The sequence below is a fragment of the Grammomys surdaster genome, unplaced genomic scaffold, assembly GCF_004785775.1.
Source record: "Grammomys surdaster isolate TR1022 unplaced genomic scaffold, NIH_TR_1.0 126219, whole genome shotgun sequence".
Taxonomy (NCBI): Eukaryota; Metazoa; Chordata; class Mammalia; order Rodentia; family Muridae; genus Grammomys; species Grammomys surdaster.
In genome coordinates this window covers 311,514-372,541 of record NW_021621022.1, presented here as the reverse complement: position 1 = coordinate 372,541, position 61,028 = coordinate 311,514, and the positions used below count along the sequence as shown (strand labels likewise).

Sequence of the window (61,028 nt, the reverse complement as noted above, 5' to 3'; positions counted from 1 at the left end):
CCTCTCTCCTCCCCTCCCCTTCCCTTCTCTCTTCTCCTCTTCTATTCTCTTCCTCTCAAACATTATTTGTTTGTTTATTTATTTATTTAATATACATTAGTGTTTTGCCTGCATGTATGTGTGATGTGTCAGATCCCCTGGAACTGGAGTTATAGACAGTTGAGAGCTGCCATATGGGTGCTGGGAATTGAACCCAGGTCCTCTGGAAGAGCAGCCAGTACTCTTAACCATTGAGACATCTCTCCAGCCTCTCTCCTCTCCCTTTTTCATTCATTCATTCACTCTTTCTTTCTTTCTTTCTTTCTTTCTTTCTTTCTTTCTTTCTTTCCTCCCTCCCTCCCTCCCTCCCTCCCTCCCCCCTCTCTCCCTCCCCCCTCTCTCCCTCCCTCCCTCCCTCCCTCCCTCCCTCCCTCCTTCCTTCCTTCCTTCCTTCCTTCCTTCCTTCCTTCCTTCCTTCCTTCTGTCCCTGTCTGTCTCTGTTTCTCTTTCTTCCTCTCTCTTCTTCTCTCTCTCCCTCTATCTCGATTTAACGCCCCCTCTCTTTCTCTCTCTGGGTCTCGCTATCTAGACCAGGCTGGCCTAACCTCAGAGCTTCAGAGGCCTCCAGTGCGGCACAGCCAGCACACCCTCCAGTGCGGCCCAGCCAGCACACCCTTCAGTGCGGCCCAGCCAGCACGCCGGGTGTTTGGTTTTGGTTTGCCATAAATTACGAGTTCTCGCTCTCTACATACCTTCCATTAAAACCAACGCATCTGATCCGTTCTGTTATTGTGGTTGTTTTACCTTGCAGCTCCTCACACCTCTGACTCCCACACGCTAGGATTACAGGCAGGCACTGCTAATCTGTACACATCCTGCACCCCCGATCCAGTGCTAGAGACTGAACCCAAGACCTGGTGCATGCATTCAAGGCACTGGGCTACAGCCCAAGCTTGGTCTGATTGAAAACATTTTTTAAAATATTTATTCATCTGGGAGTGGAAGACACATGCTTGCCATTGCACACACACACACACACACACACACACAGAGAGAGAGAGAGAGAGAGAGAGAGAGAGAGAGAGAGAGAGAGAGAGAGAGAGAGACAGCTTTCTCTCTGGGGCTCAAACCCAGGTCATTAGACTCTACAGCAAGTGCCACTACCTGCTAAGCCCTGATTCCTAATCTTTAAGGACAGACATGTGCTACAAAAGAAGCAAAGGAGAGTATAAGTGGAGTGTTATTTTACTTTTTTTTTCTTTCAACAACAGAGGATGTAGGGCAGAGAAGAGTTAGTCAGAGTTGGAGAGCAGGGGGAATTCTGGGAGGATCAAGGGCCCAATGGACTCCTGCAGCTTTGTGGAAGCAGACCTGCCCCTCACTGCTGCCAGCCCAGCTAAATGTTTGAGTGACAGTGGCTCCTGCCCAGAGGCCAGCAGGAAGAGTCACTCCTGATGACAGTGATAGGTTCAGTGACATTCAGATGATAGTGATAGGCCTGATGACACTCAGATGCAGTTTTGAAACTTCTTTTCATTTGTGAACTTGGTCGTCAATTATTATGTCACCAACTTTGTTACATTGACACTTGGTACTGAGCTCTTACACAGGGTACTGTGAAGATTTTTATATTCCTCTGATTATTGTTACTTGAAGAACAGTTGATTTTCAGCATAACTGCCACTGAGAATAAGTCCTAAGTAAATATTCTGTCCAAGAGAAATGTAGTTTTTCATATGGCAAGCTGAGCTTCACTTTCTCAAGGCTCAGGTGGCCCCTCCTGTTCATAGAAACAAGGATAAGCTGTTCTGCCTGCTCAGGGGGTCCAGCTGATGCTGCTCCCTGTCCTGCTCCAGCCTGGAGCCAGAGGTTACTGCATGTCATTAGGACTTCACCAAATGCACCAGGCTCTGCAGGGCTTCCTGCAGCCCCTGACCTGTGAGCGCACTGCAGGCCCGCAGCTCCCAGCAATGGTCTTGGAACCTTTCCAGGCCCAGCCTGTTTCTGATTTCAAGCAATGGTAGAGCATCAGGAGCCTCCTGCTTGTTGGCCAATACCAAGAAAGGGACGCCGGCCATGTTAGGGTCTTCCAGGACTTCCTTGAGCTCAGCCACCGCCTCAGGCAAGCGGGCTTCATCTGTGCTGTCCAGCACGTACACAAGGAGGTCGATGCCTTCCAGGTAGTCCTTCCAGGTAGCTCTGAGCTGAGTCTGTCCCCCAATGTCCCAGAGAGTCAGTGACACATGTCCAGGAGTCTCAAGAGGCTCTACATTAAAACCAACAGTGGGTAGGGTATCCACCAGCTGGTTTCCTTTCAGTTTGTACAGGATTGTGGTCTTGCCAGCAGAGTCGAGGCCCATCATTACCACCTGGGCCTCTGCCTTGTGACCTCTGGAATTCAAAGAGCCCATGATGTCCCCTGATAAATCCTTCTGCAGAAAGGCTGGGGACGCACATCAGCTATTCTTTTCTGAAGACATCCAAACCCATGCATTCACTGTGCTTCTACCCTAGAACAAAACAAGTCGTTTTAGGGAAGAGTTTCAGACCCAGGCTGGACCATTGAAAGGTCCAGGAAGTGTGAGTCACCAGCAGCTGACTGACCTCTGGTGCTGGTGAAGGACCAGCTGGAGATGCAGAACTCCAGGTCCTTCCTAAGTAGTTAAAGCAGAGGCGAACGAAGCTGCAGCTGACCCTGTTCTGTAGCGGCTGCAGAGAGGCGTTTTCAAGTCTGCACAGTCTGTGACCTCTGACCCTCCTGTTTTCTTCCTGGAGTCTAATCTCAGAAGTGTCAGCACACTGTATTCCAGAAAGTTGAGAAGCCAGGTCAGTGAGCACTAACTTCTTGGAACTCCTCCCAGGACCTGCACATTGGTTTCTCCAATATCTATTGACAACCACTGCTGATTCAGGCAAATTTGTGTCAGAGCCAAGAAGTTTTCCACACCATATAAAAGACCTCTAGAACACTGTGTGCTAGTGTGTGTGTGTGTGTGTGTTTTTAAGAATTCTAACCATTAAGGCCCAAGAGCTGTCTACAACTTAGGAGAAAGTTGGGGAGGCAGAAGGAGGACCATAGCACTCTTAGGAGTGAGCATCAAATACCACTGAAGGAAAGTAAGGAGCCTCGTTCACTTGTGCCACAGTAAAGACAGCAAGAGTTAATGTTACCTCTGTGGCGTGCCTGGACTGTGGCAGACATCCCTCCGCTAGGGCACCTCTCCACAATCAAGCTTCTTTCTGCTGGTCTCCATGTCCCAAGAGCAGGGCATGAAGGAAGTGTAGTGGGTGTTGCAATCTGTCCTGTTTTTGCTTCCTCTCTCGAGTGGTTGGTTGAAGCCGACATCCTCCTTTGTTGGGGGTGCCTCAAGACATCTCTCCAGTGGTTAGTGGAGCCCCGCCCGGCATCAATTCTCATGTATAGCAGCTGAGCCCCAAGGCCTGAGGGGACTTCACAAGTGCAGAGTTGTGCCACCCTCAGCTGCTTTCTGTTGCTTTCCTTGACTCCTGTGATCTCCCTGGGAATTCTGAAACACAGGCCACCCAGCACAGGCAGCAGTGGTTTTCTGGTGCCTGGAGGTTCTTTGATTTGGAAAACTGTGAAGCTTGTCAGAATCAAAATGGAGTGACTCGTCAAGCCCAAACAAAAAAGGAGGAAATAATGAATTAATCAATAATTACTAAGTACATAAAGGATCGGATTTTGTGCATGCACGACTGATAAGTATTCATAAAAGATTCTGCTAGAAACACAACTTTACACACCCCCACACACAAACATCCACACGTATGCACACGCTGGTTCCACAAAGATGTCTGTCCAACAACTGTTTACTTTTAGAATAGCATGACCCTTGTTATTCTCCTTTGCAGCCTAAGATGGTCTCACATAGTTAAGTAATCCTCCTATTGTGTGTGCACATGTATGCGTGTGGTGTGTGAGCATGTTTGCATGGGTATATTCACATGCATGTACATGTGCATGCATATGGAGGCCGTAGGTCAACTTCAGGCACTGTCTTCAGTTACTCTCCACCGTATTTTCTGAGACAGGGTCTCTCAGTGTCCCTTACAGTCCTGTGCATATCTGTATTCCTGGACCTCAAACTGTCCCTCTGGGTATGGGGAAACTCTTTTCCTAAGACACCCCGCACGGAGCTCATTCATTTGTCTAGACTGGTCGGCTTGCGAACCCCAGGGATCCTCTGGCTCCCAGTGCTGAGATTACAGATGACCGCTGTGTCCAGCGTTCACAGGGTGCTATGCTCCTTATGTTGTACGACAAGGACTTTGTTCACTGAGCCATTTCTGCAGTTCATTGCTCCTCATTTTTTCCTTCAAAACTTTTTACCTGCCTCAACTCTCCTTGAATAAACAGTTTCCTCGGCTGTGTGGATCCACATCACAGTGTTCTGCTATTCCTAAGTAAACAGCGTTAGACTTCAGAGTCCCTCTGGTTAGTTAGATATGTGTGCTAAATTGTAAAAACCCTCCAAAAGTATGTGTGTGTGTGTGTGTGTGTGTGTGTGTGTGTGTGTATGTATAGGTATATGTATGCATATATATGCACTCACACATTATATGAATATACACATATATTCATATACACATATATGTGTCAAGGTAACTCTAACTACCTGTTAACATACTGTAGCTATGGGAGGAAGGACTGTGGTGATCTTGCTTTGTAGAAACCTGCTCCTGATCTAGTCTCCTGAGAAGAACTACTGAAGAGCAACATTAGCCTCTGGTGAGGGTGATGCTGTAGCAGAGTCTTCGCCTTTCACTGGACTCTCTACCTCTGTCTAGTCTCCCGTGGTCAGGTGCCATTGCCTGCACATAGGTTCCATGTGCTCACGCCTGAGCACTTTATATGCAGACGAGTCTACCGTTTTCTCATGTTACTTGTCTTTTATTTAGTCCCTATATGGATTTTATTTCAAAATCACTGGGGTGGGTACTCCTGTGTAGAACAGGAGTTACGTTGAGCCTGTGTCAAAAGCTCATGCAGTTGGGCCTATTGGCCGTTTACCATTCTTCATAGGAGGAAGGCGCAGGGAGGGGCCAGCCACACACATCCCCAACCAGCTGGATGCAAATCTTCCCTAATTGCACGTGGCCTTGGGGTTTTTTGAGATGAAATAGTGAGTATGGGCTGGGTTACTGGCTAGAGATCGTGTTTCAAAAAATAAAGATTGATGAGTGAAGATAGAAAGGCGGAGTCCGCCACAGGACACAATGGACAGGAAGTACAAAGAAAATCTCCTTACATTTACAGTATGTAGCAGTACCTATGTATTTATTTTCACACACTGTTTAAAATGTTATATATTTATTCACAGGGGACATGTGGATTCTGGGGACTGAATCCAAGTCACTGGACTCAGGGACTCCTTTACACGTCACACCATCTCATGGGCCCTTTCACACTCTCGTAAACACGCATTTGTGAGTGTCCTTCTGCAGGTTTCCTAGATGGTTAGCCTCACCGGGACATGGCTGCTCCGTTGTTCCTGCTTTCGAGTACTGACCACAAATACAGCTTTTATAGAAGCCACACGTCTGTAGCGAATATTCTGGAAGAAATATTTATCAAGCCAGCAGCACCTGGAAGCTGCACAGTGTTCCCCCCAGGGCCAGGCTGCTCCTGCTCCTTAAATTGCTGGCCTTGTTCTGGTTTGGGCTGCCACTCTGGGTACATACTGTGTGGGGTAGGGAGATGGCCTACACTTTTGAAGCTCTGGGCACATTCAGCTCTGCTCTTGGCTTCCTGGGCCATTTTGAAATCCATCTGATGATCTTGGTGGAGAAGAGCCATTCCTTTTATAGCAGTCATGGTTGCGACTGTGGTCTTTTCTTTCTTTGTCTTCTTCCCCTAGAAGCTCTGTGAATCCACAATACGCTCCATCTCCGTGTTCAGCTGGGTGCATATTTAACAACCTGTTCGCCAGTTACAACCCAGGCTAATTATAGTTATGTTTCCCGTGGTTGTAATCAGAGTATATATACACTCGTGGGTTCTGATTTTTTTTTTCATTTAAGATTGTATTGAAAATGATGTGATTTTTATTCCAGTCTCTAGCAAAAGCAGTGTAATGTCTTCATAACTATAGTGTCGGGGAGTGTGTGGAGCACTGTCCCCTGAGCTCAGTAGTGATTACATCCTTCATCTGAGCAGCTGTGATCACCTACAAGCCTCTCTCAGAATGGGATCTGTTGACGTTCCTTCATACTAGGGGGTGGGAAGATCCCAGGCCCTCACTTGTGATTCTGACTACTGTGTCCTAAGCCTCCTGATTTCCACTCCAGCTGTCCATGGCAAGGGCAATGCTAGAGTATACTATGGTGGTTTGAATGTGCTTGGCCCATTGGAAGTGCCACCATTAAGAGGTGTGGCCTTGTTGGAATAGGCGTGGCCTTGTTGGAGGAAGTGCATCACTGTATGGGAGGGCTTTGAGGACTCCTAGTGCTCAAGTTCTTCTCAATACAGAAGGGAGAGCCTCCTCTTGGCTGTCTTTGGATATTGGCTCCTCTAGCACCAAGGCAACCTGCATGATTCCATGCTTCCCACCATGATGATAATGGACTGAATCTCTGAAACTGTAAGCCAGCCCCAATTAAATGTTTACCTTTATAAGAGTTGCCTTGGTCATGGTGTCTCTTCATAGCCATAAAATTCAAACCAAGACATATACCAAGAATAGAAGGTTGACTAAAACGTAGACCCCATCAGTGCCTCTGTGGGGAAGTCTCCATCCACGCTGAGGCGAGACTTGTGGTGACACTGCTCTTTTGGGACCACCCTCCTCCTGCTAGTGGTTCCTTATGCATGCATCTGTAAGATAGATAAACTCTGGTGCACCCAGCCATGCTTGAATGGAATTGTTACTCGGTCTGTGTTGATTCCCCAAGGCCAAGAGACATCTGTTCATTTACACTGGAAAACTCTATCCAGCAATGTGATTGATATATTGCTAAAGTCTATAACAGCCAACAAGACAAAATGTCCACCCGCCCCCAAAACAAAGAAGCTAAATTAAAGAATTATGTCATCAGACAGATTGCAGGGTTGGGATTCTGGGACAGAGGAAATGAACACTACCTGTTGCGTAGAACTTTGACATATAGGGTGTTGCTATACCACTCCTGCTTTGGTTTTAGATGTTGTTTACTGTTTCCCTCCACCCCCTTTTTGGTATAGGTTAGACCTTTTAGTGCCCAGTTCTGTGACATCATGATTGAATTGCTGTTGGTTTTTAGCAGTGACAGGAGACAGTGGAGAGAATGTTGTCCATTGTGGTTGTCATGGTTAGGCCTCTATCAGCTGCTAATCATCGACTCCTTTGTGTTAGGTGTTCTGTTAGCCCTTTCTTCTTTATCATGTCATCAGAATGGGCACTTGAAGGCTGAAGCCACAGCACACTCTGTTGCATGTTTGGAGCAGCTCAGTGGAACGTGGCCCTGCATTCCAGGTTGGCCTCCAGCCCAGGTACATGAAGGAAGCCATCTTTCCATATTTCTGATCATCATTATACAATGCAAATTATCTGGCCCCGAGTGAAGTTAAAAGCAGGAAGAAAGAATGGTGGCTGTCCACTCCTGTCACTGTGTATGTATTCATTTTGTCACCATTATCTTGATGGCTAGAGCAAGAAATGCCTTCTCTTATCTTGGCTATGTTCATGTTCTCTAAGAACGTTGTTCCTGTCTCTTGGTATCTGAATAAAACAGTGCTACTCTTTGTAAGAAGAAAGCAGGCAAAGTGTTAGGTAGAAAACACTATAGCTGCATGTTAAGGCCTAAGTAGTAATTGTTGCCTGTCTAACTAGCCATTTTGTGCTGTTACTGATGTTATAAGGACATTTTCTCATGTGCTGTCACTAGGAAACTTTCTCATGCCTGAGTTGATTATATATTCTGTTATGTTCTGTGCTTTGGTGTTCTTGGAAACAGATCACAATAGAAGTCAGCTAGTACTTACTAACTGTTAGCCACAATAAGCTTGGACCCGAACCCACAGCTCAGCAGCATTTCCTGTACCCATGTGTGAGATTTTATGGTTTCTTTCCTTTATAATTTGCCCCTGGTGTGGACCCAGCATAAGAAAGATAATATCTGCACCAATATAAGAAGCTGTTTAGACTAAAACTTCCATTTTGAGTAGGGCTCAAATAAAGTTTATGCTTCCAAGACCTCCATGGGAACTGACATCGTGCTTTCTAGACATGTGCATCCTGGTTGGCAAGTTAAGACGTGAATGTTAGGCAAGACAAGTCTCCTGCCACAGTTGAATACCCTAACCAATGAGGACAGGATAAAGAAACAACAAAGACATGTTCCTAAGGAAATCCTTTATCTTAAGTCCTGATTGGTGAAATAACCTGTCACAGATGTTTGTGAATTTCAGGCTTAAAAAACTCTATAGGATTCTTACTGGACTTTACAATTCAGCTCCTAAATATGTACTGCATCCCTGATCAATCAGTCTTAGGGAACACATTCAATAATCAGCCATGTTTGACTAAGATCAGTGTCTAAGTGGTTTGTGTGGTGATTCCCAGACTCCAACACTACATCCTCCCCTCTGCCATGTTCTGTGTTAGCTTTCTCTGTCTTTGTCTCTGTGTTTCTGTCTGTGTCTCTGTTTCTCTGTCTCTCTCTTCTCTTTCTTCTCTCTTCTTTCTTTCTTTTGTTTGTTTGTTGCTCTTGTTTTTCAACCTTGGGTGTCCTGGAACTCACTCTGTAGACTAGGTTGGCCTCAAACTCACATATCTGAGTGCTGGGATTAAGGGTGTGTACCTACACCATCAGGCCCATGTTAGCTTTCCTTTATACTAGGCAATGCTGTTTTCAAAAAGCATTGGCCTTTGGCCTATGTTAACAGTATGTATAGCTGTATGTGTATATATGCACATGTGTGTGCATGTGTGTATATGAAGCTATGTCTTAGGTACTTGTTCTTGGAGTAGCATCGTGATTGAATTAAAAAAAATCAAAAGGAAGGTATTCCTATGAAGTTCCTCCACAGAGACTTACATAAGGTCTCATTGTGTAGCCCTGGCTGGCTTGGAATGTACTAGGTAGACCAGTACATAATTTCAAACTCACATAGACTACCTGCTTCTGCTTCCTGAGTGCTGGGTTAAAAGTGTGTGCCATTCACAGAACTTGTGGGAGTGGCCAATCAATGCTTGGTCTAACTTGAAGCACACACTATTTGATGGAACCCATGCCCTACACTGCCTTTAGGGCCAGGAACTGGACACTGGCTAACACAGAGACTTAGGGTAGAACAAAACACCAATGGCCAAAGTAAACTAAACTAAAATAAATGAAATGAAATTATTCCTAATGATATTCTGCTGTATCCATAGACCAGTGCCACGTCCAGTTGTCATCAGAGAGGCTTCCTCTGGCTGTGGATGGGAGTGGTTGCAGAGACCCACAGCCAGGCATTATATGAACGGAGAGTTAACTTAAGATCTCCACTGGGTCCCTTCTCTAGGAGACTGGAGAATCCTGCAGAAGAGGGGGAGGAAAGATTGTAGGAGTCAGAGGGGATGGAGGACACCAGGAGAACATGGCCTACTGAATTAATTAAGCAGGATTCATACGGTCTCACAGACACTGAAGTGGCAAGCATGGGGCCTACATATGTCTGCACCAGGTCCTCTGTATTGTTATGGCTGATAGCTTGGGTTTCTTTGGGGGGGGCCTCTAACAGTGGGATGGGGTGTATCTCTATCCTGCTGAATGTTCCCCACTCCATCCCTCTGTAATCACTGCACACGTTGACAAGGCTGCATCTGTTTTAGAACCTGGCTAGAAATGGACTGGCAGGTTCCCTAGTAGGAGATGGACCGCATGTTACTTCAAAGGTGATCCGAGGAGTAAAAACCACCACTTTGTTCTCGCTACCTTTTCTGACTCAGTTCACTTACTACTGGTCCCGTGATCCTCCAGTGATATAACATAAGAAAGCTATTTTTCTGCTTTTCTTTTTTTGGCATCTGGTGATTGAACCTGGAGCTGTCTGAAAGCTAGCCAAGTATTTTAGATATGCAGCCCAAAGATGTTGTATTAAAAAATTCAGTGAACTGACCCAAATCCTCCCTCTTGGAGGACTAGCTTTCATGGTACCAGATGTCCACCAACTGATGAATCGATAATGAAAGCACATTTACACAACCAAATATTATTCAACTGTTAAAAAAATAAAATTATGAAATTTACATGAAAATGATGGACCTAGGAAGACTCATCCTGAGTGAGGTAACCCAGACCCAGAAAGACAAACATTACATGTTTTTTCCTATGTGGATGTTAGCTTTTAAGCTTTAGATATGTGTGTTTCAATTTAAATAACCACAGAGGTTAGGTAGGTAGTAAGGGGCCAGGGAGGAGGATCTTCCAAGGAAGGGGGAAGAGAATATAACGTTATAAAGAAATAAAGGGGAAATTGGAATAAGAGTTTTAAGTCAGGAGTGGGTTGGGGGAGGGACAACTGCCAGTAAAGACTTTTTGAAAAGCCATATGGAACCCTACTACTATAGAACTTCCTAAAACATATATGAAAGGAATTTAAATGGAGTTACCAAATAACGAAGGAGACGATACCCCAATTAGATACTTTATGCGACCAATTCAAGCCCCAGTAGCAGAAAAGAGTTACATCTTGTTGAATCGTTGGCCAAAGGGATCTCATACACAGTCCCTATTGCTGATGCTACTGGTTGTTCTCCAGAAACTGGCAGTAAGGCCCTATTGCCGGAGACATTACTTATATCATTGAACTCAGAGAAACTTAGCTGGTATCTAACTAGAAGCTTCACCCCTATTGACTAGTAGAGTTCTTGATGCTGCAAGGTACTCTGCACCTTACTGGAGGAGAAAGGTAAGCCTCAAAATCACTCGGCTATGAGCCTTGAGACCTACAATGGTGGCTGGCCTGCAGGAAATTCTGATGCAGTTTTCTCCAATGGAGTGACCCTGGGTATATCACCCACAGGCCAGGAGTAGTTGGCCAACATAAAGCAAACGATATATTTTGTTTGCTTTGATTTTTTTCTTTTGAGAGAAACTACGTGAAGTTGGGTAGTGGAGATCAAGAATGAGTTGGGGGAGGGCAAATAATATAATCAAAACATATTGTGTGAGAAAAAAATTAGTAAAAAGATACAGAAAAGAAAAATATTTCACTTGTGATGAACCTAGTTTGATAAGACAACAAGCATCCCGAGGATTGTGTTGAAGTCCTTCCAGGATTCTTTTTATTGTTTACACAGGTAGTTTTCTGGTGTGTAATATGATGTCATGACTGTATAGAAGCAGAGATTCCTCAAGAATAGTAAACCAGATGATTTTGTCTACAGTAACTCTTCTCTGTTGACAAGCCTTAAGTTTTTGGCTTGTGAGTAGGTTTTAGGTGAGGCTTTCTGTTATTCATGCACTATGTAACCACAACTATCCATCACTGTCTGTGTACTGTCTGACTCATAATGGCCAGCAACTAGGTTCCTTCCATAAATGGAAATAGTTTATGTGAGATTGCTTTCAGACCATGATGCTTGATGCTTGCATGAGGAAATGTCCATGGAACTTATTCAAGATTTTGCCTCTTCTTTTTCCATTCAACACATATTTATCTGTCATCAGCTTAGTGAGGTAATCAAAAGCGAAGTATTGCTGATGGCTCCGTATAATACTCAGCTCCAGAGATGAAAAGCTTAGTAGAAAGCAAGCAATCTGTGCTGGTTAATTTTAATTGTCAATAACACAGAATTAATAATTGCCAGGAAAGGGAGTTATAATGAGTTATTGTCTAGATCAAGGTGACCTGTGAGCAGGTCTATGAGTGATTATCATGAGTTAATTATATTACATTATCTCAGTATAATATGAGTTAATACTGTTGGCGGCACCATTCCCTAGGCAGGGGAATCCTCAATTGTGTGGAGGGGAAGAGGGCGAGCTGAGCACAACAGCATCATGAGCTCATCTTCTCTGCTCTTTACTATTGGAGGTGATGTGACTTAACTGTTTCCGGGTTTTCCCACCTTGACTTCCTGAGATGATGACCTATAGCCTCGAATTGGGAGCTAAATGATCCTTTCTCCTCTAGATTGCTTTTGTCGGGGTATTTTGCCACAGTGAGTGGAAGGAAAGTAAGGTACCATCTGTCCATTTTTCCTTGAGGGATACGCAAAGGATAGATAAATCAACCCCAGTTCATATGCTACTTGAACATGGTTTGCTTGGATTGTTAGGGTACTAGGAGGGAAACAACTGGAAACATAGAGGACGAGGCAGTTTGGGGAAGCATTCCTACATGCTTGTCCCATCTGGATGCTTACCTAGATTCTAGGCCCTAGAAGATCAACTGAAGAGAAATGAGTGTAAACAATTGCGGGCAATTAGCAACTTGGTTTGTGCTGGCACATTTTTCTTTAAGCTGTTTCATTGGGTTCTTATATCTACCACCCTTCCAACTTTTATTCTATCCTAATCCATTCCAACCCCCAATACTAGGGAGGAGAGAAGATTAGAAGGGAAAGGGTGGGGGTGTAGACCTCATTAGACTACTTCCTGCTGATTAGGGGTATTGGGTTCCTTGGGGCAAGTTCAATCTTCATTGTCAGGGTATCTCCAACTTCCTCTTCTCATCAGTTTTGCTCATGACCACTTGACAAACCTCAACAACAGGAACCTGCTGCAGCAGAAGGAGCAGCAGCCACCCCAGGCTCTCTCAGGGCTCTCCCATTTATACCCTCTCAGAGTTCCCAGAATTTTATACATGAACTATCTGCAGCTGGGAAAAATCACGCCCCTGGTAGTGCATGAGGCAAGTCATAATCACCTGCTGTGAAGCAGCCTCTTGTCCCACACTTGGGATTAAAACAAAAACATATTCATGTAAGGTAACATAACTGGGTTTTTAAAGAAACCAAAACTCTCACCATAAGCCTGCATACCAGCCAGGCTCTTCAGCAAAGCCTCAGCCTGCTAGAAATACACTTTTTCCTATGCTTGTGAGTCCTGTGTTTTGTGAGTCTGAATGTCTGAGTCGTAATGTGAGAAATATTTCACCTGGAGAGACCATGGTGTTAAAGCAGGTCTTAGAGGGCTCCCTGGACATATCACTATCTTAGTGCTTCAGACCCACTTTTCTTATTGGTACCGATTCCAGTTTAGTTTCCAGTACTTCAGCAGCTTAAAGTATGAGTCCCATTTTTAACTTTATGAAGATGGGTTTTGTGATCATGAATGCAGTCTAACTTGTTGGACTTCAATGCGAATAGGCAACTGAGGTCAGTCATATCAAGTATTTCCTGATCCTTTTACATTGAAATGTGTACTTACTGATTTTCATTATGTTTGCCCTGGTCATTTCTGATAAAAAAAAAAAAGCCATTGAAATTTACAATGAAAATAGTTTTGGATGGATGGACAAAACCAATTCTCATTTCCTCTTTAAATATTGACATTTTGAAGTATATAATACTTCGGTTTTTATTTTTATGCCTGACATGTTTCCTTGCTTTGAAATCTGTTCAGCTTGTTTCCACTGCTTATTACAAATGAAATAGTTATGTCTTTGCAGAGTCTATGCTTTGTGTGTTTAGTGCAGTGATAGCCTCCTCTACCGCATGCTGCTTATGAAGGCCTTCTACATGCTGCTTGTGAAGATCAATTCCCCATCCATAGTCCGGCTTCATAGATCATGGTATCATGGCCCTGTGGGCTCACTGAGAAATGAGACAAAAACGCAAGGTGAGAAGGAAGTCTGTAGGAAAGAAGCAAGATCTGTGCCGAGTAATCTGGACCTGGGCTGAAATCGTGCCCCAGCCGATTGTTTTCTGGAAAACCCCTGCTCATGATGTGGAGATGCCAAGATCAAGTAGCATCTAAAGCATAACGCTGCTGAAGGAGAGCCTGAGACACACCCTGTCCACTAGGATGTGTCAACACGGGCAAGTGTGTGGGAACCTCCCAGGTAGAAGTAGTTCATAGAGGACAGGGGAGCATCTGCTGTGTTGAACCCCTGGAATGGGAGAGTGTCTAGCTCCTGCTGGGCTATCGGTACATATTAAAAATGAAAGAGAGCCTGTTAAAGGATTCACACAGAGGACTGAGTAATAAGGAATATGCTAATACACACATCTTATCGAAGGTATAACACTGTGTACTGAGTATAAAAAGACAGACATCCAGGACATGCCATTAGATGCCATGCAGCAGAGATGCTCTCGCTGAGTGTGACTTCTTGTTTTCCTTCAGAGAGCCTGGGCTACACTGTCTGAATAGGATTTTCCCCTGAACAGTCAACTCCACACAGGGGTCAGTCAAGTCTCTATAGGCCCCAGTTACAGCATTAGGGTATTAGCTGCCTTCGTGAACCCTTAACTCCTGCATTCAATGTTTTGGTTGGAGTTTTTCTTTCACTGCCCTCAGACTCAGCGGGTGATACTGTCTCCACTTTCATCATTGTGAACAGGCATGCATGCAGTATGTGTGGTCACTTTCCAAGTTGCACAACATAATCATATTTTGTTTATTTGGTTGGGTTTGTGTTGTACCTTTTTCAAATTCCTGGTGTGATAATATATACTTTCCCACCATGGTGGTTCTTATCCTTGTTCATATTATTTCTTCAAATTGATTTTTTATTTTTCTTTTTTTTCATCCTATCAATCTATTAAATTTCATTATTGTTGTTGGAAGTATAGACATGATATTGATACAATATACATTGCATCAAATAATATTTATTAATATTTAATAAAAGAATTTTATTAAAAGTAAAACCAATTTTATTTATTAATATATGAAATGTGTTAACATTTATTAATAACTAAAACATATTAATGCTTATTAGTAAGATTTGCTCATGGGTGCAGGATTACTCCGTTGTCCTGAAACAATGTCTTTTGCTTGGCGAGGGACCACAGCCTGTGGGCCTCACCGTCAGCATGATTCATATTTTGCCCCATCCCTTTATCTGAGACATGGATCTAGAAATAGCTGGGTGTTGCCATTTTCTTTAGTTGCATATAAGTTAGTTATAGCATGTTAGTCAGAATTATGACCTTCCTATATTCAGTTTTGTTGTTTGGTTGTTTTGTTTTTAAGACAGGGTTTCACTGTGTAGTCTGGATATCTTGGAACTCACTCTGTAGACCAGGCTGGCCTTGAACTCACAGAGGTCTGCTTGCCTCTGCCTCCCAACTGCTGGGATTAAAAGTGCATACATTACCACTCAACCCTCCTCATATTCTTTATTTGTAAATTAAGTATGAGAATAAGATGTGCTTGTGTATCCATGGAAAGGGTAAGCTTACAATGGACCTTGATTGCTGCTTGACAAGATTCAGAATTTCCCAGAAGACATACTTCTGTGCACATCTGTTAGGAAGTTGCATGGATAGCATTATTGAGGGAAGACCTATCCTCAGTATTGGTAGCGTATTCCAAGTAGGAGGCTCGGATACAAAGAGGACCAAAGAAAGAACAGCAAGTGTCTACCTGTCTTCACTTTTCCCTGAGTGACGGTGTCTATTGATGTTGCTGTCATACCTTACTGACTTAGAATCCAACTTTTTCATTCCATACAACACAGAATCCATATAAGCGATTCTCCAGTGAGCTTCCATGCCCAGGACAATACCCAACAATATGGCTAGTCTCTGCATCCAGGTAGTGAGTAAAAGCATTACAATGTTTGTTTGTTTGTTTGTTTGTTACTAAACTTTATTTTTCATACACTTTGCAACTTGCAGTAAAATTGAGAAGACGTCATAGTATTTTCATATAGTCTCACATAATATCTTTTACATTAGTATATCTGTAGCAGAGTGGGACAACTGTTACCAGCAATGAACACACAATGACTTGATATTATCCCCCAGTGTCTGTGGTTCACTGTGGAATTCATGATTGGCATAAGTTTCTATGTGGATTTTCATCAACGCTTAACTGCATGTATCCATTGTCATAGCAGCTTCCAGAACAGCGTCACCTGTCTAAGAGTGCTATACTGTACATTCTCACTCTTCCCTCTGCCCAATGGCGAAACCAAGTATCTACATTCTCCTTAAACTGGTTACTTACCTCAAAACTGGGATCTGTTGACTGACAGCAAACAACTTAAAGTAGGTCTGGGCTTTCCCTTTGAGGAGACACCATCATCCATCACTGTATGGAGGACACGGCACACAGCGGCTCAGGCTCTTCCCTGAGTGTGTTGGCCACTGTTTATTGTACAGTAGCCAGGAACACCAAGCTTAGGTTGAGCTGGGTGGCTCTAAGCCTGTACTCATGAACTGCAGCTGTGCAGGCCCACCCATCACTAAATACCGCACAGTTCACACCCTTCAGAGCAGCACTGCCTGCTGGGCACCATTCTGGGTACACTTTGTGGCAGATGTGTCCCCAGATCTACAAATGGCACACCCCCGTGCTGTGGTTACGTATCACTATACTGGACTTTTTCATGAGTCTTGGATTCAAGCTCCACTATTCATCCTTGTGCTCAAGGACTTGGCCCACTGACCTGTCACCCAAGATCCAGCATTAGCAATAGTCCCTACTCGCTCTTAGCCTCTCCCTCTCCCTCTCTCTCTCCCTCTCCCTCTCCCTCCACCTTTCCCTCTCCCTCTCCCTCCGCCTTTCCTTCTCCCTCTCCCTCTCCCTCCCCCTCTCCCTCCCCTTCCCCCCTCTCTCTCCAGTCACATGACCTCAACCTAATTATCTTCTTATGTTTCTAATCATTACTTTGGGCAAGTTTTAATATAACTTTCTTAGATATCACTTCTGACATTGATCCTGCCCTGTGCCCTGTGATCTCCATGACTGCTGTCTGTGGTCCAACCTCAGTCTGGAGGAGATTCATCATTGCCACACTGTCACATTCACCTCTGGATGTGTATGCTACACAGGTTACAGCTTGTCTTGTTGTCTGAGTTCTTCACTCTTCTGCTCAGATTTCATCCTTTTCCCTCTTTCATCTAGTAGCAACTTGGAAATTTCTCACAAATTCAGAGATTCTGTTTTAGCTATGTTCTATTTGTTCACAAGCCAGCAGAAGCTCTGGTTCTCTCTAGTATGATGCTTTGGAAGTTACCTGTAATTTTGTATCATTAAACAGAAAGTACCTAAAATCCCCCAGGATGCCAGCCTCTGGGCACACCTGTAAAGGTTGTCTAGCTGAGGTTAGCCTCTGGGCACACCTGTGAGGGGTTGTCTACATTAGGTTACATGCATAAGCAGGTGCCTGGCTGCAAGCTACTTAGTGAATAACCTTGTAATGTGTGGGAGATTGCTGATGTAAGCAGTCTATCCATGGACAGAGCCAGCTCAGTCAACAGGTTCTCCAGGGCAGGAGCAAGGATTAAAACGAAAAAAGACGATTAGACAACACTGTAGCATGGCCCCAGACAGTTCTGAGACTGAATCCGGTTTATGTTTTTCTAGTCTGTTTTTATACCACTTTGAGTACATGTAAAATAATAATGTTCTGGGTTGCACATGCCTCAGCCGAGCCTGCTCTGAGGCATTACATTAACTCAAATGTAAATACTCTTAATCTGAGCCTACTTCCTGAGTCCTAGCCCAAAGTCAGATTCCTGCCTTGAGCTTACTCCTTTGTCCAGGCCTGATGTCAAATTCCCGCCAAATTTCTAGAAGCGGCCCTAAAAGCTCTCCACAATCCATCATGCTGCTGCTTCTGACCACAGCCTGTTTTATGGTCTGTTTCCAGCTCCTCTTTGGAAAGTTAGTTAATGCTAGTTCACCGAGATCTCTGGGCATTACTTTCTTTGAGGCAAGAACCTACCTAGTGTGGTGTGACAGAAAGACATAATAGAAATTGTGAGTATAGTAGACAGAGAAACAGAGAGAGCGACACACACACACACACACACACACACACACACACACACAGAGAGAGAGAGAGAGAGAAAGGAAGACTTTTTAATTATAACTGCAAACAAGATCTTGTATAACTCAATACATTGTTGTTAATATATTTCTATAAATTCTTCTTTACTAGATCTAGTAACAATTTTTATTGAATTTATAATATATATTTACAAATTTTATTCACGTATCTATTTCTTCATAATCCTGTTAACATACAATTTTAAAAATTATCTATTTTAATTTTGAGACTACGATTTAATTACATCGCTTCCACTTTCCCTTTCCTTCCTCCTTGTTCTCTTTCAAATTCATGGTCTCTTTTTTCATTAATTCTCTCTCTCTCTCTCTTTCTCTCTCTCTCTCTCTCTCTCTTTCTCTCACACACACACACACACACACACACACATATTCCTAAACACATAAATACAACCTTTTTATTCTATATAATGTTACTTACATGCATGTTATCAGGGCTGAGCATTTGGTATTGGATAACGAGTTGGTGTGTTAATTGTGGGGAAGTCTATTTCTCCTGCCCGCCGTGGTCCTTATGCGCCTGTAAGTCTTTGTGTAGGATTGAGGTCTCATGGGCTTCCCCTCATTCATGTCTACTGGTGTTGTCCTTGTTCAGCTCATGTTCAGGCACTCATGCTCTTTGAAAAATTCATGCATGCGTATTACAATCTTGTTTGTAACCACCTCACTCTTCCTTTATAGTTACTCCAACGCAGCCCATCACATCTCTTTTCCAGATTTATGTTATTATTTTATATTTATTTATTTAGATCCAGAGTCCAATCAGTGTTGCACACGTATACGTGAGTGTGGGTTCACCCACTGGGGCATAGCAACCTACCAGTGGTCGTGTTTCTGAAGAAAAACAACTCTCCCTCCTCCAGCACCCACTCTGCCAATAAGGAGACCTTCTTCAAATCCATGCTGGAACTTGTGTGTGTGTGTGTGTACACCATGTGTGTGCTGGTGCACAAGGAGGCTCTGCATTCTCTGCAACAGGAGTTACAAGCGATTGTGATCTGCCAGACGAGAGTGCTGGGAACTGAACTCAGGCTCAGTGTTCCGTTCTCTCGTCTTGTGTCCACTGCGGAGTACTGGCATCCTACTGTAGCTGTCCACAGGACTCAGCTCTGCCGTTCTGCTTGTCTGTCTCCATTACCCTTTCCTCCGTTCTCCACCTTCCTTCCTTCCTCTCTCCCTCACTGTCCCTCTTTTCTTTTACCTGATTACTTCCACCTCATCAATTTCTTCTGAGACCTTCAGGCCAATGATCTATCATGTTGTAATTATGGAGCCTGTCTTTAGGCTAGGGTTTCCATTGCTGTGAAGAGACACCATGTTCAAGGTAACTCTTATAAAGGAAAACATTTAATTGGGGCTGGCTTACAGATTCAGAATTTCAGGCCATTATCATCAAAGTGTGAACATGGCAGCATCCATGAGAGTTCTGCATCTTGATCAGAAGGCAGCCAGGAGGAAACTGTATTTTAGGCAGCTAGAAGGAGGGTCTCAAAGCCCACTCCCATAGTGACACACTTACTCCAACAAGGCCACACCTCCTAATAGTGCCATTCCCTGGGCCAAGCATATTCAAATCACCACAGAGCCTATCAAAGACATTTGTCATGCTGCTATAACATTTTGAAGAATAGCACCCCTACCCACTGTCTCTTAGCCTGCCTTTCTGTCTGGGACTGTCCCTGCTTGTCTTAGTTACTTCTCTGTTGCTAGAATAAAACATCACATCCGGGCGACTTTTAAAACAAAGTGTTTAATTGGGCTTATGGGTTTGGAGGGATAGAGTCCTTGATGGCAAAACAAAGACACGGGGTCAGGAACAGCTGGGAGCTCACATCTTGACCCACAAGCTTGAGGCAGAGACATGGCTAACTGGGAATTAAGTGAGTATTTTGAAACCTCAAACCCTACCCCAAGGCCACACCTTCTAATCCTTCCTAAACAGTTTCACCAACTGGAGACCAACATTTTCATATTTGAGCCTACAGAGTCATTATCATTCAAACTATCACACTTCTGCTACTCACTGGCAACCAGTCTTTACAAGAATTTACAAGAAATTCTGGGTTGGTTTGTTGTTTTGATTGTAACAAACACCTGATCTGGTAATGAGATCTTTCCTACAGCTGATGCTCATGCTACTTATTTTCTTCAAGTTAGGTCTCCCAATCCCCTAAGACACGGTTTCTATTTGCAGGAACTTGATCTGTAGACCAGGCTGGCCTCAAAATTGTAGAAATCCACCTATCTCTGCCTCCAAAATGCTGAGATTAAAGGCATACACAACTACCTCCTGGCTTCTATGGCAACTCTTATAAAGGAAAACATTTAATTGGGTCTGGCTTACAGAGGTGGAATAATTTTGGAAGGATTACTCCCACCCCACCCCCAGTAACCTAGTTCCATCAACCAGGCCCCGTGTCTTGAAGGCTCTAGAGTCTTTACAATGATGCCTCCACCCAGAGAAAAGGTGTTTAAATTGCTAGCCTGTAGGAGAATATTTTTAGATTCAGACAGCAGCAATAAAACACCAACTAGAAGTACACCAACTCAGAAGCCTGCCTTGTGAAACCACACTTAGACTCCAGGGAAGAAAGACAACATTCAGTGAGAGCTAGATTTAAGGGAACCCAAGAACTTACTCATGTGGTAAAAAGAATGGCGATTACATTGAATTTCTCATTAACAGTGAGCAGACCAAACTACCAGGTTGAACTCTGGTCCTCATTCTCTGCAGAGACACAGGCTTAAAAACAAATGTGGGCAAAAGTGCATGGAGTTTTTGAAAACTCAGAAACCAGCCATGCAGCTGAAGTGCCCAAGGTGAGTTCAGGCACTACATAGCTGCATAGAATCATTTTATGTTGCTGGGGGTCACCTCTCCATAGCTTGTGGATGGCAGCTCGCACCTAGGACTGTCCTGTTGCAGGAGGACACAGAGAACAAAGGTGAGCGGGGAAACCTCGGTGGCCCAGAGGGTACTTGGCACCAAGGAGGCCAACTCAGCTTGGTGCAAATGAGAGGAGGAGTCTGGTCCTTTCTTCCCTGGGGAGTAGAAGGGGTAGTCTTTAATCTCTCTCTCTCTCTCTCTCTCTCTCTCTCTCTCTCTCTCTCTCTCTCTCTGGCTGCTAATGTTTCTTCTGATAAGACATTCAGTATAACACAAATTTCTAATCAGAACACATCTTGACTTTCAGGGGCTCAATCTTAAAGGACTGGTATTTGCCATTTTACTTGGGGTGCTGTCATCTTGGCATTCGTTGGATACCTCTAGCAAGAGAAGAATATGCAGAGCCACATAGAGACACCAGAGGGCAGCAAAGACTCTAAGCTGAAAAAGAACCAGCCAGACCTCTGACTGGGACATGAACTGCGCAAACCAGAGAAACCCGAGAATGGACCCCCGTGCTGACCCGAAAAGATTTTCAATTAGTACAAGACCGCTGAAGAAAACTGACAGCCAGAAATTTCTAGAGTTACCTTCATAGCTACAGAAAAGCAACAAACACCGAACCCGACAGCAAACAACTTAATCTACCAGACAAATGATTTTTCTGAATCAGTATGTATCTGTGCTTATGCCAGATGTGTGCAGGTCCCCTTGAAAGCCAGAAGAGGGCGCCAGACGCTGTAGAGCTTGGGCTATAGGTGCCTGGATATGGGGTCCTCTGGTAGAGCACAAGCTGTCTTAACCTCTTAGCTCTCCAGCACAAGAAATGTGATTTTTAAAAACAGTTACCCATAACTTCTACTCCTTAAGAAACTAGAAGGTAAAGAAATGTCTTTAAAAACTAGCTATAGTGTGCTACTCTAGAGCTCAGCAGGTCAGTAGAGGTCAGTAGAGACGGCGTGTACCCAGAAGCCCCTTGACAGGTCACGCTCAAGTTTCTCTTTTCTAAAACCTATTGGGCTTTCTTAATTACGAAGACATCTGGCATTTGCAAAGCATCTAATGATAATTAAGCTGCTTGCAACTTCCAGTCAGAGGCAGGTGCAAGCTGAGTTTCTTGTGTCTATTATTGTAAAGGTTGACCATCTGTAATCCCCGAATCCATGCTAACACTAACGTGACACCGGTGACAAATGGGAAATCCCACACAGGCCTGTGTGACCGAGCACAGAGAGGACACCGCATATGAGCACCCTTGGGCTGAGGGTGGAAGCTGTGGAGAAAGCAAATGCAATTTCTGTTTAGATGTAGGTGTCATCCCCAGAGTTCTCATTTGTCTATGAAAATATTCCCCATTTTATCCGGGCCTTAAACATGTATGGCTTCAATCAAGTCGGGTAAAGGAGACGGAACCCTGCTGTCTGCTGATTCGTTTTCTCCTATAGCCCCACCCGCCCCAGTTATTTTCAATCTCTTTCTGTCTTCTAACATTGAAAGGTAGACTCTACTATTAAGCTTCAAGTCAGTAGTAATGCTAATATCTAGCATACGTCCCTTTTACTCCAACTCAGTTTGAATGCTGACAATGAACTATGGCTAAAAATGAATATTTACTGGTATCTTAGTCAGAGTTCTATTGCTGTGAAGACACACCATGACCACAGCAACTCCTATAAAGGAATGCATTTAGCTGGGGCTGGCTTACAGTTTCAGAGGTTTAGTCCATTGTCAGCGTGGCAGGCAGACATGGTGCTGGAGGAGCTGAGAGTTCTATATTCTGATCCACAGGCAGCAGGAAGGAAAGACTCTGGGCCTTCCTTGGAGGGTTTTTGAAAGCCCAAAGCCCACCTCCAGTGACACACTTCCTCCTTCAAGGCCATGTCTAACCCAATAAAGACATAACTTCTTAATAGCGCCAATCCCTGATGACTAAGCATTCAAATCTATGAACCTATGGGGACATTTATATTCAAATCACCACAACTGGATATCCAGGCCTTTTCTCAGAAGTTTATATGGACTATTGTTTAGCACAGCTAACCTACTATTATCGTCTCCATCTTACAGATACATAAGCTGAGGACCTGGGAGGTGAAGAACACAGCCTGTTGAGATGCCTTCCCTTGTTGAGATGACAGAAGGAATCTACCTGCTTGGGTATCTGGCTCCAGACCCTCGAGTCTGGCTTGGATGACCCAGTCAGTCTTTATGTATTCAAGTCCTGTCCACATAAATGGGGAAGTTGAGTGTTTTCCCCAACACCAAACTGTGGGGATTCCTAGAGTCGGGGTACAATCTCCCTTGCAAAGCAGGAAAGTTACCTGATCCAACTTCACTGCCTTTGATCCCTTGCTTATGGCAAACCAAACGGGGTGCTTTCTTCATATGCAAAGCAGAAAAATCTTATCTTCCTGTTGCTTGCTTTGAGATGGAAAAAACAATCAGAAGCTAACTACTGAGACTCTGAGACCAAGCCTGGGCTATACAACAAACCACCTTACACCACCCCCAAAAAGGGAAAGAAAGAAAATACCAAGGCAGCCTCCTTCAGATGAGTTGCAAACATGTCCTCCGCCCCCGCCCCTCACCGCTCTTCTCTGAAGGCAAAGCAGCTCTCACACTGTCTCTCACACCACTCAAGGAAGAGGTGACTCTTTTCGAAGCACCATCCTCTTCAATCCCTAATGTCTCTGACCTTGAAAATGGTGCATTGAGTGGTTTCCATCCTCACCAGGTAAAAACTAGACAATATGATACTAGGAATGATTTCAGTGGATTAATGAGAAACAGTGATGCCCCCAGACTGAAGAACTGCGCAGGAGGGAACCACTGCCCTCATTTTGTAAGAGATGGAGGAGAAAGTAGCTCTGTACCATCTGAAAGCTGAAGAAACAGATCAGAGGCCAGAGAACAAGTGTCCCCATACTTACACAATTAAGTGCATAGATGCCAAAGGCTATTGAGTGGGAGAAACGGACGGATAAGATCCTTTGTCTACGGAAACAAGCACGCAGGGGAGAGGCCAGCCAGAAGGGTCATGCTGTGTGGAAGCCATTCTCAACCGGAGCGTGAGAGCATGGCAGGCTGTGAGGTGGTCCTAAGCTGAGGTCATTTCCACCCAGAGACAAATTTTCTCTTTAACCCTCAGGGCTTGAGAAATACTCGTTAATTTTAGTGGCTTGTATTGGTAGTTTTGACATGATATGAATTTTAAATGAAGCATTCTGAAAGAACTGCTGGTGAGTAGAAGGGGGCTTACAGAGGAGAAAAGAGGAGAAAAGAGTTACTAACACAGTTCCTGTCAGTTAAGGTCCCTAGTATTTTGGGTTTGATGCTTTGCTTTAAAATGGTTTGAAATTTGTAGGGTACATTTATAAACAGATTTAGTACCTGTTTTATGTAGTCCTATCCCATTACTGCCACTGTGTACGGTTTTTGTGAATGTCATCTTTTACTTAGCTTTGATTAATTGCTAAGGGACAGCTGATCCCATTTTCTTTTCAGTTAAACTATGTTAGATTTTGATTTATTTCTTCTTCTCCTCTCTAATCATGCCCTTAACTAGAGGTCAACTTGGTTTTTAATTTGTACTTTCCTGATAATCTTGTGAATTACACATCATAAATTGTTTCCATTGTTCTAGGAATTGACTGACCATAAAATGTTTCATGATATGTTAACTGTCTGACCATAAACCCATGACACGTACCTATCCCATGAGCATAAAAAATAACTGCAAAATTCCACTTTTGTAATCACGTCCTTGTTTCTGATCTGCAAGAGTTGCTTTTGACTGTTTCTAAGAACAGCCTGGGCAGCGGAACCTTCAGCGCGCAGAGAGTCAGTAAGCACAGCTCCAGCCTCTGCACTGGAAGTAAACTCCTGCTTAGCAAAAAGACAGCAAACCTTCGATTGACTCACGGGGATTAGAGGTTATGTCACACGCTTTCATTTTACTGAGGAACTTTCCAGTTACACAGGAGTTTGTTTTCAAACATGCAGGCTTAACAGAAATCCAGTACCCGACGAGTACAGCCCACAACGAACACCATTTTTTTATCTCTCATTATTTGAGATTAATTTGATTTGTGATTAATGCTTGCCATTTTCACTCACACACTACTATAAACTAGATGGCAATAACAGTGAAGGGATGGAGTACAGCTCAGGAGGTCCACAGCAGCATTCATCACAGGTTTCTGAGCCGGAAGTCAGCTGGGTTTCCCCATAGATTTCCACGGTGCCAATGACAAATCATGGAATCAGCACTTTACAGATGGGAAGAGCTAGACACAGGGAAGTCACCGTGTCCTCCCATACCTGAGGAGCTCACTTGTCCTTCACTGAAAAAATGAAATTTAGCAGAGCCCTGTCTTATTCCACAGTTATTGTGTCCTTCATGTTCTGTTTCCTTCCTGATACTGAGAAAGATGTCTCCTCGGTCGGTCCTGTCAAAACCCAGTGTTTTCCTCTCTACCTCTTCTGCATCCATTTTTACGGATCATCCTCAGCTGCCACCACGCCACTACGCCACCACGCCACCACGCCACTACGCCACCACGCCACCACGCCACCACGCCACTACGCCACCACGCCACTACGCCACCACGCCACTACGCCACCACGCCACTACGCCACCATGCCACTACGCCACCATGCCACTACGCCACCACGCCCATCTGTTGCCTCTCAATTCCTTTGATCCTGTTGCTCTGTTTCTCCTCTTTTCCATGCAAATGTCGTCCCCTAGGTCAGGCTCCCCCTCCCCACCCTTCCTTCACCCTCTGACCTGCTCCCTCTGGCCTGTCCTCAAATCTGGCTCCTGTGCAGGTCGACTTAAATCCTACGTAGCCAAGTGCAGTGGATGTCTCCTGCCCCGTTTCACTCTACTTCCAACCCCAAACTAGCATTCAGCCAAAGGACTCTTTAATATTTTAATCAACACAAACATAAAAATAAAATCTGCCATATCAGTGTCTTCATTTGAAAGGCATCCCTTCAGGTAGATCTCCAAATTATGAAGACCAAGATGATGGGGTCTAGGGAGAGCTCCTTGACCCGATTCTGATATGTAACCCGATTCTTGTTTATTAAAGCTGTAATGCCAAATAAAGGCTTTTTTATACTAGGAAAACTATAAAAAAATAGAAATATAGGAGATATAAAAGCAAGGAAGTCCTGCTAAGAGGTAATACCTTCCAGATTTCAAATAGTGACTGTTCATGTTCGTGATGATAAAGCACTCAGTCTCTAGAAGTCACCATCAGAGACACTGGATTATCTGTGAGTAGCTAGCACCATATGTCTACACAGTGAGACCATTGTGAGCCTGGCTTTGCCTCTGCTGTTCATTGTGGAGAGTCATTCACCTTGTCTCAAAGACAGACACACGGACGTCATCAGTCTGATCAGAACATTAGCGTAACGTCAAGCCGGGATGAACTTCTGTCCTCCATAGGATCTGGGTCTTGTCATCTAGAGACAGAGGAGAGGGCACATTGTATCATAGAGTCTCTATGAGGGTAACAGCTATGTTTTCACAAGGAACGGTTTTACCTGAGTGAGAAAGACAAGTGCACATTACACAGTCTTGTAACCGCAGCACTTGTACTAAAGAGGCTGGGCAGGAGGATTGTGACTCTGAGGCTAGCCTGGGCTAGACAGCAAGACTGTCTCCAAAAAGAGTTTATGATTTGCATCAAGCACAGTCACATACAGGTTGCTTCCCTTCTGCTTGGGTCGTATGGACGTTTCCCTTTCTGTGTCCACTTGCAGTCTAAATAATGGTCCACAGGCCCAGACACAAAGAGTCCTTTGTGACTCTGGAAATATTGTACATCTAATAACTCCATTCTTGCCATATGCATATCAGCTGATACCATGTACTGCACCTCCCAGTGAATGAGAGGCACGCACAAAAACAGAGCAAAAACGGGTTTTCCTCAGAAAGCATCAAAGATCCTGATAGCTCCACTGAAGAATGAGCTGAGGAACTGGGAAGGCTTAACCTTTCCTGGAGTTGCTGACTTGGGGTGATGTGGGTGGTATTCTTGCAGAAGATATCTTTTCTAACCCACGAAACCAACACAGAGAAGCAGCAATCAACAGCAAACAGAAAAACAGCAGTCCTCACAGAGCTACATGAGATGGTCCTGGGACCGTGAAATGAGCACAGGGCAGAGGAAGAAGTGATAAAGAGAAAGGAAGAGCAGGGAGAGCAGCCTGGGTGGGAGTTGGAACTCAGCAGGCTACCCCCAAGACCGTCACTGTGGAAGGTGTGGTTGGAGAAAGGCTTTAGTTAAGTGCATGGAGACTCGGAGTGTTGGAGTGTTCGTATAACTGCAGGAAAGCTACCACAGGGACAAAAGGCCTGAGGAGGCCTGTAGCGGTCTGCTGCAGTGGACAACAGAGACAACGCACACTGATCCTGAGGTTGTGTGGGGCAGGTCCCGGTGAGAACATTAGTGCTCGTTCTCTGTGTGAGGTGAGCTACCCACACCGTATGAGCTCAGGAATGGGACTGAGTTAGGGTTTTAAAGGGTCATAGATGCTGGCACAACAAATCAGAGGAGGATGAAGCCAGAATAACGGAGAGGAGGCAGTTTTGAAAATCCCAGCAAAGGGGAACAAGAACGAACAGTGAGAAAGGGAGAAAGGGCAGAGTGTAGATGTGTGGGCTGAGAGGAGGTGGCGCGTGAGGAGAGTCGGAATCTGGGTGGGCTCCAGGAATTGGAACGCTGGGTGTTTTCTTTCTTTCTTTCTTCCTTTCTTTCTTCCTTTCTTTCTTTCTTTCTTTCTTTCTTTCTTTCTTTCTTTCTTCCTTCCTTCCTTCCTTCCTTCCTTCCTTTCCTTCCCTCCCTCCCTCCCTCCCTCTTTCCTTCCTTCCTTCCTTCCTTCCTTTCTTTCTTTCTTTCTTTCTTTCTTTCTTTCTTTCTTTCTTTCTTTCTTTCTTTCCTTCTTTCTTTCAATTTGGAGTGACTGGAGTCTCAATTTGTATTTTAGACTGGTGGGAATTCAAAGCAGTCTCCCTGTCCTGGAAGCAGGTTACAGGACACTGCCACCATAGCCAATTTCAGTGAGGTAATGAAGAGGAATTCAAGTCCTTCTTGCCTGTAAGAAAACATAAATATTGAGGGTACTAAAGTGGCTCCTTTGTCTTGTGCAAAAGCACCACATGTTTGGGGGGAAAAACTCAGTCAGCTGCAGTCTGACTGTTAATCCGTCAGCGAGGAGAGGTTGGAAAACCTCCTTCTCCTTTCTGAGTCTGTGCTTAGAGATGTTCCAGGGGATGCTGCAAGCACTGTAGGTGGTGTCTACAGATAGCTGGGATTAGACAGTTGTGGAAGTCTCTGCCCAAAGCTTCCATGTGCTTTGTTCTAACCCCCAGAAGGGAAGGTGGTAATGGTCACTAATTGTTTTCCCTGCCAGAGGAATCTTCTCTCACACACAAATGTGAGTCAAAGCCGACAACTGGATGAATGCTTGTCTGCTGTGCGGTACACAGTGGCAGGTGGGTGTCCCTTTCTGGAGGCCACCAAATCCATTCTCACCCACTGCCTCACCACAGACTCCAGCTCTGCCTGGTTGTGGGCTGATTCGGAAGTACATTTGACCCTTTACCCTGTTTGATTTTCTTTTTTGCATTTATTACTATAAGAAATTTGTTTTGCGCTTGTTCAGTTGTCTGTCTCCGACACCTAGGAAGAACACGCAGAAGAACACGGAGGGCCGTACTCTCTGGTTCTTCAAGGTGTCTTTAAAACCATTCCTGATTTGAGGTAGGTCTCATCCCTTTTGCTTGTAAGTGCTATAAGCAATCTCTCACCAAACTCTAGCAGATAGCTCCTACCCCAAGTAGGGCTGTATCATCCTGGCTGGAGCATACCTGCTTGTTCTGGAGTTGATGCTACACGCCTCCCTCCTCACATCCTAAATGATTGGGGGAATCACCAAGACTCATGCTCTCACAACACAAAGTCTACACCCCAAACGCATCTTCCATCCCTCTGTACAAAGTAGGGTTGTGTGTGCATGAACCCATGATATAGGTCATGTGATCACTGGGTAACTAAAGCCTGTCTCTTACAAGAGTATCTGCTGCTGCAGACCCCGACATCCCTTGTTAGAGGCACCGCAGCATTGACAATCACAGGTAACATGAGAGAAGGAGGAACAGGAAGCATTAACATCTCTCGGGTTCAAATCATCTGTGGTGGTTTAAACAAGAATGGCCCCCCATAGGCTCATATATTTGAATGATTAGTCTCCAGTTGGTGGAACTGTTTAGGAAGGAATAGGAGGTGTGGCCTTTCTAGAGGTCACTGGAGTGGGGATAGGGGTGGGACTTTGAGATTTCAAAAGCTTGTTCCAGGCCACTCTCCATCTTTTTTTTTTTGCCTCAGCCTTATGGAGCAGGATGTAAGTGCTTTGCTATTGCTCCTGTTCTATGCCTGCCTGCCTACCCGTGGTCACACTCCCCTCTATCATGGCCATGGACTAACCCTCTGAAACCATAAGCAAGCTCCAATTAAATGCTTTCTTCTCTAAGCTGCCTCGGTCATGGTGCCTCATCATAGCAAATAGGAAAATAACTAAGACACCACCATTTCTGGATAGAAAGATCTTGTGGTTTTTCTTCATTTGAGAGAATGATAGTAATGGGACTGAAATAAGAGGTGTCACCAATTGGTTCCTAATTGAGATATGTTCTTTTCTTTCTTTCACCTGAGTTTGTGAAAAGGTCATAAATATGGATCGAGGTATGCAGTGCACCATGTGTGCTCTTGGAGCCTCTCCAGGGGCAATTCTTCTGATGTCTCCAGCTGACAAAGACACACCCCACAAAGTATCTGTGCAGCATCTGTGGCATGATGAGGTGCCAGCACCTAGCAGGGGCAGCTATCCCAATATGGGAGCAGCTACCTTGTCACATCAGGCCCAGTTAACTCCTGAACAGAGATGCAAGCTAGTCAATGTGTGTTGACAAGACAGTTCTCTGCCCTGTCCACCCACAGCTCCCAGTCTGAGGCTTGACCACTCACAACACTCACTTTCTAGATTGGCCTGTGGCTTTTCCACTCCTGGAGTGCCTCTCTGTAGAGGAGACAATAATATAAATATTATTTATATTCTTTATAAAAAGAATTATTATGACAAAAATCGAATCTTCTTAGTGATGCCAACATGGTAGACTTAGCTTTGGCTGTATGCAAAAACCTTTCTATGCTTTGAGATGAAAAACAATCACATTTGTTGAACAACTCACATGGCTTCCGGCAGTGACAGAACTACTTGTGAGCATGTTTGAGGATCCAGAAACTGTAAGGCAGATGCAGTCACCCAGGGATGGTTGGGCACTATTCACTTACCTTGAAGATAAGCAGAGTTTAGGCAAGAGTGTTAGGTATAGATCACAGATCTGAATGATGATAGTGGAAGTTACTCATGAGAGAAAAATCTTTACTTTTTTAGAGTTTTGGCTTCAGCAACAGACAAATGCTATATACAGTTCACTCTGGGGAGAACTGGCCTCTGAGATCTTCATGCAGAACTGGATGCAGCCATGGAAGACCTTACATGGCTAGGAGACCATGGACAATAATTCTGTCATTTCTCCACTCCAGCGTCCTCAGCAGTGGACATGGCTCATTCATTGGCCTGTGTTCATTTTTTCAATCATCGCAAAGGCTGGGATAATACTAATGATCTCCTCCTTTACCAGCTACAGTACCTCAGTGCAATTTGGACAATGTGATGACATAATATTTATTCTTTGACCACTGCTGTCATAACAAAGATGTCAGGGATTGCGAGCAGGTGCTGGAAGAGTCAGTAAAAGTTACAAAGCAGGGTGCCTTGATGTTACAGAACTTGTTGGTATGTTTACATGGTAACCTTGTATGGAAACCTTGATTTAATGGGGCTCAGGAAAATCCAGAAGTGAGTCAGTGCTTGTGAAGAGACCTGATGTCATAGAAAATGGCCGCCTCATCATATCTGAGACTCTCTGTTATACTCACTGGTGTGTCAGCATTCATGTGTCATCAGCAGATAAACTGGAAACTTCTGGTTTCTTTAATAACTCAGTTGTGTCACATGATGTTTTTCTGGAAGCTGTCTTGTGAGAGAGCGTGTGATGTTTCTGCGAACAGACGCTTGAGAGGGCTCATGATGCTTAGAAAGAATATGAATAGAATCCCACAAAGAGGGAGAGGGTGCTCTTGCATTGCTGCACTGCTGCGTGATGTTTCATGGTCTTCACTGGTTTCCACTTTGTAGGGAGAAGCATGCCAGAGAACGTCTTGTGGTATTCTGGCTAACTCTTGTGGATTTGGGGGAGCCTTGCTGTTTCTGCTGGACTGGGTAGTTGCTACTGATTCATGTTTGGTGTTTGCTATTGAACTGGACTGCTGGTATCTTGACAATGAAGTGTAGAACTACTTCTAAACAGCCCCACAACTCCCTTTTTCTACTAACCTTCTTCTCCCCCTACCTTTGGTTGGTGGGTTAGAAGGGAGATTGAAGTGTTTAAGAACTCTAAATAGAGTAGGTTTTAAAAAAAATCTAAGCCTACATACCATCGCTCCAGAGAAGCTGAAAGATGGACTCTGAGTTTGATTAGAGATTCAAGATCAGAGGCAAAGACTGAGTCTACACTAGACCGTGTAGTATGGGTACCAACCACACTCACCCGATCAAGTGATCGAGAAGATCAAATGCCTGTTTTTTAGAAGCCAGTGCTAATCATGAATATTGAAAAGTAATTTAATCAGATAAGAAAGAGGCTCTTAACTGGGCAACTCAGTATTAAAGAACTATAAAGAAAAGTAAGAGGAAAGGAATAAAAAAAGAAGTAATTACCATTATACAAAGGGTGGCATGAGTTTTAGAAGCAATTAACTTGTTCAATATAAATTTTGAATAAAATTGGTTGTGCTTCTTCCTCTTCCTCCTCCTTGTCATTAAGCTTGCTTGCTTTTCTTTCTTTCTTTCTTTCTTTCTTTCTTTCTTTCTTTCTTTCTTTCTCTCTCTCTCTCTCTCTCTCTCTCTCTCTCTCTTTCTTTCTTTCTTTCTTTCTTTCTTTTTTTAAACCGGGGGTTTGATCCTATAATTCTTAGTAATTATATAAGAATAATAGGAAATACACTATGTGCTCAGAGCAGGGAAGCTCTCAGAGAAGGCCTGCCACCACTCTGTAAGAAGCATCTGGAAACTCCTGCATTCCACTGGAAAGTGCAAAGAAGCTATGTTTCAAGCTGAGGAACCTGCTAGAGAGACGAGCGAGACAGGCAGACACAGTGTCTTAGGGTTTCCATTGCTGTGAAGAGACACATGACCAAGGCAACTCTTATAAAGGACAACATTTAACTGGGGCTGGCTTCCAGTTTCAGAGGTTCAGTCCATTATCATCATGGCGGGAAGCATGGCAGTGTGCAGGCAGGCATGGTACTGTTGGACCTTAGAGTTCTACATCTTGATTTGAAGGCAACAGATTGGGACTGTCTTCAACAGACAGCCAGGAGGAGACTATCTTCAACATTGGGCAGAAATTGAGCATAGATATAAGGCATCAAAGCCTACCTTCACAGTGACATACTTCCTCCGACAAAGCCACACCTACTCCAATAAGGCCACACCTACTAATAGTGCACGCTCTGTGGGCCAAGCATTCAAACTTGTGAGTTCATGGGAGCCAACCTATTCAAATCATCACACATGGATTGCTTTGGGCAGCCTTTGACATTGCTAGATAGTTATTGTCTGAACATCTCTACTGAACTTTCACCTTTGTTTCTAAAGGCCTCTCCCCTCAGCCAACTACATTGTGATGGGGAACAATCTGTGTTTATAAGTTGCAGGACACTCAGAGAATGAAGACATTGTGAGAAGGCATTTGGAGGTGTGATCTATAGACAGGTGAACACAGAGGAGGCCACACCGGGAAAGGTTTCATAGTCAAGAACATTAAAATATGTAGACTGAAAGTTTTCATGGAATTTGATTAAGAGTAGATTTCATCTCCAATAATTGTAGCTAAGCAAAACCTAGCTATCACAAGACTAACTGTTACAGACCACATTGACATACAATACTAAGCTATTGTGCCACTTTGGGAGTCAGCCTCATCTGTCCTCCGTGGTATAGCTGTCTTGAGGCAGCATTTCCAACATGTCCCTGGTAGGAGCAAGGAGTAGGCTAGTGACCACTTTTCAGTGCATTTCACTTTGTGTTAACATTGTTTTTGTGTTCTTGAAACTAGGTGTGGGTACAGGTACGTGAACTGATCTTGAGTAAATAAAGAGCATGTACAGTCAATACAGGAGATCAGGAAGCACCCCTGGCCTCCAGCTTCATGTTTGAGCCTAGCCATGGTTGAAGGAGAAAGCACAGCTCACCTACTGGAGCAGGTGCTCAGGAACTGGCCTTATATCTTCTTTTAAGTCTATTGTAAACCTGGAGATTAGTCTTTGGCCTAAATTACAAGTTCGTGATCATCTATTTTTATATCTTGGACTCTGACATACAGTCATTCCTTAACTAAGATTTGCAAGTGAGTCAAGTATACATATGACCATTCAATTTGATAATTGAATAATTCTTATATCAAACTATTTTCACACAAGAATGACCACTATGTATATAAATAGGTAAAAATGATCCAAGGCTAACAAGATTGGCTTGTTTCATAATGATTGTGTTTCATAATGAAATATATAGTAACTATAAGTATATACAAACAATTATGCATGTATGGACATATAGATATACCTGGTGTAAATACAGACAATATAGACATTGGTATAGACAGAACAGCTGGACAAGGAAATTTTGACCTAATTGGTAGTGGAGAAAAATGCTAAGATATCTGCAAAATAAAAACAGTACTGACAGCATTTATTAGAGAAAGCAAGGGCATACTAGTCAATATAATATTTTGATATGACATATGTACATCTTAGGGCAATGACTAGGACACAAAATGTGTTAATGTTGGAAGATGGTTATAAAGATAATATTGTCAAGAAAGTTTGAGATCTTGAAAAACTTGAATCTTGAAAACTTACAATTTGAAGTTCTCATTAAATGAAGAGATAGCTATCTACCCATCTCCTATGATATGGCAATTCTGTGTATGATACTGGAAACCAAGGGCTGAGGAAAACCTGTTTCTGCTTTCCATATTCTGCGCCATGACTTCATGACTCCATTTTCTGAGTCCTGTAGCCTCTGTGGTACTAGAAAGGAAGCTTGCCAGAGCCATATAGGGCACAAGCTACAGGCTCTGCCTAGAAGAGGCAGGAATCCTGCACAGTGACCTTGAAGTTGGCTCATGGAGCCCTTGGAAGGCACAGAAGAAAAAACAACCTTTTCCAAGCAAGGAAGACAGATAGATACCAGACAGTTAGAGTTGGACAAGATAAGTGGATCTAAGCTAATTTGATCTAGACAACATGAGACGCTAGTTTGGGTGAGATTGAAAAAAAAATTAAGTCACATCAAATTTTTAAAAGCCCTGTGGGAGTAGGAGTTTCCTGGTAGGGAATATGGAGCCACCAAAAGTCTGAACCAAAGCATGGCTTAAAATGTAATGTTTAAAAATAATGTTTTATTAAATTTATTGATGGACTTACAGAGGAACAATACAGGCATGGACAGTATACTGCTTGAGAAGCCAGCTCCTGCTCCACTTGCTTGGCCCTTCATGGGAGGCACCAAGCTGAACTGTCATGGGAGTAGTTACACACCAGTGAACTTAAAGAATTTAATTTGGAAAGAAGCTGGTTCACTGCCCATCTCCAAGGTCGTCAACTGACGCTGTTTCTATATATATTCCTATAAGACTGGGAGAACTCCTAATACGTTGTACATTTCAATGTTTCATAACATAATTGGACAAGCAGAGGGAAGAGAGAAATTGAGGATCTCCAAGGCAACCAACGAGAACCAGGAAGGATGCTCCTGGCCTATTCTGGTAACATTCTACAGAAGCCAGTACTGACTTCTGTGATGGCCATTATTCATGAATATTTTTCTTTGGAAATGAAAGTGTCTCTTTGAAATTTAGACATTCTGCCTATTATAAATATAAGTGGGATTTCAAAGACAACAAACTTCAAATGCTTCTCTATTCTATGAGATAAGATATGACAGTGTCTAAGACCAGAATTTCCAAAGGCAAGTTTCCATACATCTTAGTGTTGTGACATTTTATTAAGGGAAGAAATCTCCTTGGTGTATTTGAGTTTACCCCATACATACTGTAGGGAGCTGCTTCCAGGAGTCATTTTTAATGGACCTTTATTAATATTTATTTTCTTGGTACCTGCTCAAGTGCATTTTAGTTTTGCTTTATGACATTCAAATCTGCTGACTCGTGGTTAGAGCACTGAGTCCGACTCCCCCTTCCTTTGCGAGATTTGTGCATGTTTTGATGACTCCTTAGTGTCAAGATCAAAATCAAATTCTCTTTTCCTTCTCCAGTGTCAGCAATTGTGGTTGATTACAGTCTTCTGAAATTTTATTATCATTTCAGGTACAATTAATTACCCAATCTACTCATATTTTATCCCTGGGATAGCAGTTTGAAACTATTTAGATCACATGACAAAGCAAAAGCTGTGGTTACAGAGAGGTGGTAATGTTTGTCTCCATAGAGGAAAAATCTGCAGAGCTTTATAGAAGTGCAGAAGCCTGGGGTTCAGGTTAAATAACTTATTCAAGGTTAATTAGTGATCAAGGGGGGAGGGCTCAGCCCACTGTGGATGGTACCATCCCTCGGCTGGTGGTTCTGGGTTCTATAAGAAGCAAACAGAGCAAGCCAGGGGAAGCAATCCAGTAAGCAGTGCCCCTCCACAGCCTTTGTATCAGCTTCTGCTTCCAAGTTCCTGTCCTGTTCGAGTTCCTGTCCTGACTTCCTTTGGTGATGAACAGCAATGTGGAAGTGTTAGTTGAATAAACCTTTTCTTCCCCAACTTGCTTCTTGGTCATGATGTTTTGTGTGGGAATACAAACCCTGACTAAGACCAGCAAGGTGATAGAAACTCATGGCTGTTTCCAAAGGCGTGCTGCTATTGGGATAGTAACCATTTCACACTGCATCTGGTCTGAACCAACAAGCAACTTGGGCTTTCCCTTCCTTGTAAACGTACTGTCTGCACACGTCTCTCTGGCTGCTGACTTTGCATTGCTTCTCAGAATCCATTATTATTATTATTTCTTGTCTCTCGTGTGCTCAGGACATGCTGAAGTCAGCACATTCGTTTTCATAAATTTAGACCTCAAGGGCTTTTTTCCATGAAAGCCCGAGGTTTATTGAAGTGGCAGTGTAGATAGCAATACTGCACATGGTTAGAAACTTTACATTAAAGAGAAACTGATTGAATAAGTGCCATGCGGGTGTTAGTATTCTGTCTAAACTCCACCTCCACAGTTACCTGGCAGCAGCCAGGTGTGCTCCTCCCCACAGTTACCTGGCAACAGCCAGGTAGGCCTGTCCACTATAAAAGAGGCTGCTTGCCCCCTCCTCTCTCTCTCTTACTCTCTTAATCTCTTGATCTCCTGCCTCTAGCTTCTCTCTGTCCCCTCCCCCTCCCCCCTTCCCTTCTCCCTCTCTCCACGTGGTCATGGCCAGCCTCTACTCCTCTCCCTCTCCCTCTCCCTCTCCCTCTCCCTCTCCCTCTCCCTCTCCCTCTTTACCTCTAGTACCCTCCTGGCTCCCCTCCCCATGCCCTGAATAAATTCTATTCTATGCTATACTGTCAGTCGTGTGGCTGGTCCCTCAGGGGGAAGATATGACTGGGCATGGGCCCGCTGAGACATCCCCTTCCCCCATACCTCTCCACACACCCACAAAACATCAGTGGGTACTTCAGGATGGCAGAGTTTCAGTCAGTTCTTACTACAAACATACGAGTCATTAGGATCTTCCTAAGTCTTATGTCACCATGGTTTCCTTAACAAAATCTGCATGTTTTTTTTCCAAATATACTGTTAACACACAAACATTAAGCATTTTACATAACAGCATGGTTATCATCTCAAGGGTGCTAATGTTCCCTGTTTGGTCACATGTGTCGTTTCTCATATTGTCTGCGTGAACACAGTCTTGGATCTGACACATATAAATAGGGATCAAGAAGGGACAAGCCTGTGATGTGATATCATATTGCAGTCTCTGTAGCAAGAGTCTGTAAATGACATTCCTCAAGAGGATTACTCAACGATCCTGAGTAACTCTCCAAAATGAGTGTAACAGACTTACTGAGCATATGGACTCCCAAGTTCAAATCCTGGTTCTCTCATTTACTAGCTACAAGTCTTGCAAAGATACTGTATTTCTCTGCAACGTGGGGTGACAATTGTGTTGGTTGTCCTGCCATGTGAACCTGTTCTCACAGGGCTTTGTTTGCTCCCCTGGGAGCAAGGCCTCTGCAGTGAGAATATTGGTTTCTTTAAAAACCCAGTTACGTTATGTGACTATGTTTTTTGTTTTAATCCCAGTTGTGGGTTATGGGGCTGCCTCAGATTGTCCACTGTCGCTATGATTTGTCTCATGCTCTAGAAGAGGCATGATTTTTGCCAGCTGCAGATAGTTTATGTTTGGCATTCTGGGGACCCTTGGGAGGGTGTAAATGTGAGAGCCTGGAGGGGCTGCTGCTTCCCCTGCTGCTCCCCCTGCTGCTGGTTTCTGTTACTGCAGTTTCTCAGGTGGTTGTCAGCAAAGTGATAAGAAACTGGTTATCCTGACAGCGAAGATCAAACTTGCCCCACAGAACTCAAAGCCCCTCATTAGCAGGAAGTAGTTTATAAAGGTCTACGCTCCCTTTCTCCTCCAACCCTCTTTCTCACCTACCTAGTGTTGGGGCATGGAGAAGGGTGTTAGATATAAGAGCCCAAGGAAGTAACCGAAAAGTACTGATACAGGCCTCTCAGACAAGGTATGCTGTGGGCAAGATGTCCAATCCCCCATACCCCATAGTTTAGCTTAGTACAACTCAAGGCCATTGCGTGGACAGCCTCCATTCAGCCATGAGACCTTCTGTATGCTGAGCACATCTGGTGATAGCTTTGTATGTTTTTCATTAAGTTTCTGTCTCTGTTTTGAACTCTGAGTTATCCAGAGAAAAGACTTCAAGGAATGCCAATAAAGGTATCCTTGTACAACGCAGCCTCAGTCCTCTAGTTCTACGGAATCTCCAATTTGACTTCAGTTCTTTAGCAACGGGTCACTATTGGATGATTGATGTGGGAGGGCCCAGCCCACTGTGGGCGGTGTTATTCCTGGGCACTTGGTTTTAGGGTGTATAAAAAAACAAGCTGAGCAAGTCACAGAGAGAAAGCCAATAAGCAGCACTTCCCCATGGGCTCTGGTGTAGTTCCAGCCTCCAGGTCCCAGTCTTAAGTTCCTGCCCTGACTTCCCTCAATGATGTAGTCTGATCTGAGAGTCCTAAAGGGAAATAAACACTATCTTCCACAAGTTGCTTTTGGTCATGATGTTTTAACCCAGCAACAGAAACTCTTTACTAAGACCACAGTGGTGATAGTGGTGGTGGTGCTTAGAGAGGTTCTATGCACATAAAAATTAATATATGGAATAACTTATAATTGGACCATAAATCTATCTAATCAGTACAGCTCATTAAGCCATGCTCCCCCCCCTTCAACACCAGGGTCACACATCCTTTCCTGTGGGTGACAGATGAACTCAAGCTGATGGACACCATCAAGTTGGCCATGCAGACTTGTACAAGTGCTAACAGGTGAATGGGAAGTAGTGTCGAGTGCTTATACAACAGGATTTTCTTTCACATCTGTTATTTTATTTTTTGAGACTATAATACAATTATATTTCTCTCTTCCCTTTCCTCCCTTTGAATCCTCGCATATACTGCTTTCTCCTTTTAAAATTTATGTTCTCCTCTTTTTTATTGTTATTATATGCATATATGTATATTCATTTACATATATACACATATATATTCCTAAATATAGCCTGCTCAGTCTGTATAATGTTACTTAGATGCATGCTTTCAGGGTTGATCTTTGATGTTGGGTAGGCAATCGGTGTCTCTTCCCTGGGAGTGACTGTTTCTCCTGCTCCCAGCATTCCTTAGTGGTCTGTGGGTCTTTGCATAGGGTAGAGACCTTGTGGGCTTCCCTGTTCAGTTTGCCATGTTCATTTGTGCTGTCCTTATTTGGCTCACACTTAGGCAATCTCGTTGGTAAGAATTTATGGGTGTAACTTCTGACATCACCAGGGAAACGTCCTCACATCAAACTCTGTGTTCCTACTGCTCAGATAGTCTTTCCTTCCTTTTACCCAGCGTTCCCTAAGCCTTAGGTGCAGAAGTGTTCTGTGGATGTATTCTCTGGGCCTGGGCTCCACAACTGCGTTTTTATTGATGGTAGTTTTCTGTAATGGTCTCCGTCTATTGCAGAGAAGTTTAACTGATGAGGCTCGAAGGTCTCATTTTTATGCCTACTTATCTGTATGTATAAAGACAAACGCTTAGGTTGTTGTTAGGGATTATGCTGGCTTAATAAAGTAGTGATTGTAGATTCTTCTCTAATATACATGACTTCACAAGCACTGCGTGGTTAACTGGGTTTTTTCCAGTACCAGGCATGGTTTCTATTTTATTGAGATGGTCTCAAGTCCAATTAGAGAACCATTGATTATCAACGAGGTAGGCATGCCACTACTGCACCCTAAGGTCATGCCATACTGGGAGTTGCTGTGTTTCATTGCATCATAGCTGGATGGGACTGTTGGCTGCCTCTCCCCTTTGGAAGCTTGCATGGTTCCTTCTGGTACCACAAAAGCTAGTCCCCAGGGAGGAGACATTCAAGTCAGTTCCAGTTCAGGGGCTCTCTGGGCCCTGAAGTGCTCGGTGTCTTCAGCAAAAGAGACTTACTGTCTAGCTCTAGGGGCAACCGTGAGCAGTGGAATAGGCTGTGTGCTGACCAAGGGCAGTGGAATAGGCTGTCTGTTTTGAGAGTGCCTTGGTCAGCTTGACCAACAACTTTATTTTTCTTTCTTTCTTATTCTTAAAAAAAAAAAACCTAACTCTTTACTGATTGTTAATGTAACATCATTCACTCCAATCCTACTCGCCTCCCCATCCTGCATATCTGCCCTCCACCCTTGGAACCCCCAAAAGAAAACAAAAAAGTTAAATTATATAAATAAATTACTTTAAAAAACAAAACAAAACAACAACAACAAAAAGCTCACTGTGGACGCTGCAGTGTGTCACAGTGTGTCACACAGTATGCCCTTTTGCCCAAACACCTTTTCTTGCCAAAGATCGTTGCTGCGAGTCCTTGGTCTGGGTCTGGCTTCTGCTGCATTATCAGTCCTGGATCCTTGGACTCCTTTTGGATATTCTGTTGTTGGTGCTGTGCAGTGGAGATCCTACAGCTGTGGACTGCCAGCCTGGCCCTTTCACACACTCCAGCAGTTCACAGATGGGGTAGATGTTAGGGTGGACCAACTCAAAGCCCTGGATCTCGGCCTGAGATGGTAGCTGGGTTGCTCACCCTGACTGTTCCCTCATGCTCATACCATCCGGGCTAGCTCTCCCATGTTGCTCAGGTGAGGGGCACGGCCAGCTACCTACCTTCATGCCTTTGGGGCTGGCTTACCTGTGTCCCCACCAGGGCCAGCTCTACAGTGCTTTCCTAGGTGAGGTGGGCGGCGGGGGCAGGGACGGGGAGGGGGGCTGCTTTCCTGTGTGATGCAGCCAGCGAGGGGCAGGGTCATCCAGCTTGTTTTTTGAGTGAGTCAACCAAATTTGGGGTGGAAGTTTTTATATAAGAACGTGAGGATTTGGAGTCTTAAATGTACCCATTTAAGCCCTTCAATTAAAGAGTAAGAGAGCAGGGCGCCTCTCCAGGCTGATTCGCAAGATCTCCTAACTCCAGACTCTTGCTTGCTCACCTTGAGCCTGATTCTGAAGTCAAAACCCAGCAACTTGGAGCATATAATCCATATTTAGATGTGACATGACAGTCCTTGGTGAATTGCTTTGGCCACTCAGCACAGGCCTCTTCTTTCCTAACCTGCCCCACCCCCACAGTATCACAGCAGCTCCTCCCACCTCCATGCCCCACCCCCACAGTACCACAGCAGCTCCTCCCACCTCCATGCCCCACCCCCACAGTGCCACAGCAGCTCCTCCCACCTCCATGCCCCACCCCCACAGTGTCACAGCAGCTCCTCCCACCTCCATGCCCCACCCCCACAGTATCACAGCAGCTCCTCCCACCTCCATGCCCCACCCCCACAGTACCACAGCAGCTCCTCCCACCTCCATGAGTAACACACCTGTTCCTGTCACCCACTGCAGCTGAGTTGGAAGGCAAATTACTTTCTTATTCAGGAATAATCCCATCAACATCCAGCACACGGCCCTTCTACCCTACAGTTCTGCCTCAGATGTCAGACATAGACGGCCTGATAATGTTGGCGTGAATTGTAAACTCCTGGGGGTTGGAGGTGTTCTTTGTCTTTGAATCCCTTTCTCCTAACTGGGCGGCCTTATCTAGCCTCAATAGGAGAAGATGCACCTAGTCTTCCAGCGACTTGATATGCCAAGGCGGGTGGATATCTATAGGAAGATTCCCTTTTCTGAGGAGAGGGGAGGGAAGAGGAGGATGGGGGGAGGTGAGAGGGAGGACTGAGAGTTGTGAAGGGAGGGGAAGCTGCAATGGAGATGCAAAGTAAATAAAAACAAAACCAAAAACAACCGTCATTGCACAGTTTTAACAGTGAACTGGACGTTTCCAGCAAACTGACTGAATTTCTTAAATTGTGATCTAAAAATTGTAAACATTTGAGCAGCGAACAGTAGACATTTCCTCTTTATTGCAAGCGAAACATTTCAAATGCCACCCGTAGCTTTGGAGAGAGCATTTCTAGAGAGCATTTGTTTTGTTTTGTTTTGTTTTTCGTTTGAAATCATAAGCCTCTCGAGCATGCCCCTTCCAGGACCGTGTGTGATGATTAGTGTCTGAGGCACATTCGTTAAACAGCTTCCCACATTCAGGGTAGTCACAGGAAACTGCTAACAGCACACGCTGGCCTGTGGTGCCTCCACAGGTGTGTCACAGATAAATAAACAACACAGTCAGGCGCTAATCACAGCTCACAGCATCCCTTCCTGCCTTGAGAAAATTACAATAAAGTAGCTTCTTCCAACTACTGGATGAGCAATCAAGCCTTTGCCACTGTCACTTCTCATGCCCAAGGGCGTCTTCCGGTGGCTGGTCAGAAGGAGCACTGAAGAAGGAGCGTAAACCGAGCTAACCTGGTGCAGGATGTTCTGGAGAGACCAGCTTGGGAAAGATCGCAAAAGAGGAAAATCCTTCTGCCCCTTAAATCCCAGATAACCTGGGGGTTTGTACAACCGGTCATTGCACTCGGCCGAGATGGGACCCCCATGGCTCCATGTCCTCCTCTCTGCAAGCCCCCAAGTTGAGTCACCGCCACAGCAGAGACTTAAGCTAAGGCTCAGGCAGAGGGAGGCCTGATGCCCCCACCCCCACCCCCCGGAGCTGAGGAGCTAGACTGCATAACCTAGACAGGAGAGTCAGACGCAGAAACACGCAAGGGGCGTGGCGGGAGTAGAGGGGGTGTAGGGTGACGCTGGGGTCCCTAGCCCCGGTAGCAAGAGATGCAGTTGCTGGAAGGGAGCGGGGTGATAGACGTGGAGGAGGTAGTTAGACTCTTAGGGTAGAGGGAGCGTAGAGAACGTCTGCAGGGGTCACACTCAGCATCCACGTGGAGGGGTCGTCGCGGGCGGGGCGAGGGAGGGCCGTGTACACTGCAGGGACTTAGAGGAGCGTGGGGGTCGGGAAAGAGTGATGGGTCCCGCTACCGACTGACTCGTGATGACTCGTGATGACGGCTGGATTCCCAGGGTATGCAGTGACCCCCTTCTCCCGCGCCCTGGGGAAGCTGTGACCAGAACTGTCGGGATGTGTGTGCCGGCGACAGGGACCGCTCCACTTGGAGCAGAGTTGTCAACGGCGCCGCCGAGGTTGAGCAAGGAGGAGCCAGCCAAAGTCCATGTTGATCCGGAGCAAGAAAGAGTCTGTGTCTGGAACGCAGGGGAATCCAGGGCTGTTTGCACCCCAGACCCTCAAAGCACAACAGCTTAAAGCGGACGGCCACCATCCACCGCTCAGCACAAACTGCTCTTTTCTCCAACCTGATCAAGGACATCAAGGTAAGGCTTCCAGTCCAGGTTTAGCCTTCCCCAAGACCTCTCGCCCTCTCCCAGCTCGCCCTGACGCCCTCTCCTCTCTGGGCTACACAGCCGGCTGCTCTATGGAGAACTGGGAGGACTGCAGTGAAGTTTAGACGTGGCCTTGCTTTGCCTAAAGACTGCTGTCTGATGTACACTCGGAGACAAGACTTAACTCCGTGAGAATGCTGGGTAGTGTGAGAGGACGAGAGGGGATGTGTTCTGTGAGTAAATTTATAGAGGAGCCCGCCAGTAATTTAGGGTAAGCAGACAGTTTGCACTAAGCGCAAAGGTCTGGAGGTTTGCTTTGTGGTCTTGGAAAGAAACTAATGTCTCTAAAACGCTGGTGGCTGGTGTTATATATCTCAGGCTCAAAATAACGTCTCCCAGTCATGTTCGGTTACCTCGGAAGTTTGGCGCTTATGTATTTGCATGCTGCGTTAGGAATGTATGCTGCCTTGTGATCGTAGTTTATCAGAGAAACAACCACTCCTCCAGTGATGTAAGGTAGATTCCATAGTGAGGACCCAGTGTCCTGTCTTCATGTTCTGAAACGAGACAAACTTGTAAAGCCGCAGAACTGTATTTCTGGCAGGCTGCGTGGATGATTCTTCCTGAACAAGCTGTAGTGAAACTATCAACAATGCCATACACGGTTAGTCCAAAGAAACACACTTGAGAGATGGGAGAGTTTACCAAAAATGCCCAGCCAGGCATGGGAGTTTCCTTTTTCAACAATGTGCCTCTCTCTAAATGTTGCGACTGCCTGAGACACATGCCCCACTCAAGTGTGGGAACTCCTGTCAACTCTGAAAATCACATGATTGACATTGTGTATTCTGAATTCCCTGAGCCCCGAATTCTTCTGCATTAAATGACTGTCCTGCAGAAGAAGACATTAGACATTAGTGGATGCTACACACAAATCCAAATCCATGTGGCACTTGCAGGAGGTTTACACATGCAGAGAGGGTTCTGAGTCACCATTGTCATCTATGAGATAAACTGAAGCCCCAGGGGAAGGGGGGAGACATTCATGATGACCTACTGAGTGAAATATCAGAAATCCACAGCCATGTGTAGTGGAAAAAAGAAAACCCTTGTGTTTACCAAAAACTTTGGTTTTTAATAAAACTATTAAAATACCACTCAGAAAACAAAGGGGTGGTAAATTAATTTCTTAAAAAGGAAACTTTAGATAATTATGGTTAGAAGTATATTTACAACCACTCAGTTAACCCATGTAGGCACACTACACATACAAACACTTTACATTTGAATCAATAGCATTTTATTATCTTGGGAATTTTTTAATTTACCAGACATCATTTAGATCTCAACCATGTCAGGCTGTCCCACAGGGGTTGATGTCCTGTACTGTAGGATAAGTGTGGTGGATACAGTTCCACTGAAATGAAAAAGGTAAAGGTAATTCTGTTACTTTTTCTGGGATTGGGTTGTAGAATGTGACCTGACTAGACATGGTAACGTTGGCATAGCAATGTAAACAGCCTGCGATCTGAAGACAGGTGCAGACGCTGTACCCTAAAATGTCCATTTCCTTAGCTCCTCCTGTCGCCAGATTTACAGAGTGTGAACCGAACAGGACATGTGTTGGTGATGGTATGTTTTCTCTCCCAGTATCCATGGTTTGAGATACTTTCAAACATCACTTTTCTGGATGCGACACTTAATTAGGAAATGACGTCACTGCATTCCAACTTGTGCTTTGCAATGTCATTTTGTAGTACGTGAGGGAAATGTCCCGCTGAAGTAGGAGACAGAGGGAAAAGCAGGAATAGCAACTCAATGCTTCTGAACTGCTTAAGGTCATCTGTCCCCTTTCAAATCCGTGGCTCTCATAGATTTACTATATGCCCCTGAAAAACAACTCGGCACCGGGCTGACCCCCTTTCTAAGAATTAATAATTCACTTACTGTAATCGGTGACCGGAGAAAAGAGAAATTAGCAAATATGAAGTGTGCAGAAACCATGCCTGTCTACACGCTGAGGACTGGGGTGCAGAAACCATGCCTGTCTACACGCTGAGGACTGGGGTGCAGAAACCATGCCTGTCTACATGCTGAGGACTGGGGTGCAGAAACCATGCCTGTCCACACGATGAGGACTGGGGTACAGAAACCATGCCTGTCCACACACTGAGGACTGGGGTGCAGAAACCATGCCTGTCCACACACTGAGGACTGGGGTACAGAAACCATGCCTGTCCACACGCTGAGGTCTAAATTGGGGTGTCTCAGTCCTCAGCATCCCTCTGGGAACTGAAACCAAACTGAATATTAGCCTAATTGAAAACAGCTGAAGGGACTGCTGAGGCCTTCCCACCCTCGTGCCAGGCTTTCCTGTCCAGCACTGGACACACTTCAGTTCTTCCCTCAGGGGTTCCTATAAAACTCCTGACCCAGTTTATTTAAAAATATTTATCATCGTCACCACAATCACCACCACCACCACTATCATTATCATCATAAGTATGGTACAATATGGTATGTATGGGACATATGTGTAGGGAAGGGGAGCGTGCATGCCCTGGTGCACGTGTGGAAGTTAGAGGACAACTTTCAGGAGTCGGTTCTGTATTTCACCTTTGCTTGGGTTCCGGGAATCCACTTCAGTAGTCAGACTTACACGGCAAGCACTTCACCTACAGAGGTATGTCACTGGCCCTTTGACTCTGCTTCTTTACAAACCTCCCTTGGTCCGGATGATCCAATGTAAATATCCAATCAGTTAATTCCCAGATGACCTCTCATGTATGTGCAGGGAAGAAGATGCTATGTAGATCACATTGCCCCGGCTTCTCCCTGAAGCCAGGTAGTGCAGCTGTTGCATTTTACCCACCTGCCCCTGCACCCTGGCCTCTGAACTCATGCATAATACACAGGAGGCTGTGCCAGAGCCTGTGGTAAGTTTCAGAGCTGGTACCAAGCCATCCTTCCTGTTATGTTACAGCATCCTAGACAAATGACATTCTTCCGGTATAAATGAGTGCTAGTAATCCATCTGAATCAAGAGAAAAGAAGGCCTCACATCCAGGGACACAAGGTGGAAAAAACAAGAGGAGGAAGTACTTGCAGAAAACCTGGTGATGGGTGTTTGATCCCTGGATCCACGTTTGTCGCAGTAAATATTATTTGGAAGTTTCTATCTCACATGGACCATGTAGTTCCCAAATAAAAGACACAAAAATATTTACATTTACAATAAGTCATGGGAGCTGGAGAGATGGCTCAGGGGTTAAGAGCACTGACTGGTCTTCCAGAGGTCCTGAGTTCAATTCATGGTGGTTTACAACCACCTGTAATGGGATCCGATCCCCTCTTCTGAAGGTAGCTTCTGTGTACTCCTATACATAAAACAAAATAAATCGTTCTTCACGATAATCCTTAAAGCACTTGAGCTGGGCAGATATCAGCCCTCTATGCTATTTTGTCTACTTCCCTGTCTATAATCCCAAGATATCACTTGCCACGTTCTGCCTGGGCAGCTCCTACTCCACCAGGCCGGCCCTCATGGCCATGCACTCACCACCCACCTACCCCAAGGTGACTTCTTCCTTCTTTCTTCTCCTTCATGGTCCCTGCCTGAGACCCCAAACCCAGAACCTTCTGTCTGCCCACTCTCTTCTGATGATTCCAGACTGTAGGCATCTTTATTAACCAACCAAGGATAACTTGGGGAGAAAGGACTACACAGCAAAAGCTAGTATACAAGAGGGTCTCCTTGTCTTGGAGTAACCAGATCTTGGGGTACAGAACTCAGCATTTGAGTACAAGCAGCACCAGACCCTACACATACTCACAAATGGAAGGAAAGAACTTACTCCTGCAAGTTGTCTTCTGATCCCCACACAGCTGAGGTTAGAGTTTATCTCACAGGTGACAAAGATGATTCAGAACCCTCTCCGCTGTGTAAGCCTCGTGTAAGTGCTGCACGGGGGTTAGGATTTGTGTGCAGCATCCACTAACCACTGAGTCTAATGTCTTACTCTGCAGTACAGTCATTTAAAGTGAAAACATTGCAGGCAGGGGTTCGATGCATCCCTGCAGCTAAGTCTTCACGACTCAGCTTCCAGCTCCCCCTGCTCATCTCTGCCTACCGTCTCTCTGTGTTACAACCTGTATGAGAGGATAGTGAGACCCCGAAGCACCTATTTATGACTTTGTTCAGGATAAGAACTGCATATTCTCTAGACAAGTGACTAGTTTACAGGAGAGATAAAATGGAAAGATTGCTGCAGATTGAATATCCCTTCTCCCAGAGAGTGGGACCAGAATAGTTTCAAGGTCTTTTGGGGGGGGGTATGGTTGGAATATTTGCATATACATAGAGATGTCTTGAGGATGGGACCCAAGTCTGGATGTGACATTCGTTACACATAGTCTACAGGTAACATCATACAATGTTTGAAGTCACTTTGTCCATGAAAGCAAGTTTGTGTGCTGTGTTGCTCAGCTTTGCGTCACTGTAACAAGATTCTTGAGGTAAGTTAGAGTGAGGAAAGGAGAGTGTGGCAAGAAGCTGCTCTGTGTGTGGCAGCTGGGAGGCAAAAAGCGGGGAGGAGGTGGGGTTCCAATATTGCTTTCAAGGGCATGTTCACAAATGACCCAACATCTCTCTTACAAGCATCATCACCCAAATATACTACCATCTCCCCATAGCATCAAATGAAGGACCAAGCCTCTAACCTGTGGGTCTCAGGGGACACTCCAGATGCATATATAACAGGCACAATGTCCACAAAGCACCAGACTATGGCTACATATTGACACTAAAATGTTTTCAATTTTAGAGCATTACAGATTTCAGACATTTGCATTACAAATGTTCAACCTACATCAACCCAATGATGGAAAGCTCAAGTCAGTGTCTTTGAGACCATTTTGATATGTAAAATTTTAAAATTAATAATTGACATATTTTAGTATAATATGGAAACATTTCAGCAAGAACATTTTAAGCCATTTTTGACAAGTGAAAGGGCATAAACAAAGAGATACCACATCATTGTCTGTAAGGTAGTTATTGAGCAAATAACAAGTGCCCCTATTGCCTGAGAAAAATACCAAGATGGAGAATAGAACCAAGCTAAGATTGTTGATGAATGTTGGATTTTTAATGCAAAAAAGACTTTTCTTTTTAAAAGCATACCTTTCAATAACAAGTAGATTTTACTTTTTTTTCCCCCCTAAAGATTTATTTATTTATTTTATTTATGAGTACACTGTCGCTGTCTTCGGACTCACCAGAAGAGGGCATCCAATCTCATTACGGATGGTTGTGAGCCACCATGTGGTTGCTGGGATTTGAACTCAGTACCTCTGGAAGAGCAGTCAGTGCTCTTAACCACTGAGCCATCTCTCCAGCCTCTAGATTTTACTTTTAATTATGACATAACAGAAAATACTTGGAATGATATTCCTCCTGGTGTATATTTTGCATCCCAATAACCGACTGTGTTCTGGAAGTTTGTTGGCAAGTCTAAAATATCTTCTTAGAAACCATTCACAATCTGGTCTGCTCTGGGGATGTTTTGAAGCAGTTTGACCTTAACATAGCTGAGTAGCAATACTCATACTCTGACGTCCCACAGAACACAAACATTATTCACAGTACCACTTATGTCCTAATGCCAAGAATATATCAAAACACACCACACTTGGATTTGGCCCAGAGAATAAGAACTCATTCCTGGGAAACACAGCTGATCTGAGGCCAAAGAAAGAAAACTTTCGAAGACCTGGGGAGAGGAGACAGACACACAGGAACTTGTCCCCCACCTCTCCCAAAGAGAAAATGAACCTGTATTACTTGAAACCACCAGTGGCAATGTGCTTACACAGCATGGCCTGGGTGTGACTCTTAAAAATAATCACTACGTTGAAAGAGGCTCATAGGTGTCACCTTGGGAATGTAGAACAAATAGTACATTCTATTGGTTGAAACCGAGGATGGAATTGACAAAGCCTTCAGCTATACTTCTGGGCATAAAGGGGAGCTGAAGAGAATGATACCCCTGAGAGAGCGATCCGTTTGCCCAGTGTTGAAGGCAGGAGACGGAGAGGACTCAGCACCCTGAAGGTCTGGTGCACAAGGGCGTGTCTAATGGTCACCACCATCTCACTCCCATCTCTGGGCTATGCTTAGGCTTTCCTGGAGGTGAGAGCATTGTGTCTGCACTGAAGTCGATAATTATGCTCCCCAAATGCATGTGTTGAAACCCCACTCCTTCCACCATGTGTGGTAGAGCAAGACGGTTGGACCTTTAGCTGGTATGGAGGCCGTGAGGATAGACCCCTCTGGAATAAGAGTGCTCTGATTAAAGGGGACCAGAGGAAGCCTCTTTGACCTTTTGCTCTGTCTCAAGAAGCAACGAGAACCCACCTTTCTAACCCAGAACCCAATCACATTGACATCTTGTAGCTACCAGGACCATGAGAAAGAAAATTTGGTTGTTTATAAATCACTCAGCCTCAGGCATCTAAAACTGTGTGAAAAACCATTATTCCTACAGGAGGAAGGATCCAGAAAAGCACAGAGAGGCTGTTAAGTAGCTTAGGCAAACTCCCAGTGGCCCCATTCACCCCTGTGATGAAATATGAGAGGACAGGCTTCCAGCAAGGACCCACAGTGCAGAATTATTTACTCATTGACTTCAGGAAACCATTCAAAAGCAACAAGAGAAACAAAGTCAAAGAAGTAAAGCTGACAAATACTAGAGTTTGAGTAGGTATGTGGCCAAGGAGCCAAGGAGCGAAGGACCTGCTGCAGGTTCCAAAGATGGCAGCCGATGCCCTTCACAGGGAAAGGGCATGTCGTGCTCAGTGTGGAGTCTGAATGGCTATTTATGACAGAGAACTGAGAGCAAGAGTCAGGTGCTGGCAGCAGCATGCCGAGGAGGCGGCAGACGAGGAGCCACACTGAGAACCCATCTGTCTCTAGGGCACTCTGACTGCAACGGGGAAACACCTGGCAAAGAAGAAGGGAAATGGCCAAAAGAGAAGTAAAAGTCAGCAAATGCAAAGAGTCAGGTCACGAAGAAAATTCCAGCCAGACCATAATATATTTCTCCCCGGCACAAGGATAAAAATAGCTGATGGCAGGGAGCCACCCTTGAGGAAAAGGAGTTGTAGGAAAGATGAACAATGTTCCCTGACAGAGGTGAGCCTTTTACTTTGCTACTTCAAGTCGTCTCTGGGATAAGCCTGCTCTTTCACATGGACAGCAATGTTTCACAGCAGTGACTGATGACCCTGGCTGACCCTTAGAACAACTAGAAGAATTTAAAGAACAGGACTTCATCAACACAAAACAACAGAATGTCTGGTGGAATTGCAGGCAGGGGCTCTTGATGCACCTCTGAGAGCGATTCCAGACTCAGCTTCTAGCTCCCTCTGCCCTTCACTGCCTGCCCCGTCTCTGTTACAATCTGTATTAGTGGGAGAGCCTTCTTGCCCCTGAACCGTCACTTCTTGCATCAATCACACCTTGCTTGTCCAACTCTTTCCTCAAAACTCTGCATTTTAGAGCACCTTGGGGTCATAGCAGAATTGACCAGAGGCACAGAGCGATCCTGTACCTCATCTTCTTTAAACATTCACAGTGTCCCTCATGGTCCACATCTTCAACAGAGTGTCACATGCGTCTCAGTCCATGAGCCTGCATTGACAAATCACCCGTAGTCCGTAGTGCTCATTGGAGTCCCTTCCCTTCTGCTACACTGCTGTGGATTCTGAAAACCACAAAGTAACACGTATAATGTAAACAGTTTCACAGCCCTCGAGTCTTCTGGGCTCTCTGTTCCAGCCCTTCTCCCCCAACAATAAAGTTTTGTTAATCAGAGTGATAGGACTCCACACCACAAAGCCTCTTCTGATGAGCTTCTGTCACTTGATAAAGTGAGCTGATGTCTGTCACGCCTATCACTTCTGTGATGGATATTCTTCGCTGTCAGCTTGACTGGATCTAGAATATACAAGGGCATAGTGGTGAGGATCCTTGTGGGTGTGTCTGTAAGGGTGTTCCCAGACAGTGTTAGTGGGGAGGAAGACCTGCTGTGAGTGTGAGATTTGATATCCCCTGGATGTGGTCCCAGCCTGAATAAAAAGAAAGATGAGAAACCCATCAGAACACCAGAATCCTCATGTTCTGATCTGTCCAGATGTCAAGCTCCCTCTACCTCAACCTCTCTCCACCTGCTGGCATGCCTTCCTGGATAGAATGGACTGTATCCCCTCAAACTGCGAGCCACAACACATTTTATTCTCCTAGGTGATTTCTGTCAGGTATTTTGTCATATGAAAAGTAAGTAACATAGTTTCATAGTTCCTATCATTTTAGTGCTAAGTAATATTCCATTGTCTACATATTGCAGTTTGTATATCTACCCATAGAAGAACCAGAAATTGATTCCAAGTTTTGGTGATTATGAATAGATATCCATGTGCAAGTTTTAGTGTAGATATAAGTTTTTAACTATTCAAGGTAAATACCAAAGATCATAGTTGTTAGGTTGCGTTATAATCCAATGTTTAATTTATAGGAAGCTGGTAAACTATCTCCCAAGGTGGCTGTACTGTTTTGCGTTTCCACTGCATGAATGGGTGCTCCTATTGCTGTGCACCCTGGCCAGCATCTGGTGCTGTACACGTTCTGACTTCATTCTTCCTAGTGTGTTGCTGATGTTACTGCTCTAATTTGCATTAAGATATGATGTGGTGTATCCTTTTGTGTACTTATTCATTTTCTGTTTGTCTTATTTTTAGAGATGCATGTTACAATCTTTCTTTGGCCCAGTTTTGAATGGATGCCTGTTTCTTATTGTTGAGTGTTTAGAGCAGTGCATGCACTTTGTGTGCATTCTTACCAGGCATCTGTAGATATTTTCTCCAAGTGGCTCACTCGCTCATTTTTTTCTTCTGTTCAACCACCTTGTGAGGAGGCAAAACTCTTAGTTTTAATGATATCCTGCTTATTGCAGAGATTCTTCATCATGATGAGACTTTGATATTATGACCAAAAACTCACCATCAAACCCAAGGTTGTCTAGATAGTTTCCGGTGTTATCTTTTAAGAGTTTTATAGTATTGCATCTTAAACTATATTTATGATCTATTTTGAGTTAATTGTGTGAAGAATCTAAAGTCTGTGACTAAATTCTTTTTTTTCTTTTTTCTTTTCTATGAAGATGTTCAGTTGTCTCAATGTCTTTTGCTGGGAAGACAAACTTAGCTCTATTGTGTTGTCTCCACTCCTTTGTAAAAGTTCTACTAACTGGGTGTATGTGGGTCTATTTCTGGTCTTTCTATTCCCTCCTCTTTTTCTCTTTCTCTGTTAATTTTGGATATTTCTATTGAGATGCACTGAAAGTCAAACTCCTTTCCTCGCCCATATCTTTCCTGTCTATAAACCTCTCACATCATTCTTTGTGTCTGTTACAGTTCTTTGGCCTCTAGTATTTCCTCTGTTATTGTGATTTCTTTGGGTTTTTATCTCTGCTCACATTGCCTGCCTGGCATGCTGCCTGTCTTGTTTGTTACACCCCATAGTATGCCATATTAGTCAGGGTTCTCCAGAGAAACAGAACTGAAATAATGATGGCATGTTTGTGCATGTGTGCATGCATATACACACACATGCACACATGCACACATACACACACACACACACTTTATTATAGTGACTTACAGGTTTTGGTCCATCTATTCCAACAATGGCATACTGCTAGCACAATGTCCAAGAATCCAATAGTTGTTTGGTCCATGAGGAAGGATGTCTCAGGTGGGGTCATCTTCAAACTTGTAGCAATCCTACTGATACAATGGTCTCTGGCCATTGTCTATACTTATCTCTTGAAGGCGTTTCCTTTCACAACAGTCTTTGTGTCTATTGGCTTCAGTTGTCAACTTGACACAACCTAGAATCACTTGGGAAAAAAGTCTCACTGAAGAGTTGTCCATAGTGTGTTGGCCTGTGAACATGTTTGTGAGTATTGTCTTAATGAGTTAGTATGGGAAGACCCAGCCCACTCTGGGAGGTACCATCCCCCAAGCCAGGATTTCTGAACCTTGTAGGAGTAGAGAAAATTAGGTGAGCCCAAGTAAGTGAGCATATATGTATTTATTTCTCTCTGTCCTTGAATGAAGCTATACTGTGACTGACTGCTTCAAGTTCCTGTTTCTTTGACTGTTCCACAATAATGGACAGTAAACTGAAACTAAAGTAAACTCTACCTCTGTGAGCTAAGATAAACTCTTTCTTACCTAAATTGATTTTTGTCAGGATATCTTATTAAAGCAACAGGGATGAAATGGGAACAATCCGCTTGGTCATTGTCCATTCTCACTCTGGAGACAGCCTCAAGTTTTAACTCCACTTGTCATCTCCACTCTATGCGTCATATAATTTCATTTAGCAGAGATCACATGACCAGTGAGCTAAGAAAAAATCAACATGAGATCCGAGTAACACTGAGAAATGTATGTGTCTTAAAAAGTTCATACCATATCTGCAAAACTCTTTGGCTTTAAGCATATAAATGGTGTGGGATGACTTGCTTGCTGGCTCAGTGAGAAATCCTGTCACTGCTTTTGGGACCTGGAAAAATGGAGCCAATAAGTGAGGTGAACTGAAGTCTCATGCAACAGCCAGCTTTATTCAGAGCATCAGACAATTTATACTCTGAGGGCTAAGAAGAATCACAGGAGTATAATGTACTTACAAGGACAAGCTGCACATGACTAAAAAAAAAAAAAAAAAATACTGACCCATAGAGCTATAATCATTTAATTGAATAACATCAGCAAGCAATAATGAGTAGTCTGAAGTAAACTCACCCATCCCCTACATCTGAGGTGTACATGAAAACATATTCCAAAAACAATTCTGTGTTTCAAAGAAATGGAAGTCACAAGATTCTTGTTTTCTTGAAGTTTTCTCACAAGAACTCAGAATTCTCATATGGCTCTATTCCTGATCCATGCTCCCACTAAAGCCTAGAGGGAGAGGGAGAGGGAGAGGGAGAGGGAGAGGGAGAGGGAGAGGGAGAAGGAGAGGGAGAAGGAGAGAGAGAGGAGGCAGAGACAGATAAACACAGAGAGACAGAGACTAAGATAGATTGCTCAGATCAACCTCTGGCTTCCACATGCATGTGCATATATGTTCATGAACATCCACTGACACACATGTCTACACACAGGCACACAGGTATATGTACATATCACACACTCAGTAACACACACACACACACACACACACACACACACACACACACACACACACGGTGCATTCACAATGAGGTAGACTGAATCTCCTCTTCAGTCTATTGCAAAGCCAGACTACAGGGTCAAGGTAGACCTGTAGACCTGAGTTCAGCTATTAAGGAGAAAGGGAAGGACTGGGTCCAGGGGAACCAATGTTTGGTGGGTGAACAGCAAGTTAGACATGCAAACAGGTAGACAGAGGGCAATTCAAGCCACATCAGACGTGGGAACTAAACCAAGATGACCCTGAACAGTTGGGTGTGGTCTGCAAGTTGGTCATTAATGCCCACACCTAGTGGTGCAACGACAGGCCAGTGGGGCCGTCACAGTGATGTTAGATGTTGTGGTCTCTGACACCTCCAACATTTTGGGGTCTCCAAGGCAATCCAGGCTTCACCTTCACAGCTTCACGAAGCGGCCCCTCTAGGCCTCCATGCAGAGACACTCCTGACATACACCTGGCCTTAGAGGCTTTCCTTAGTTGTGGAGGGAAATTCTATAACCCCTTTCTTCTATCCTTGACTCTAAAGACAGAACTGTGTAGCCAAAGTTGCCAAGTTCTGCTGCTTGTTGTGTCTGGAACAAGCCCCCCTCCCCACTTTAATTACCTCTTCACAGGCTTTTTGTTTTTAATGGTTTTATTCAAAGCCTAAACTTAGCTGTTCTGAAACTCACTCTGCAGACTAGACAGGCCCAGAACTTAAGAGATCCATCCTGCCTTCTGAGTTCTTGGATTAAAGGTGTGCACCACCATGCCTTGCCCTAAGCTTTTCTTTAATTCCTTTTCACTTTTGTCTTGGAGTTTTTATTTCTGTGAAGAGACACCACGACCATGAAGGAAAACATTTGATTGGGGCTGGCTTGTCTCAGAGGTTTAGCCCATTATCATCATGGTGAGAAGCATAGCATTGTCCAGGCAGACATGATACTGGATTAAGAGCTAAGAGTTCTACATCTGGATGCACAGGCAGCAGGAAAGAGATTGAGCTTCTGAGATATCAGAGCCAGCCCCCAGTGACATACCTCCTCCAACAAAGCCACACCTACTCCAACAAGGCCACACCTCCTAATAGTGCCACTCCCAATGGATCTATGGGGCCATTTTATTCAAACCACCAAAGATGTCTTCCTCCTTATGGAGCCAGGATGAGAGACTTAGACCCTTTCCTCAGCCTGATGTGCTAAGTTTATCCTGATTAGATTTTAATATGGCGTGTGCTCCTACTGTCTCAATCCACCACCATAAATTGATCTGTGGCACTCTCTCTACTAGAAATCAGTGTTTCATCAGTTTGTGTTGCATGGGTGTGCCAGGATGATGGCGCTGTGTATGTGTCTATCCAGTTGTGGAGTCATCCTCTATCCTCAGAACAGACCCAAAGCTGCTCTTGGGGCAGGAGTCTCTCAGGACAAGTCACAGTCTTAAAAAAAAAAATCCATCATTTTATGCAGTATGCTCTCAATACCACCTCTAACCTCATTTGTCCAATTTGTAAGACAGACAGACAGACAGACAGACAAATGCTACTTTTCTAAAAGTCAAAAGATAGTACCTTATATAGTTAGTAATTCGAATTGGGACTGCAGTGCCCAATACACTTAGCGAAATGACCTGGGGCTGTGTGTACTTGGATATATTAAAACCCTATCAGGAAAACACACCCACACACTTGTTGAGCACAGTAGACTGACAGTAGAACATCTTTCCTGGACCCCACAAGCAGAGGACCAGTAACAACTGTGATGGTGATGGCCCCAGTGACCTGCCACCTGACCACCTGGTGTGAGCATCAAGAGACTAACAGGCAGAGAACTTTCCACTGCCCCAGGGACCTCAGCGCAGCTGAGTGCCCACTGTTAAGCTGTTGACACAGCCTACTTGAATTGCCATTTATTTGTCTGTCAATCCATCTGTTCATCTCTTACCCAATTGCATGAGTATCTCCAGCAGACCTCCAGGATAGCTGGTTGTCTGACTGGTGTAGCGCCTCTTTCCTCATCTCTGTCAACTCCCCGGTTCTGACGCTCAGTCCTCTTTGAAGCGCCTTGAACTCCACTACTTTGTAGCCATTTGGTAGTGTTGGGGGTGTGGTCGGGAAGTGGGGGATGTTTTTTCTCTTTTACTGTGCCGTACATCAACCGTGGGCTGAAAATAACAGTAGTTACGATTGGACAAAAGGGGCTGTGCACTACACTGGCTCAGCTGGCTGTCAAGGAAATTGAGATTATTTGGTAAATTGAAGCCAATGAAACTGCCTTACCTTCAGGATTTATTGGATAACAACAAATTCTGACATTGTGGAAGGACACAGACATGTTTGCTTGTTTCTGACACAGCATACTCCTGGCATAAGCCTGTTTTTTTTTTTTTTTTTTTTTTAAAAAATCAGTTTTTAATTCAATCTTGATTTCTTTTAGATGTGGCAAGTGTTGGAATCTAAGTCTTCCCGGTGACATCACTTCCCAAACCTCTGATTTTCACTATGGTTATCCACACTGAGAAAACTGGAAAGAGGAGGACCCAGATAGAGGCTGTAGACCTCTAGGCACCACAGTGTAGTGCAAGAATGGGGAAAATGAGATGACCCCAGGCTAGACCACAGAAGTATGAGGTCAAGCATAGAACACATGAATGTATTTCATACTAAATAGGTGTGGAAACCTAGCTGGCTTTCTGGTCCTTTCTAATCATGCTTTATTAGCCATGGAACCTTGAACACATTACTTAGCCTTAGAATATAGTTACTTTAAGATCATGTCTATCTTTGAAATGCTTTCATTCCATTGAAAACAATATCACATGTGAGTTTCAGACTTAAACATTGAAAATCTTGTCATAATCACTTCAATTAATCCATAAAAGCAGAGACGTGCTTGAGTTAGTCTCACATGGAGTACTGGATTTGATGGTATGAAATTATGTGAATGAAAAACACATAATGCTTGACTGGCATAAAAAAAATGTACCAATACCAAGAGAGTGCTTAGAAATTCAATTTACCCACCAATGAAAAGAACGATGTCAAAACCTTTAAGAATATCACATTTCAATCAGAAGACTGAATTAGGACTTTCAGACTTGTGTTTTCCCATCAGTGGCCTCACTGACAAAGAGGGGTTAAGTATTTTTAACTAAAAGCTGATTGTTATACTCTGATTCTCAGTTTGAATTGTCCCAGTGAACAAAATCGTGTGTAGAAGATTCATGAAAGAGTTCTAAGTGCCCTATAAATACACGATTAGTTGAAACTGTCCTGGTTTAATTTAAGGCCTGCAGCTGTTCCTGTAAGAGATGGTCAAGTTTCAAACAGTTACAAAGCCACAATGCAAATAAATAGAAAGGGGCGAGTCTCCCAAGGAGAAAGTTAAAATTAACCACGTGCATCCTTGTGCAACTGTCTTTTCTATGCAAGATTTGATACTAAGACATAAATCTCTAGGTATGTGATTTAGTCTATTTTAATTCATGCTGAAAGGCAGTATGAAAAGAACTTAAAATATTAATATGGTTCAAAAAGTTGATATATTATACCTGATAAAAATTAAATTATCTACTTGTTTTTTAAACAAAGATACTTTAGCATCAGATGGTTACATTCATATAATTTGTTAAACTGATACATTATCTTCCTTGAAAAACAAGCTGTCATCATTTTAATACGGAATGTTTACGGACCTTCTGTTTCTTGTTAGTAACTACAATACACGTTTCTTCTCAAATAATAAAGTCTCTTACTTACAATGAGGCTTAAGGAAAGTGTTTCCAAAGACAGACCTTTTGTTATTGGATAGTTTTCTGTTTCTGGGTAAGGAAAAGGAACCCATAAAGCAATGAAGCAATGGGTTCTGAGCGCCTGTGTGAGTTCTAGTGATTGCCGCGAGGCTTGACCTTAGAGCTACCAAAGATGGCCAAAGTTTCTCGGGAAGTGGCACAGGGTTTACATGTTGGGGTGCTGGCTTTGCCCCAATGGTTGAGATTCAGTTTGGCTCTGGCTTGTGTTTGGCACACCCGAAGGTGCCAGCTGAAACTAGTTCCCAGTTTTAAGAGAGTCTGAGCAATTGAAGTCACTGGGTAAATTTAGATTCGCCTGTTGCTACAGGAGGGGCAGAAATCTGAGCCAAGGAGCCCTTTCTCCAGGGAGAGGCCAGGAACTCACTGTCTGTCTCGCCCTACACGAAATGGGAGTTTAAATCTTTCCACCTCTGCAGAGCTGGGGCCCTCATCAGGAATCAATTCATCAGTGTGGCTTCTGATTGGCTAAGGTAAGTAATAAGTTTCCACTTGGATTTTATAGAATCAGTATGTAATTTGTAAATCAGATAGGTACAGGCTTTCTTTTTTGTTTTCACTGAAGGCATAATGGTTAATAATCTAAAATAATGCTGAATAAGTTGATGATCTCAATTATATTTTAGTTATTAACAAAAATTCAGTCTTCCCCTCATTTTACCTGTGCAAGTTGTCCCAGAGACTTCTGTGCTATGCGTTTAGCACGACTTGTTGCCGGCATTTACACACTTGTCATGACAAATGAGACTGTATTATGGGATGTTGACTGATAATCAGAGAAGGTACACTCTTGAAAATCATGTTCAACTCCACTCAAGCCTTTCTGATAGACTCAGTCTGATGCTTAGGCTTTGGGTGGTTTTTTTTTTTTTTTTTTTTTGGAGACACTAACAGATGAAAATGAGGACAAAGGTCAAGGTGTTTTGTAATTGGGAATAAACAGCACAAGAGCCAACTGTCAAGCCAGCTCCCTGACTGTTCTGGGACTGTTCCCTCCCAAGATTTGGAGGAAAGAAAGTGGTAAGCACAGACAACAGCCATCCTGTGGGGTGACTGAAAGAGGAACTGTTGCTTTTGATTGCTCAAACGGGGTTGTTTCTTTGTGTTACTAAGTTACTGTGTGGCAACTGGAAAATGTGAGTTACTTTTAAAGGAACGAAGAAAGGCCAGGGAAAGACCAATTAGACTAACTGAAAGAGCCACCCCCCAAGATGAAGCCAGTCTGGGTTCCCAGGACTACAAAAGCCTATTTGCTCTTTGTTTCTTTTCTTGGAAACATCTAGATACAAGGAAGTCCACTATGAGAATTTTAAAACTAGTGGTTCAGGTGGGGTTAATTTAATGGATTTGAGAATGGATTGAGATTTTCTTTCAAAGCCAAAGGGAAAGTAATTTCTCAGACTGGTTACATCTATGATTCTGAAGACTTTCAGGTTCCAGTTCCCAAGTGACCTTGACAAAGATGGCAGTTAAATACTGAAAATAATACCTTTCCATCTTGTTCTAAAAATGACACTTCCTGTGGCTTGAGGTATGGTTTTGTGATACAGTACTTGTCTAGCATGTGCAAAGTCCTGGGTTCACAAATAAGTAGGTGATGGTAGTGAATGAAAAAAAAAAGGATAAAAAGGAAAGGATATGACTGCTCCTAGGTATGGTGGAAGAGAAAGTTCATTGTAGAGAAAAGGGAGAGCATAGCCAGAGTCAGAAACATCTGGGAGAGTCCAGAGTGGTCATGCATCTGAACAATATGGAAGAGGGGGTGGGGGGAGAGGGAAACCAGTTGCATTAACCAGGAGGCCAAAGGTACAAAAGGGGCAGGTAACCAAAGTGTCTGGATTATATAGGGAAGAGTTTCTGGGGGAAGGGCTGACCAGACCTGGACTTGGAGAGTTCAGGGTAGGGGGCGGGTGTGCCAGTCATACTCTGTAACAGGTAGGGACTGAGGGCTGCTGGGAGAACCTGGCAGGTAGGTCCAATTTGATATTTTAAATAGACACCTCAGCCTTTTGTCCTAGGTTTGAAACTTGGATGGACAGACAGCCAGACAGATGAAATATAGACATCAACGGATAACTGAACTTCAGGTCATTAAGCTAAACTCCTTACAAAGTACAGAATATTCCTGTACAGTCTTTCTAAGAAAATTCTCTAAATCACAACCTGGCAAAATTAAAAGGCATCTTAAAAGGGGAAGAAATGACAGAAGTGGGACCAGAGAACTATAAGGCCTTACCACTGGGCCAGAGAAGGATGCAGCTACATAGATGCTGGTCAGGAGAACCCAGGGTGGAAGATGGGGAATGGGAGGTGGGGATGAGTAAAGTAAATGTGAATTGTCTGATAAGGGCCCAGCCACGTCAAGGCCCGCGATGCCTTAGACCTATGAGAAATAGCAAGGCCTCTCCAGGGCTGGGCGTAGAGTGATGACAAAGCTTTGCTCTGTGCAAGTATTGATACCAAGTGAAAAACATAGCCTCCTCTGCCTGCTCCCCACTGTTCCTGTTAAGATTAGCTACTCTTGAATCCTTGTCAGCTGTGTATAATAACTCCTTGTTTGTCTGGACGTCATAATCCCACTTACTGTTCAGTTGTATGCAATAACCAAATTTTAGCTTCTGGTTATTTTGAAACATATGATGCATTTTTAAAGCTACAGGTAATATGCTTGTTGCTATGAGAAAATATCAGATCAAAGGCAACTCAAGAAAGGAAAGGTTATTTGAGCTCATGGTTTGAAGCACTATAGCTCATCATTGTGGAGAAGGCATGGCTACAGGAGCAGAGACAGCTGGTCAACCACGGTACTTACAGTCAGGGAAGGTGACAGTTGGTGCTTAGTTGGTCCCACCCTTTATTCAGCCGAAGATCCAGGTTCATGGGAGGCTG

At 44.1% G+C, this 61,028-nt stretch overlaps 2 protein-coding genes and 1 pseudogene across 4 annotated transcripts in view; 2 read left to right on the top strand and 1 right to left on the bottom strand.

Annotated features, from left to right (window-relative positions):
• Nucleotides 1-1,224: 1,224 nt before the first annotated feature.
• Arl11 (ADP ribosylation factor like GTPase 11) lies at nucleotides 1,225-3,245 on the bottom strand. 2 transcript variants are annotated; one of them, XM_028758854.1, is made up of 2 exons: nucleotides 3,151-3,245; nucleotides 1,225-2,489 (listed from the first exon to the last, which is right to left on the bottom strand). In XM_028758854.1, exon 2 carries the CDS (start codon nucleotides 2,388-2,390, stop codon nucleotides 1,863-1,865), a length of 528 nt encoding a protein of 175 aa, XP_028614687.1. In that variant the 5' UTR covers nucleotides 2,391-2,489; nucleotides 3,151-3,245; the 3' UTR covers nucleotides 1,225-1,862. The 2 variants fall into 2 exon arrangements, with proteins under 2 accessions (XP_028614687.1, XP_028614688.1); XM_028758855.1 differs by lacking the exon at nucleotides 3,151-3,245 and adding an exon at nucleotides 2,584-2,673.
• Nucleotides 3,246-25,248: 22,003 nt separating this feature from the next.
• Nucleotides 25,249-33,116, top strand: LOC114613413 (annotated as a pseudogene).
• Nucleotides 33,117-42,911: 9,795 nt separating this feature from the next.
• Nucleotides 42,912-61,028, top strand: part of Sgcg (sarcoglycan gamma) — a 66,160-nt gene continuing 48,043 nt past the window's right edge. Inside the window, exons 1-2 of one of the 2 annotated variants that reach the window (XM_028758683.1) lie at nucleotides 42,912-43,048; nucleotides 58,450-58,612. The gene's annotated coding sequence lies outside the window, so the exon portion shown is untranslated. The remainder of the gene's footprint in view (nucleotides 43,049-58,449; nucleotides 58,613-61,028) is intronic. The other variant, XM_028758684.1, reaches the window with a different exon arrangement.

Excerpts from the sequence above, each read along its gene's own strand:
- Arl11 (XM_028758854.1), bottom strand. The coding sequence starts at position 2,390 with ATGGGCTCTTTGAATTCCAGAGGTCACAAGGCAGAGGCCCAGGTGGTA.